Below are 72,089 nucleotides of genomic sequence, written 5' to 3' on the forward strand. Positions count from 1 at the left end.
CGTTTTAAGGTGCCTATTATTCTTAATCATCCAGACGTCCTATCATCCTGTCAAACCACTGCTGCAACCAAATCTCTTTACGGATTCATGATGACTTATAATCTATTACTATAGTCATATTTGTATGACATTTACCTGATGAATTTTTGTCGCTTTTCATGTTTGTTTCCTATAAGGTAGGCCAGTACGTACGCAGTGCAATAATTCAACATCGATCATGATAATGATTCCATATTTTTATAACTATTATTATATCTATATGTAACATATTTTTTGCATGAGAATAATGCTTTTACATATCATGGATTATTTTGAAACTTATCATGGATTATTTTAAGAAGTCTTTATAGTGAAAATATCAAAAGCAAAGGAACATTCATATCTTGTGTGTACAAGCAGGATAGATATAGTCGGGGTAAAACGAGATTGATATGAGTCATGATTGGTTTGAGAAATTACGTGTAGCTCCCGACCATGGGGCTATATATACATAGGATTTATATACCACGTACCCCCCATTTACCAAGCTTAGGATTTATTATATATATTAATAAAAAATTCAAAAAATAAATATATATATTTTTATTTAAGTAGAGAGTCTTTTATATATTTAGATCTCTTGATGAAGTTTGTAAATTGATATATTAAAACTTAGTTCAATAATTTATTTCAAGAAGTCGATGTCTAATGTCAACAACTAAGTTAATTTATATTATATAGATGTATATATATTAGCTATACATAATGATGATAAGATCAAAACGAAACGATCGATATATATCAGCTCTTTGTCTTGTCACGTGGCAAGGCCAGCAGTTACATTGTACAATCAACCGCCCGTTTTCGAGATCAAATAATATTATATTAAAGTAATAGATTATAACTTTCGATATATTAAAACTTGATATATTAAAACTTAATTCAATAATTTAAAATGCATGGGTGTGTGCCAGTTATTGATGCTCTCTGTCATCAAATAAAATAAAATAAGTGAGAAGATGCGATTAGACTCGGCAACCGAACAAAGCATCTTCACATGGCATCAACTCCAGAATAGTTTCATTGTCACATGGTTTGAAATTTAATCATAGACTAAAGGTATACAGTAATAGATTATAACTTTCGATATAGTACGTACAACTTGTAAAATTAAATTGCTAAATATAAGAGAGAGGCTCCAGGAAAAAGGTGACACGAAAAGCAAGCAATCCAATTGTGATCTTGAAGCTGCCTCAAACTTCCATAATTCAAAGTGTCATCCATCTGTACATAACTCTTTTTTTTTTTTTTTTGTTTCAATCAATCATTTCTAGCAAGTATTGTTGCTGTAAACTTTTTAAGCGGACATAATTTAATTTAATTAATTAACTAGTAAGTGATTTTAAATAAACATATATCTTAATAAAATGACAAAAAAAAAATGTTAGGATAAAACTGTCAACCTATATTTTTAGCAAAATATTATAATTTTTTGATATAAAAATATTAATGATTTTTAGAGCTAATTAATATAAAAGTATATATTTTTCTTGCATAACATGAATAATAATTAATAATTAATTGAGTTGATCATGATCAGTTTATTTCAATCTCTAACCAGCATGTTTTCTAATCGAATAGGGTCCACTCAATTATTCGAACCCATCTTATAAAAAGTATCAGTTACTATTCACGTGTCGGGAAAGAATCCAACATTTATCCAATATATATATATACACATGTGAATGCTCTACATTTCTTTTAGAAATTCGTTCAAGTTATCTTTATCACTTTTCAAGATCATGTTTACATTGTAGTCTTCTTTTTTTGTTTTGTTTTGGCTTGCGTCGGCCACAAATCATGCGAAGAATAGTACTGGCAATTACACCGAACTTCTTGCTAGCTTTCTGTCTTATTGCCACACCTCTCTTTTTATTATTAAAAATTTATTATTTTTATATAAATTTTATATATTTAAAAAAAATGATATTTAGACAATCTATATAGACAAATATTATTAATGTCACCTTTAATTTTAAAGGGGAAGGAAAGAAATTCATGTATATTTATTTCTTAGGTTCCATTTAAATAGTGAGTTTAGATAAAATTAATTGAGATAAAAGTTAAAAGTTGAATATAATATTATTAGAATAGTATTTTTTTAATATTATTATTATTTTATAATTTAAAAAAATTAAATTATTTATTATATTTTATGTGAAAATTTACAAAAATTATAATAATAAGATAAGATAAAATGAAATACTTTTACTATATACTTATTCAAACTACAGCTGTCGTGTGGGTACTAATTTGTAAGGTGGAACCCAACCAAAATCCCTTATATGGTAAAATTAATATATTAATGATATTAAAAGGATAAGTGAATGTTAGATAGATATAGCTGTATGCATGATTTGTGGGAGGCATTGTCTTGCCATGAGATCGAATTATTGGAATAAAAGGTCCAATTATTAATAAAGTAGAGGGCCGATTTGGATTGAAGTGAAGAGCTTTTTTATGGCAATATTGTCAATGATGGGCCCACAAGCGGGGTCATCCTCCATGCCAAGATTCCTAAAAACCAAACTCACATCTTCCTCATCCGCTTCGAATGCGTAGGCGTCTGTGGACCATTATAAAGTAAGTAATATTATTTCTTTCAGTGACAGATGGAAAATAAAAAAATGAGTAGTAGAAAGAAGAAAATCATCAATATTCGATGATCATCATCGGTGCCAAAAAAAATAAATTATAAATATTTTTTCCCGAGCCACTCCAAGGGACGTTTGCTTAGTGGAGGCAAAATATAAATGTAAAACTTTCCCATGAAAGTAAATAATAGTAATCAGCAACATGTTCAGCAATCAGCAACACCGCTATGCACCGCTCAACAGCAGATAAGAGGGGTGAAATGCCCTAAAATAAAGAACATAAGAAATAAGTACATCTCATTCAGTATACTGAAGCAACTGAGGTTATTCATGTGAATCAACCTGTTTAGAAGGAGAGCAGCAGCGCTGTCACGATTGTTGATATCTTGATCCCGTGGAATTTTTCCAAATAACAAGCAAAGATTTGTAAAATGAGAAGCTTCAGTTGGGATTTAGAGAACATTCATGGAGGAGATGAATGAAATTATTAAATCTAAAATACCATCTCTTAAATACAATTAGTATTTCAGATTCATATTACGGTTTTGTAAGAAATTGTGCATTATTAAAGGAGAAATAAAATAGAACACATAGAAGATCTAACAGAAGATAGAAACACAAATATGAATATTTGTGAAGTATTATTTTATTATCACAAAGCAAAATTACAGAAATTTGAGGCTCTTTGCCTCAATCTTTAAACGCTCTTGCTCTTCAAAAATCTGCATGTCTTTCCTATCTAAAGGAGTAGCCACTCGAAATGAAGAGTTAAGCAAAGATTTTAAATCTCTGTTCTCTCGTTTTAGTGCTTCTATCTTCATGTTCGAATCCATAAGAAGCCGCTGAAGGATAGAAATATTCTCGTGGAGTTTGTCAACCCCACCAGTCCTAGATTGTAGTCGCTGAGAATATGCGACAAGGGTTGATGAGTATCGGGTACCGAGACTCACAAGCTCGTAGATAATTTCATTATCTGACTTATTAGCCAGATCATTATTGGATTGCATTATAACACCTACGGAAGAAGCAGAAACAACTGGTGAATGAGGTGCAGAATACCTCATATATTGGTAACGAGAAGATTGCTGAGCCATTGCAAAGTGAGAAAGCAGAAAGAGATTGCAGAGTAAGAATGCAGACTAATTTCAGAAAAGTGAAGAAGATGAGATGCGAAAGAAGATGAACTGAATAATTCTTTTATAGAGAAAATTATGATGAATCATCTCTCGTGAAGTATTTCTCTACAAGAGACAAGAGTGATGTAGTATCATAGCTGCGGCGCCTGACAGCTACAGAAGAGCAATGTAGTGTCATAGCTATGCGGCGCCTGACAGCTACAGAAGACCTGTAAAAATCCTACGGATCAGAGTTGTCTGGTCTAAAATAGAGGACCACCGCTCTTGTTAAGAGAGAGAGAGAGAGAGAGAGAGAGAGAGAGAGAGAGAGAGAGAGAGAGAAGTTAACTGCTTAATTTTGATGAATTCTTTACTAAGTATATTATTTAGAAGAACACTTAAAGGATATCATTTATATTTTTCTAAGGCAATCGAGAGTTTACCACTGAAACCGAAGATGTTAGACATGGGTACAGCTGAAAAAATCCCAGGAGGTCGAATCCGCACCTTTTTCCATCAGAAAACCCTCCAAACAGAGTAAAAAAGAGAAAACCAAAGAAGACAACGGCCAAAATCTCTTCGTACAGAGTTTTATCAACAAAAACGGAAACCCACATGCAAATTCTATGAGATAGGGCAAAAAAAAAAGTAGAGAAAATAAGTGAGAGGAAAGAGAAGGTGAGGAGCGAAATAATAGGAGTCGGGGTGGGTCAATGGAAAACAGTTTTATTTCGTGAGAGCAATGTGGGAGGTTTGTGTATGTGACAATACACACAAGGGAAATCCACGTGCAATGTATTTGTGCTGAGAAGTGGATTTCCTCCCACCAAATGAAAACCAGGCGTCCTTAAAACGGTTTTCGGTTTTGCTTTTTGGTGATTCATGTGAATGAACTTGTTTAGAAGGCAATTTGTAAAACTGTTTTTGATCTGATGTAAATATAAGATATATATATATATATATACAAGGTTATACCACGTTACTTAATTTTTTTTTTCTATTACTTGAAAGTGTAATTGTAAAGAAAAATGTTACAATTATAAAAAGATTTCATAAAAAAAAATTTATAAATTAATATACTTTTATATGATATATTAAATCTATTTTATAATAAAAGTACTTTTACAATTTAACATACACTATTAAACTATGTTAATTTATAAGTTTAATTTTATAAATAAGATTGTTGAAACATTTTTCAATTCAACAATGGACATTTTGGGAATGCAAAATATAAATTTTCAAATTATTTGAGAGTGAAAAATATACCTTTTGAAAGTAGAAAGTAAACATAATTTCTCCACAATAAAATAACAATTGAAGTTAAACAATAAAGCTTAAATATTTTTCCTTTCAAATAAATTTCCAAATGAACCCATCGATTGAGTTCCCTCCCTCTTTCATGTCCTTTTTTTCTTTGATTCGTGACAATGATGGGGCACCATGCGTTGATGTAGCAATGCATGGCAAATAATATATATATATATATAGGCAAAGAAATGGATATCTTTGGGTCTATCGGAAGTGAAAGCTTTTTTTATGGCAATATCGTTAATGATGGGCCCACAAGCGGGGTAATCCTCCATGCCCAGATTCCTAAAAACCAAACTCACATCTTTCTCATCCGCCTCAAATGCGTAGACGTACGGGTCCCTGGAAACGAAATAAGTATTAAAAAATACAGCATGTTGATAAGGTTGCAGCTAGCTAGCTGTAATTAATTATGTTATTAGCTATACATGATGATGATAAGATCAAAACGAAATGATCGATCGATAGATCAGGATGTTTTTTTTTTTTTGTGAGGTAATATTATACGTTTGGTAGAACATATAATGCTTACCTACCCCTAGCCAATTCCGTGTTGATCAAGCCCCTAATCAAGTAGTTCACTCTTTTTTTTTTTTCGTAAAACCCATGAATTAAAAAACATTAATGAAAAAGAATTTTATATTTTTAAGATTATTTTAATATTATAAAAATTATTATTTATTTCAAGTTTAAATTATTAAAATAAATTAAATTTTATCATCTGTATTATATATATATATATATATATATATATATATATATTCTTAACCTTTTAGCAAAAGAATATCTTATATATTTCAAAGAAAAAATTACTTACAATTTAGAAATTAATATAACTTTATATGATATATTAAATCTATTTTATAATAAAAGTACTTTTACAATTTAACATACAATATTAAACTGTTAATTTATAAATTTAATTTTATAAATAAGATTGTTGAAACATTTTTCAATTCAACAATGGACTTTTTGGGAATGCAAAATATAAATTTTCATATTATTTGAGAGTGAAAAATATACCTCTTGAAAGTAGAAAGTAAACATAATTTCTCCACAATAAAATGACAATTGAAGTTAAACAATAAAGCTTAAATATTTTTCCTTTCAAATAAATTTCCAAATGAACCCATCGACTGAGTTCCCTTCCTCTTTCATGTCCTCTTTTTTTCTTTGATTAGCTAGCTAAACAGGGCCCGTGACAATGATAGGGCACCATGCGTTGATGTAGCAATGCATGGCAAATAATATATATATATATATATATATATATATATTTATTTTATAGGCAAAGAAAGGGATATCTTTGGATCTATCGGAAGTGAAAGCTTTTTTATGACAGGGTCGATGGATGGATACCTTTTTACAATGTAGAGTGTAAAAACAAATTAAATCAAGAAAATGTTAGAAGAACCACCACTCCTTTAAGAAAAGTTTTTAACTTTTATAATCATAATGATTTTAAAAAAATAATATAATAATATTTAATTGTAATAATATAATATAATTTTAAGACAGCCAAGCAACTCGCATCAGATATATTAATTATAATAATATAATATAATTTTGCATGATTTCTCATTTATCATCATGTCTTTAGTGCTCCAATTGTTGATGTAACATCAGTTGTTAATTGCATAAACCCAAAATTATATTTTCACATTGCCTCTCTCTCTGTCTGTCTCTGTCTGTCTCTCTCTAATAATAATACTTAATCCATCTCCGTTAAAATTGCTTATTTTTTGTTTGTCTGACTTCCCTCTCATTTTCTTGCTTATAGTGTTTTTTTGTTTGTCTGACTTCCCTCTCCTTTTCTTGCTTATAGTGTTCCTTTCGGCCTTCTTCCACATTTTTTTATCTCAGTCTCTCTCAACCTTACAGCTTCAGACTCTCTCTCTCTTATATCGCTCCCAATAGTATTTCGGTAGGGTCCCACATGCATGTGCATTTTTGTTGTCGAAGAAAAGTTTACGTTACTATTTTAGATAAAATATTATATAATATATATTATCATCATCAATATTGACATGATTTACTTCGTGGAATTTTCTTATCAGTTACTATTTTCTTAAGACAGCAAGCACCACTTGCATGATCAACCTGATCCTAACTTCGAGTCCCTCACGTCTATGATTCCTGTGGTAGCTTTCGCTTAACAATAAAATTAAGTGGTACCCATCTCTTAAATTTAATTTCCCCACTGCCTGAAAGAAATCACAGCGAAACTACACATTTGTGCCGTTTGGGACAGGTTAAAGAATGGAAAAAAAAAAAAAAAAAAAGCAGTGGGGGCAATTATTGAATTATTTCAATCTCCCATCACGTTTATATATGAAAAAGCTGATGGAAGTTGGGAGGGTTTTAATAATTAAGGCAAACATATATTATTAAATAAAATCAATAGCTAGCTTTCAAACATTGGGGGCCTCCCTTGTCTCCTGGATTTTTAGCATTGTTACCCAACTTTCTATAGCTCATAAAAATAATCCCTAACTCTACTTGCTTAGCCTAAAAAATCATGTCAGTCTTCTACCTCAAATATCTTAAAATAAAGATCAGCCTTATTTGAGAGAATAAAATATAATTTACATCTTTTAGAAAATGAGAAAAGAAAAGAACCTAACTAACTATATATAAATATACAAGGAGGAGAAATTGCATATAAAGTTCAAATACTGTTCAATACTAACCCCGGTAGTGGGTCTTCAAATCATTATTGTATTTCTATAGATCATCACAATAATATATAAGGATGAAGGTGAAAAACGTTCAAGGCTTTAATGCACATGATACGGGTTAAACACACACACACACACAACTCTCCTTTCCATTTCATCGTCGCCCCTTTGACCGCCCGGTGCGCCGCCGTCCGGAGGCTGTATTATACGCCACCCCCACCATTCTCTTCCCCTCCTACCAGAGATCATCTCACCAATTTTCAGAGCCATCGGACCAGCTGTTAGCCGCCACGAGCCCCTGGAAGTCACGGCACCTGCCTGTTTTTTCTCCCCTATCGCCGGTTGCTTTCGCAGCCCAGAACCGTCGCTATCCGGCGGCGTGGCCTACACCACCCACCCAGTTTTCTTCCCCTCTCACCGGTGAAGATCCCCACCAAGTTTCACCTCCATCCGAGCCACCGTTAGCCACCACGAGCTCCTCCAAGCCATACGGTTTTTCACCGATTCCGGCTCCATCGCACCACCTCCGGCCACCATCTCTTCACAGCTTCTTCCCCTACCTCTTTCCGACCAAAACCACCCATTTCTGGCCTCGATCCGTTGCCGGAGCAGCTCCCACGAGCTCAACTCCGTTCAGCCCCTTTTTGGCCTTTGACTGCCATTTTCAGCACCACCCACGGCCAAAACTCGTTTCCCTTAGCTTCAAAAACATCCTTAGACCATTCCCTATCAATCCCGAGCTTTGATTTGTCCCCGTTCAAAAGTGGGTATTTTACAACCCACGGCCACAGTGAAAAGCAAAACGGTCACCGTAAGAACCACCAAAAAGTTTAATTTTGGGAGAATGAAAAAAGCGGTGAGTGAGAAAACGTGAGAAATGAATACCGGGTATCGTAGATCGATCGTCGTGGCTTTTGCAGGTGAGCAATCTTCTGGTTAGTAAAAAGTTCAGACTTTTCAGTGGGGTGGAGTGGATCTTGAAGCTTTGGCAGAGAGCTGGGTTCGTGAGCTTCACAGAGAGAGAGAGAGAGAGAGAGAGAGAGAGAGAGAGATATATATATATATATATATATATATATATGAGAGAAGAGAGAGACAAAGAGAAGAAGAATCGAGAAAAATAGAAAAGTAGAAAGGAAAATATAAAGCAGCCAACCTTCTGACACAGTTGCTAAAGACCAAAAAATCCTTATATAAACGGACACAAAGGAAGAAAACAAAAGGTTAAAAAAGTAACTATGCAATAAAAACGGAAGAAAAAAAACGGAACGCAACAATTTACTGCTCATTCCTGTAGAATACTGTAGAAGCGCGATAGGCGCTTATTATTATAGATAGATATAAGTTTTTCCACCGCCTGAAATTAAAATATAATTTTCTTTCTAAATTTAAATTATTTAATGAACTATATATTCGATTTATACGAGGCCTTGCTTTTCCAGCGAATCGACTTACACCTATTTCTATCTTCTGCATCCGCACGTTCATAATATTTGCTTGTATCAAAACATAACCGAAAACATATATAGCGGAACTTAAACGGAGTGTACGAGAATGGGAAAAAAACAATGATATCAAATGAGGAAAGAAGGCAAAAACCTTCAAACTACGTACGTACTCTCGAACATTGCTAAAGGTGATAACTGATAAGCTTCCAAGAATGTTGTTGTACGTGTAATCACTTTAGGGAGGAAAATAAGGGAATTAATGTTGTAATAAAACTTGGAGTAAATAAATTAATTAGCAAGCTTTACCCACAACACATGACTGCAGAGGACCAGCATCAGAAGTCAGGGCAGGGACCATTAATCCATGAGCAACGTCAAATGATTGAGTTCGAGTGTAAACTGGAGAGCAACTTCCCCACCCAGATGGAACGAAATAAGCACCATTGACAAACACATCTCTAGATGACCTCCATTTCCAGTTCTTCCAAGCACCACTTGCCTCTCTCTTGGTAACCTGTCAATAAGCACCATTAACGCTTAACAAGCCGTGTGTTTACCCACCAACTTATAAGCAACAAAAATCTAGTACTTCTCAATAATTCATTCGTTAGCACATTTATGTATATGTTTAAATGAACATGATCTTGCTCATTTTGTACCTGTTTGGCAAAGGGAGTGCTAGAAGCCATAAAGTAGTTTCCTTCGCTGAAGATGGTTGGATCAGCACTGCCTCCAACAGCATACATAAGCCACTCTTCATACTTGTTGTTGGCGACATGGGCATAGCCAAACCTTACCCTGCAATTAATTCACCTAGATCATATATATATATATATATATATATATATATATATATATTAATGTCATTGGAATAATATCTCTAAATTAGAACGAAATTGATGGCCTCTAATCTCTGATCACCTGGGCATCCTCTCAATAAGGCCAGCCCCAAAACGGTTAAAGACTACTGTGACTCTCATAACTCTATCTGCACTAAATTTGTCGTTGTGTCCCAGCAGCATGACCTGTAATATTTGAGCTCAACTATTGGTCATTAATATCAGTTACAGTCAAAATGAAGAAAATATAATGATTAAACGTCTCCCGATCGACGTGCTTTGTATATATATGAAGGAAATTAAAGGGCTTTGTCATACTTTATCATGCTGGGAGAAGTAGTTGTTGGAGATGGTGACAGCAGTCGAAGCATGGATTACATCATTGAGGCCGTCCGCGCAACGGGAAAGAAAGCAATGGTCGATCCAGACGTGCGAAGAATCAAAAATAGCAATGGCATCTCCATCCGAGCCCTGACGATCTCCAACAAGCGTTGGACTACTCCTAACAAGGCCAGCTTTCCCTGGCTTACAGTCATGAATGCCAATCCCATGTATAATAACATGGCTAACGTTTTGCACCGTGATGCATGGTCCGTTTGCAATCTCCACTTTAGCCCCTCTCCCGTCTATGGTCTTGTAACTGTTCACAAGAAGCTCGTTGTCGAGTTTAATCGCCATGTCCTTGGCAAAAATGATCCAAAGTGGCTCATCTTGGATGACACCGTATCGAAGTGTGCCGGGTTTAGGGTTTATTGGGTCGTCATGCGGGGTGGTGACGACATATATTTCCCCAAGTTTTCCTCCGATTGCATCTTTGCCAAAGCCGACCGTGCAATCAGCCAAAGCGAGGCGATCGGCTGCCCAATTTGATTTGGTGCGCCAGCATGAGTCTATTACATCCAAAATGTTGTTGGTGGGCTTAGGATTGCCGGGGGAAGATATCCATGGTTGTGGAGTAGTGTCGTCGGCCGCTTCCAAGGTGGAGGAATAAGCAATGTATGTTAGAGAAGATGAAAGCAATATCACTGCAAGGAGAGGGGATAGGGAGGCCATGGCTGGCTAGCTAGCTAGCTTTGTGAGCTTGAGGACATGAGGAACATGAACGTCATGAGAGAAAGATAGAATTAAATATATGTGTGTGTGTGTGTGTGTGTGTGTGTGTGTGTGTGTGTGTGTGTGTGTGAAGAAGGTGGTGCACACGATAATAAACTCAAACGTGGATGCACGAACTTAGGTTGGATGGACTTGGCCCATGCATTGACATGATTAACCATTTACAAGGCCTGAATTAATTTTGTATTTAATTTCTAGATATTATGTATGTGGCCGGATAAGACCTTTGCGGGGGAATGGGATGATTTAAATATAATAATGACGTGTGATTGGAATTGCATGTTAGTTGAGTAATGTTAGCCGTTAGGTATAATCTTTAAAGAGAGTCATGCGTAAGCCCTTTGTAAAAAAGTGAGTTACAGTAAAAAAAAAAAAAAATAGTTACACTTTTTCAATGAATGGTCCACTACTTTTTAACAAAAGTTTATTTGTCTATTTGAAACTTATACAAATTATTTCTCTTATTAGTTTTATCTATCAATCTTTTGGAGTTATATATATATTTTTTTTCCTAATCAAGCAGGCATTTCATTAACATAAGTAAATTAAGATATATGAGGAGGAGGTAGAGTTGCCTAACAAACACCCTATTATAACAAATACAGTGCAAAAGTAAAAAATAAATTGTGTTTTGCTACCAAAAGTTTGATCCCCACACATTCCCTACAAAGATGGCACCATACTCTTAGATGACGGTTTTTTTTTTCTTCTAGTTTATTGTGTAAACTGTGTTGCCACTGCTGGATGTAATGGTTGTTGGTGGTGCACTGAAGTTTGTTGGCTTGAGATGTTCACAGAAGAGACTAGTATCTCCAACTTCAAGATCTTCAGTTAGGAAAAGTAGAAACCTAGTAGGATGATCGGCATTAAATGGCTTGAACTGCCAGCCTCCGAATTTCTTTGCGCCCACTTGTGACGGCACATGACGTCCACATGTCAGTGATAGTGAGATGGAATGTGTGAGATGTGATAGATCTTGAGGTAATGAGATTACTGGTACGTCGTGTGTAGCCATCAGATATGGTCGATGTGACAACGCATGGTGGCATGGGACAAGTTGCATGTGAGGATCACATGCTAAGACTTTCACTGCAATTTTGCATTGTACCAGTAGATTAGTAGTTGAGGAGTTATGTGGTGGGGCGAACATAGACAATCGATTGTTGGAAAGCAATAGATAAGACCTGGACCAAACCATTGGAGAGAAAAAGATCAAAAACCTAGGTGAAAACCCTACAACCAAGGTGGTGCTAGAAAAGGAATAGAGAGAATCCTCCTCTCTTTATGGAACAACTGAACATGGAGGATGAGGAACTTTTTTCTAGAGAGACTTTTTTTCTATACAATCATAATTACTTAGTATATTATATATTGTTCTTATATGACCATTTCCAAACTGTTATTAGTACATAGCCACAAACATGGATTTATCATATCAAAAGTGATAAGGAAACGAGAAAAAAAGTAAGAAAAGTGCTCTAATCATAAAGAGATTTCATAAATGTAAACTCACAAACTCAAATAACCTCATATCATATGTTAGATCTTCTTTACAATAAAAATTGATTTTTAATCTAACTCACCAAGCTAAGCAACATCCATAGTTGGTTTGTTTTGCAAGAATCTCTTTTATATCTAAACATTTCTCAAAAGAGAAATAGACACGTATGATTTTAATTGTTTATTATACTATACAATTAATAGTGCAATTTATGTGTGCGTCCGTGCTTTTTCCTGTTTCATTAGTTTCCCCAACATGACTCACATATATATACATATATATATATATATATATATGAGTTGTTAACGTCGTGTTTGTACGCCTTTGGGCCAGGTTGCTCAGCGGTCCGGACCTTCACTCGATCAGCAGATGGCGCGCTGATGCTGGCGTTGGACCTGGGTCAATTATTTGCGGGCCCAATGGCGCTAGGCTTAGACAAGGTTGGGTAAGCTCCTGGCTGGTTCGAAGCGGCTGTACAGAGTTCATGCATATGGTCATGGTGGTGTACAGTAGATGAATGCAAGGAAAGTAGAGAGAAGTAGATGCACGGATTTACGTGGTTCGGCACTAGGCCTACATCCACGGGGGTTTGGGAAGGGGATAATCCACTATAAAAGCTTGATTTATAGTTTCTCAGGATTTCTCATCCTCATTGTACAGCAGATTTACAGCTCATTTTTCCTGGTTTGGATACTATCACTGGACGCTGCATTTGGGGGTTGAAGAAGCCTTCCCGAGAGTCTCTTCGAAGTCTGGCGAAGAGTCTATCCGAAGAAGTCCCTCCTAGAGATCAAAAGTCCCTTCTAGTTGTCTATCCCTCACTTTTTATCTCTTCCTTTCCCATTTTTTACGTCACATCACCTTACCTCTCATGTTTTTTCCCCCATCTCGTAGGCCTGACATTGATTTCTCCCATTCCTTTTCTTTCCTTCTCCTATACTCCCTCATTTCTCCATATTTTGTACTCTAGTGAAGCCCCCTTAGTGGACCCTAGCTTTGAAGGCCCTTATGGGCCTAGAAAAAAATCACACCTAACAAATGCCTACGATTCTTAAGGGCAATTTTGCTAAAAAACTAACATTGAGAATCTTCAAGAATAAAATATGTATCCGACCTGACCCGTCTTCGTCCATAGAGAAATAAATTTCGATGACTGATCCTCATTCTCTGTTCCTTGCTAAGTAATAAAAATCTCCGAGCTGGGATTAGGCGGGACATGGTGTAACAGCCTGCTAGAAATTCAATTATGGAATTTCTATTGGCTTTAGGACCTCATGAAGACTCCATAAGTTTTTACGAATCTATTAATCGTACAGGTTTTAGTCTAACTACATAGTTAGTGTTATTACTCACTATGGTATTAGAAGTGTGTTTTTGATTATTGGAGATAGTTAGAAGTGTCAAAATGTATTATGGTTTGTGCCATTAGACTCGGTAGATTATTTAAGGTCTTATGGCGCAATAACTTTTTTTCATATTTTCGGACGAAAAGTTTGTTCAAAACTGTGGATATTATTGGATAAAAATATCTTAAACTGATTTTGTGAATATTATTGAATAAAAATATCTTGAACTAATTTTTGTGGATATTATTGGATAAAAATATTTTAAACTAATTTCGTGGATATTATTGGGTAAAAATATTTTGAGCTAATTTCTGTAGATATTATTGGATAAAAATATCTTAAACTGATTTTTGTAGATATTATTGGGTAAAAATATATTGAGTTGATTTTTGTAGATATTATTGGGTAAAAAAGACCTACACTCAACCCTCACTTCAGTCTCACTCTCTTCCATATTTTGTGCATAAATACATCCAGCCACTCCCCATGAAATCATATTTCTTTACACCTTTCATTGAATGAACACCAAACACTCTCTCGGACAGCTTTTAAGTGTTCTTTTGCACGCCCATTTCGAAGTTTTTATAAGTATTTTATCATAAAGTTTTCTTAATACAAGTTGTTCCTTTTTTAGTCTAGTTTATGTGGATATCTTATTTATTCCATTTGAAAATCATTTGATCAGTCAAATATTATTTAAACTCTAAAAAGGTCATTCTGGAAGATAAACTGGAGAATATGTTGTATTTTGGAGTTTTTGACCAAGTTAATGGATAGATCTTAGTCCGAAATTTTTATGGAGTATTGTTAACATATGTATATGATTATTGGTTTAGAATTTGTTGCATGATTAAAGGTTTTGATGAAAGATTTTCTTAGATCTAGAAACTTAGAAATTGGAAGAGGAAAAACAGTTTCTGTTTTGACAAAGTTTAAATCTTTGGTAGTTTAAACCTATCCAATGGCTTTGATAATTTTATTGGAGGATCCTAAACCTCTTATATACATATTAGAATATTATTTTGAAGATATTTAATATTAGTTTCAAAGATATGAAATATTATGCAAAAAGATGTTCGGATAGGCCAAAGTGTAGATGTTCTTGGCTCAATTTATGTTTTGGTTAATGTTTAACCATGTGATCTTGAATTATAAGTTTATATATATATTTTAGGACATCTTTTTAAATCATGTGACGGTTTGGTTTGAAAATCACATCTTTATAAGTCATAGATCAAAAGGTTAATCAAAACAAATTAGAAAAAAAAAATTAATGGAAATAGCATATGGAAATTTCGGCCTTATGGAGTTTTAATAGTTGTGATTAGTTTTAAATTTTTATAAATTGATATTTGAGTTTAGGATAAAATTTACATGAGGCATGTAAATTTTGGTGACTTTTAAAGTGAGCATGCAAAATTCTTAAGTTAGAGGTAAAATGGTCATTTTCTCACATGTAAAAGGTAAAATGGAAATTTTACTCTTAAGTTAGTATTTTTCCATATTTTAAATTATTAATGATTTAGTTCTAACTTTTAGAATTACTAATTACAGTTTTTCGTGATCGCGCTTGATCTTTTATAAGAAATGCGGAGATTGAGATAAGTTAACTTTTTAACTTACTGGCAGTCTACTGTGTATGTGTGTTAAGTAAAGGAACTACAGTGTATGTATGTGTGTTATCATATATGTCATGTAATGTTCATTTTTGCAAGCATGTCATGTTAAGTATGTTTCCATTATATGTGATATCATGTTATGAAATATTGTGTTACGTGTTTAAATCATGTCACGATATAACCCTATCTCAAGTTGGTCATGTCTTTCAAGTTATGTTCAAGTCACGTTATGTTACGTCAGGACTTCTGTCCTTTCGTATTCCAGTCACGGTTCATCTTGAGTTACATTCAGTTTTGTGGGGTCCACAACAACTGTGGCACACGAAATATGGGGTCACAGCAATTGTGATGCATACACTATATGAGACACAGTAATTATGACACGTAGAATACATGGGGTCATAACAACTGTGGAGTATGTATTTAATTGCATTGTGACGTGTAGAATACATGGGGTCACAACAACTGTGGAGTATGTATTTAAACAATTAAAAAATAAGTTTCAGATCACATTCATGTTAAGTCAAGTTTCAGAGTAAGTTCGTATTAAGTCAAGTTTCAGATCAAGTTCATGTCAAGTCAAGTTCAGTTCACGTTTCAATTTAAATTATGTCAGTTATGCTATGTTGAACGTCAAGTTATGCTTTAATTACTTATAAAATTGATTATGCATTCATGCTTTTACTGTCATCCATGCATCATTAGCCTGTGTGGAAGTTTTTTGTTAATTTACTGAGATTTGTAATCAAATCTCACTTTAATAGTCCCCACTACTATTCCTCTCAAATGGTAGATTTTGTTATAGGACCTGAAGGAGAATCAAGAGCTGAGCAACTAGACACAATTGACTGAACGATGGTGCGACATCAATGTTAATATAGTAGTTAACGTAAATTAATACTTGTACGATGGAGTTGCATTTCCAGTACTTTTTGGATCATAACCATTTTGGACTAGTGTTGTGATTTTAGTTATTCAATGGATCTTTATATATGAAGTATGTTTTAAGCATTTGAGATATTTTCAATTTGGTGCATAGTATTACTAAATAAAAAAAATTATCCACTACGAATATTGCATAATATTAGATGCATGTTAAGAATATTGCATCTTATATATCATGAACGGGGGCAGGTAACCTTGTGTTGCATGTCTCGACTTTAAATGTCCGTCCGATCTCAAACAGAATTTGAGGGTGTCACACATGGGGTCGACTACGTGAAGTACGACCACACAGCCCGTCAATGAAAGGTAAGCAGGAGCTAGTTGAGTAGTGCTTTGAGGTTGAACTTGCTCCAAATCTTCAGATGTGGCCGAGCGGCATGTAAGTTGAGCTCTCCCAAATACTCTGACGGAGGACGAGCGGTGCGTAAGCTTGGCTCACCTATGTATACTAACAGAAGTAGGGCATTGCGTAAGCCGAGCTCTCCCAAATGTGTTGACGGAGGACAAGTGGCGCTTAAGCCTAGCTGTCCCAAATGTGTTGACGGAGGATGAGCAGCGCGTAAGCCTAGATCTCCCATATTTGCTGACTGAGAATGAGTGGCGCATAAGCCGTGCGATAAGATCATGTGTGCCTTATTGACCCTCGCGCTTGGCGAGAGGGGGCTGAGCAACGCTTAAGCTGGTCTCGACCAAAGTAACCTGACGAAGGCTGCGCGGTAAGATAATACGCACCTCGTTGACCCTCGCGTTTAGCGAGATGGGGCCAAGCGGCACATAAGCCCGGTATGCCCAAAATACTCTGAGGGAGGTTGCGCGGTAAGATCATACGCGCCTCATTGACCCTCGTATTTGGCGAGAGGGGGCTGAGTGGCATAGAAGCCAGGCTCGACCAAATGCTCTGTGTACATGCTGCAAAATTAGAGCCCACATATATATAAACTTTACTTAACAATTACCAACCTGTCTTGTTGATCTGGCATGGTGGGACTCCAAGGTCTTCATGGTTGGTGCAGTTAGTCCCGCACTCCTCATAGGGAGAGGTTCGTCATTCTCTCAAGGGAGCCTTTGTTTATTCCCTTACCAAACTTTTCCCGTGCGAGGAGCATCGCCTCGGGGGAGGATCGCCATTCCCTCAGGGGTGCTTTCCTGTGTCTGAGAACTTTCTCGAGTGGGGAGGATTGTCCTTGGGAGGATCGTCCTTCCCTCAGGCCTCAAGGGAGCTTTCCCTCTCTCGAGATAATTCCCTACAAGGGAGGATCGTAATCCTCTTATGGGAGCTTTCCCGAGCCCAAAAGCATTCCCGCACGAGGTACGTGACTTTGGGAGAGATTTGTCATTCCCTCAGGGTAGCATTCTCTCAAGGGAACTTTCCTGCACTCGGGAGCATTCCCACGCGAGGTGTATTTCCTCGAGGGAGGTTCGTCATTCTCTCAAGGGAGCTTTCATTAATTTGTCGACTGAGATTCCGAGTAGGGCTGTATATATGGAGTTCTGCATCACAAGTAGCAATTATGTTAGCAAAAATATAATTCACACAAGTTTTGAGGAAGACAACCAGTGTATTTTTAGCCATTGTAGCCGACTTTTTGCTTGACTGAAATTGGCTGCAACTGGACGTTCTTTCTTTTCCTCCTTGCTATGTTTTGCTTCTCTGTTTATCTTCTCTCCCTAACATATGCCAGCGATTCTTTATGGCAATATCACCCGCACTGCCCACGAGCCTTCCCAAGGTTCTAGCTCGAGCTACTTGTTAGCCTTTATGATGATCCTACTCGCGCTGCCCTCGAGCCTTCTCAAGGTTCCCACTCGCACTGCCAATGAGCCTTCATGAGAATCCCACTTGCGCTTGGCGAGCCTTCGTGAGAATCCCACTCGAGCTCGGCGAGCCTTCGTGATGCTACCGCTCTCATTGCTCGTGAGTCTTCATAACGATCATGCTTGCGCTGCCTTTGAGCCTTCCTGAGGTTCCCACTCGTGCTGCCCACAAGCCTTCATGAGAATCCCATTTACACTTGGGGAGCTTTCGTGAGAATCCCACTCTCATTGCCCGCAAGCCTTCATGACGATCCTACTCGCGCTGCCTATAAGCCTTCCCGAGGTTCCCACTTGTGCTGCCTGTGAGCCTTCGTGAGGGTCTCACTCAAGGTTTTAAAAACCGTTCCGTTCCGGCCAGAATGGCCGGAATTTTTCGTGCCGGAACAGTGATCGGAACCGGATAGGTGTCTATTCCGTTCCGGGTCAAATTCCGGCCGTTCCGGTCAATTCCGACCGGAATTCCGGTATTCCGGCCGGAATAGTAATTCCGGTCCCAAAAAAAAAAAAAAAACTCTCTTGTAAATAAGTTGAAAAATAATGAATAAAATTGTACTTTTAGAATTCAAATACCTCTCACTAGAAGTATTGTTACTTTTAATAATCTGTCTATTCTTTAATTTCTTTCCTTTATTTTTGTGTCTTAACTCAAGTTTATGATTTTTTTCAATATATATTCATTTTATAAATCTTTAATTCTTTTATATATATACACATATACATATCACACACTTACATATATATGTATTTATTTTATTAATTGTTAGTTTATATATACATATAAATATTTATATATAATATATAATTAATCCCGAAACGTATCGGTACCGAAATATTCCGTTTCAGTACCTCGACCGGAATGGTCTCGGGAACGGATTTCAAAACTTTGGTCTCACTCGCGTTGCCCACGAGCCTTCGTGATGTTCCTATAATATGGTCCATGAGCTTGCTGTACTAGCCCCAGGCCTCTTCACAATGATCTTTTCTTCTTCCTCTTCTTCTACTTTTTTTTTTTTTTTGTGCAACTGAGAGCTTTCTTGGATGCCTATTGTGTTGCCCACATTTCATCTCCTTCACGGTGCAGTCCACATTATCTCTGTCATGGTCCTTCACGGTTGCTATCCATGGTTCATTTCCTTCACAGTGCAGCCTGTAGTTCACCCCCTTCACAGTCTCTTTTCCCTCACGGTTCTTCGTTCATGATGGTGCTTCGCCTGTCTTCCTTCACGAGTCTTCACGGGTATTCCTTCACGATGCTTCAAGGTGACAATTTGAAACTCATCTTCACAGTGATCTTCATGGTATCCTTCATGTCACATGCTCATGGCGGTTGGTAGCTCCTCCAGGATGGACAGACAACACCAGCGGTAGGATGGGTTGCCGCCAGTGTGACCTCGCCAGAGAGAAGGTGCCGGCAGCCCACACAGTGGCTGCCGGCGAGCTGCTGGGCCTCGCGGCAGGTTTCACGATGCAAGGGTGACGTGCACCCGTGCATGGCACTGTACGTGCCATGCATGGTTACCACGTGGCCCATGTGCTATGCACTTAGTGCACAACGCCCAAGTCATCTGAGTGCTCTATGTGCTTGGCCTTTAATGTGATTGCTCCATATACTTTTATGCATAAAAATGTGCAATGTGCTTAACCGAAAAAGCTCACGCCATCTTTTTCTGCGATGATATATTTTTTTAAAAAAATTAAAAGGGAGAGAATCAGGAACACTTATCTGGAAAGCTTTATTCCTGGAGAGTTTCATCTGTTCTTTGGAGATTATGGAGTGTGCTAGGAAGTCAACCATCTTCCTCTTTTCGGTGTAAAAAGTAACTCTATCCCATACCAACTGAGAACGGGTCCTTACAAGCATATGAAGGCCACATTCGACTTAAAATTAGTCAAATCTTACAGACGGCGTCATCCATTAATGTCGTGTTTTGTACGCCTTTGGGACGGATTGCTCGGAGGTTCGGGCCTTCACTCAATCTTAGATGGCGCGCCGATGCTGGTGTTGGGCCCGAGTTGGTTATATGCGGGCCCAGTGGCGCTGGGCTTAGACGAGGTTGGGTAAGCCTCCGGCTGGTCCGATGTGGTTGTACAGAGTCCATGCGTATGGCCATGATGGTGTACAATAGATGAATGCAGGGAAAGTAGAAAGAAGTAGACACACGGATTTACATGAATCAACACTAGGTCTACGTCTATAGGGGTTTGGGGAAGGGAGAATCTACTATATAAGCTTGATTTACAGTCTCTCAGGGTCTTTCAACCTCACTATATAGCAGATTTACAGCTCATTCTTCCTGGTTTGGACACTATCACTGGACGCCATGTCTAGAGGTTGAAGAAGCCTTCCCAAGAAGCCTCTCCAAAGTTTGGCCAAGAGTCTACCTGAATAATTCCCTCCTGGAGATAAAAAGTTCATTCTAGTAATTTATTCCTCCCGTTTTATCTCTTCCTTTCCTATTCTTTATGTCACATCACCTTATCTGGCATGTCTTTTCCCCCATTCCCTGCTCATAGGCCTTTCCTTTCTTTCTCCCCCCCTTCCTTTCTTTTTCCCGTACTTCCTCATTTCTCTATATTTTGTCCTCTAGTGAAGTCTCCTTGGTGGGCTTGGGCTTTGAGGGCCCTTATGGGCCTAGGACAAAATCACCCCTAACATGAGTCATAGGATATATCATATATATATCCTAACTACTTTTCATATGATAAAGAAAGCAATATATATATCGAGATTCATTTAGGAGCCCAGAGACGTACGCTTTTTCAATGAGTACATGACATACGTAGTTAGGGGGGAGCACCAATTTAGTTGGAGTTGGATTCTCCTAAATCCTACTCTGATGAATCCGACTCCATTTTCGTCTTTAACCTGAACTCCGACTCTGATTTTTGTAGGCTCTAATCTGACTTCGACTTTAACTTGTGGGAGTAGAGTTGGATTTAGGCTTTCAGCTTTGGGGGGGAGGGGGGGTTTTTTTAGCTTCATATTTAGCCTATTTAAAAAAGAATTTTTGGTGAGTTTTCAAATATCAACTTTTTCAAAAAAATAAAAACTAAAACTATTCACTGTTAATTTACTTCTATATAAATATCTAACTTATTTTTATACTAGACATATACTATTGTGTCTAATTACATGTTATCATACTATAGTATTACATATTATTTTTAGTGTCTAATTACATTATTATATTATAGTATTTCATGCAATTATATTATACTAGTATCTAACTTATTTATAACTTATTTCTAATGTCTAATTACATGTTATTATACTTTAGTAAATTTGTATTATTTGTTATTAACTTATTATACTAGATTTATTAGTTATTTTTGTACTAGTGTCTAACTTATTTCTATACAAGACTTATACTACATGTTATTATACTAATGTCTAACTTAGTTCTAAATCAATTATATACTAGACTTTCTAGTGTCTAATTACATATTATTTTACTTTAGTAAATTAGTATTATGTATTATTAACTTATTATGCTAGGCTAATTTAAATACTAGTGTCTAACTTATTTCTATACTTGATTATGCATGGCAGTAATATTATAATATTTATATATACTAAACTATCATTAGTCTATTTATATTATAGTATAACTATATTATTTTATAATAATTAGCTCATACTAGTTTATTATTGAATTCAACTATATAAGTTTTAGTTATATAACTATACTAGTATATGTGATAAATATATAGATAAATATATATATTTTTATAACATATATACAATATCAGAGTTTGATTCAGAGTCAGAGGACAAAGTTAGAGTTGAACTGACAAATTAAAAAGAAATCCGACTTCGTTTTGTTGAATTCAAAGCGAAGCTAAGCGGAGTCGTATTTTCAAATTTTCGCTCAGCCCTATACGTGTCATCCTTCTTGCAATTAAAGATAATAATGAAAATTATTGAACTTATAAGATCAAGTATTGATCATGTGATTGCATTAATTCAAGGGTAAAAAAAAAAGCATAATTAGTTAATTACAACATATATATATATACACTAGGATAGGATCAACGTGTAAAACACGTTTACCTAGTTGGGTAAAATGATTTTTTTAAAATAATATATATTTCATAAAAAAAAAAATTAATTTCAATTAATAATTTATGGCATAGGGGAAAAATGTGAATTCTAGTAAATAGTCTTTATGTTATATAAAATAATAAAATTTATATAAAAGACTAGTGTTACACATATGTTATATTAAAATAAGAGATATATTATACATCAGTTAGTATTTATTCTACACCCCACTAACATGACTTTTTTTTTAAGGTCAAACACATCACGATGATACGAATTCATCTCTCTCATGACGTCTCTCTCCTCAAGCCATTTCTCTCTCATTCTCTCTTATTTTCTTTTTCTTCCCCCAACCCTTCCCTTCCCATAGGTTCCCCCCCCCCCCCCCCCCATGTTTTTCTTTCTCGTCTCTCTCTACCCCTCTCAATCCCTTTCTCTTTCACAAGAAATAAATCTCACCATTTCTCTCTCCCAACCAGCTTATATCTACCGCCATTGTGGGGCAGTGGAGATGGAAGGAGGCGTGCGGTGCCTTTGTGGCTCACGACATAAATGAGGATTGAGGACGAGATGCACCTGTTACCTTGGGCTCGGAAGAAAAGACAATTGCATTATAGCCATGATTAATTTAATTTGCCAACAAATTGAGTTAAAGGGTGTATAGTCTTTTCACGTCTAAATATTATTTATGAATCATTCATTCTAATCACCCTTCTATTTTTTTAATATTATCTTTCTTAATTTAATATTATTTTTATTAAATATATTCTATTTATTTTTAAATATTATTGAATATTTTTAATGAATTAGAAATAGAATGCTATCACAGAATAAAATAAAATAAAAAAGAAATCTAAGAATAAATGGATATTAATTATGAATCGATATTATTAAAATGATATTTATATGAAATATTCAATATATAAAAATAAAATAATAAAACAACTATTTCTTTAGAAAGTCACTTTTTATATATAAAGATATTATAACACCAGATCAAGAGTACATGTTGATGAATATATAGGGTCACTAGCTAGCTAGCTACTTCACTAATCACAAATGAAGCAAATGAAAAGAATAATCAATAACCAGCGAAGCAAATGATCAAATGGTGATGGCTTGCTTGCTTTTATTATTCTTAGTCATACACGTACTTTTAATTTGCGATCATGTATTTATCAAAATTTGAATTTTAAAATAATTGAATTTTTTAATTAAATGCTATAACTACGATTAATGAACAAATGATCACTATCTAGTCTAGCAGATCTATAATCCTGATGGCTAGCTCTCGACTTCTTGATTTTTGTCATGCATAGGCATAGCCGCAAATCCCATACGTACATAAACTCTCTTTGTCGCAGTTGTTGCCGCAGCTTCCGCAATGCTGTTTGGTGGACATGGGGTTCACACACTTACCTTTGCAGCACAGCTCTGAATACTTGCATTTCTTTCCACACTCGCCACAGTTGAGCCTGTCTTTCATCAAATCAGCACATCTCTTCTGGCAGCAATCTGGCCCCGGGCTGCCCTTATTCTCACCACAAACCTTAGGATACTTGTCGCATGTCAAAGTGACCCGGGTTTTCTCAGCCAGAAAGCGGCCAGTCCCTCTGAGAGAAGTTGGCCGTTCCTTGGCTGGTACTGATCCTTGGTCATGATCCGGTTGTGTGGCGGAAAGAGAAGTAATAGTTAAAGCCATCATGAGAATGGCCGGCAGTTCTATGAATGTTATCAGCGATGTCATGTTAGTTTTGTGGGTATGTGTGTTTGTTTGAAAGACAGAGAGAGGTTTAGACTTTAAATTGTAATGGGAAATCGATCGGAATGATTCGAAAGAATGAGATAATGAAGAACAAAAATATGAGAATTTGAAAGCTTTGAAGGCAAATATATAGGAATGGAGGTTAGGTAGAAGATCGAGGGTGTTTATATATGGAGACCGAGGAGTACTTTAATTACGTGTTGGCCGGGTTGAAGAAGAATCAGTTACATATAAAATAATGCCGTTCACTGTGAGTGGAGTGGTCTAATTCAACGGCCACACGCACAATACGATTCAAGAAAACGAAGGTAAATTAGGCCTTGAAAGAAAAATGTAAATACCAAAAATTAGGTGCGAATGGGGAAAGAAGCAGAAATCGGATAGATCGTAGCAGCTACTTATGTACAGGTGAAATTCCTGTCTGTCCTTTTTCAAGCAATTACGGGCTCACGCGTTGACAATCTTTTGTGGGAGACCATACTAAATCGTCAAGATTTTATACATGAGTAACAACAAAGAGGATTGAATAAATACAACGAGCAGCATGGATCGATATGATTGACCTTGTTTGCTGTCTGTCATGCTTACGACAGCAATTACATCCCGAGTTATGCCGTGTACGTAGTACTGCAGTACATATATATATCTTAGAGTTTTGATACGTATAAATGAATTTATATATTAATTTATATATCAATGTTGATAGTTTCATATTCAAAATTTAAAATGGTACTGTTTTTAATAAGATCTATTTTCTGACTAATCACATTGAATGAATATAGTGTACGTTTTAACGCGTAGAATCACTTATAATTAGATTTTTTCTATATCTTATTCTCATTCCACTTATTGCTACGGTATATAGAAAGGAGTGATGTTAGGGATAATTTTCAAATTGACAAATTGCGTACGAGTCATTTGTAAAATAATTGATTCTATTAATAAAGAATAATTTTTTTTTATACTTTTTTAAAGTAGAGTCCAATTTTTTTTATAAATACTTACACAAAACTTATTTATCTAGAACTTGTATAAATAATTTCTTTATAGAAATAAGGTTGTGTTCAAATAAGCGTAAAAAATGGTGAAATGATATTGTTTTATAATGTGCTCCATCGTAAAATAGATATGTATCCATACATAAATGTGTAAACAATACTACTCTTCATTTTGAATGTGTCGTCTTCAATATTAGATCACTAGGGAAGGTTTGGAGAGTGATCAGATGAGATGAGAATTTTGTAAATAGTAGTAAGATAGTTTGTGAATAGTAGTAGAATGATTTGAGTACTTGATCAGTATTTTTTGAGTTGAATAAAAAATATTTTAACTTATAAAGTTAAAATATTTTTTTTTTAGATTTGAAAAAATTGAAATTGTTTTTTTTTATTTGAAAATTTAAAAAAGTTATAATGATTAGTTTCAAAATTTTATATTTGAATTATATTTAAAAATAAGATAAGATGAAATGAAATGAAATTACATGAAAATTTTGTATCTTATTTGTAGCTAGCCCCAAACCTACCCTAACAAAACGACCTATTGTATATGACTATTTCAACTTACAAGAAAAATCGTTTAAATAAGGTTAATAAATATTCCATATATATGACAATTTGACAAGGCAAGATCGATAAAGGCAAAGGCCACAGCCAACACGTTGGTGAATCAAAGAGCTTTTATTAATAAAATGAATAATAGCACTTTAATGATCGCTCGGACGTTACAAAGGCACTCAACTTTTGCAAAAGCACTCGACTTTTGCAAAAGCAACGTGTAATTGATATGCATTCACCCCGGCCCTCTCTTATTTGCGTTCTGACGTTGACCAACACATGAAACATGAACAGTGCCCAAACCGCGGGGCGGGCTTGGCTATTTTTTCTCTGAAGTTGAGAGTCGAGACTCGAGAGTCCCAAGAATTTTCCTGACTAAACTGTAATGATGATCAGTATCACATGAACATGAGATGGACAATGCAGATTGGTCAGGGCTGACTAGTATTAGCATTAGCACGCAACATGAATTTGCAGAACTGAGAAACGAGTTCTGGATTCTCTGTACCTTCCCCAAGCACACGTACATTGAGTTTGACCCATAAAAGATCAGTTCCTTAATGATATCATTGCTTGCAAATTCTTCAGTTGCCAGATATTTGTGAAAGAAGTGTGTATATATATATAAGTAGTTTAACCGAAAGAGAAGGGATTGAAGCTTATGATCATAGATCGAATCCAATAATATGAAAACAATTGATCTCTCGGTTTGACCGTAATTAGGTAATTGGTGCTAAGAGCTTGTGGCTCTGATGACATGAGACCCAACCTCCATAAGAGAGGTCCTGGGTTCGATCCCCCTCTCCATATCCCTCAATATAAAAAAAAAAAATTAGGTAATTGGTACTCCAATTTAATTAATATGGGTCATGACTACAAGATCATTAATTATGGATTGCACTGATATTAATTAATTATGAACTTTAATTTCCTTCTCTTCTTGAGTTATTAACCTGTGAAATTAACTCACCACTATATGTGTATATATATATAAATGAGTAATACTACATATAGTTGTTGAATATACAAGTGTCTTACAGTCATTTTGAAAAAAAATAAGATTCACTATTAAAAAAATAATTTTTTTCATATGAATTTCAAATTTATTCATTTTTTTCAAAGTCATGATTGCACTACGCTTGAATACTCAGAGCATTGTTAATGGATTATGCATATGTAAATGACAATTTTGATGAATATAAGATGAATTTAAATTTTAACTATTTCATTTACATAAGTTTCCACATTGGAATATTTTTTTTATTATATAACAATAAAATAATATAAGATGAATTTGACTTTAGCTTTTCACATCAAATCTCCACATTGGATATTTATTTATTTATTATATAGTAATGAGTAATTAATAATTTAAAAAATATTTAATTTTTTTAATTATTAATTTATTTTATTTTATCACATTTTACTATTTAATTTAAAGAAACTTATAGAAGTTTGTGGATGTAGATGGAGAGAAGGGAGAGAGTGTTATAAAAAAATAATAAAATAAATATTTTGTATATGTATAGTAGGTATCAAATTTTGTATTTTCTTTACTTTTACTGTGGCTAAAAGTTACAAAATTTGCTAATGGCTAATCCATTGTAAGTGAATTTTGTATCCCATAGTTAAAAAATATACTGACTTTTGGATATAGATAATCAAATGAGAATGATCTCACAACTGCAACTATCATTTCTCTCTTTATATATATATATATATACACATACTAATTTAATTAACAAATTTATATTAACTGGCTATAGATCATAGATATTACATTTAATTAGTTGTATATTTTTTAAAGTAACACAAACTAATCATGGAATTATTAATACTCCTAATATAAATATATATATCACTACAACATTTGTTGGCTTTTCCCGCAAGGCTATGTGGTCATAAAAGCTATAGTCTTAGTGGGAAAAGATCTTTTTCCACTAAATTTATCCATGGGAGATTAGTAACTTAAAGTTGGTGACACCAAGTATTTTTTTTTTCCACCAATTCACGAACTCGTGAGAAATTGTGACCTTTTTTCCCCAACTAGATAGTAGAGAAAGCCAACAAATTTTGTAACAAAAAGTTACTCAAATCAGGTTGGTTGGTGAGAAATACTATATTTAATGACATAATATGCTGGTGGGTATTAGTATTGTTTACTAGAGCATTTGGTGGGAAAAAAATGTCTGCTGGCAAAAAATAAAAATAAAAAGTATTTTCCCTGAGACATATTCGCAACAAATGGTAAAAGAATTTAGAAAAAAAAATTGTAAAAGCAGAAAAAAAAAAATATTGTTTCACACCTACTAATCAACATTCAACTAAATTACTAAATATCACAATACAAACATGTATGCAGTTCACAAGAGGGGAAAGAAAGAGAAAGAAATATAAAAGAATAAAAATACAATTCTATTGGCAAAACTCATCCAATTGCTCTTTTGATCTCGAATGTATACTTGAGTTCCAAACGATATCTCTTGTCATCATCTTCAAGAAAAGAAATGGCACCATAGTTCCAAGAAAAAAAAAAATCAGACTTGAGTTTCACTGACAAAATATTCAACCAAAAAGAACATAACCAAAATGAAATGATACATTCTCATGTTCAACTACTTGGTATACATGAAGCATAGTGCAAGCAGCTTCAGCAGCATATTTGAGAGCAAACGATCTGTACAAAGCCAAAAAAAAAAAATCAATTTAATTTAATGACAACCCCCTAAGACCCAGAAAGGACCAAGTATTACTCCTTAACAAAATTACAACACTCAAATTTTGAGATAAGTGTTCAGATCTTGCATTACATCATGCATTAGAAGTAACAAACAAGTAACACAAGCATACACAATCACATTACCCAACCAAGCATACCAATACAACCCTTCCCCCATGCACAATCAAATCCAATCCAACACTAACCTAACACCAAATCAGGTTCCATTTATTTCTAACATCCAAAAGCATAACATAACACTAATCTAATGTGTATGTATGCATAGTTGAATCAAGTTTAATTCTCACATATTTGCGCCGGGTCATGGACTCATTCTCTAGTATGGCCTTTTGCTCCTGAGAATAACATAAAGCCAAATCCAAGTTAATTCCAATAAAAAATAAAGTAATCTAAAAGAGCATGTTATTGATTCCCACTTTGATATTTCAACACAGCTTTAAATTGAAAGTTTGGCTGCCATTTAACAAAGTAGAGATTTCCTCTTAACCCTGTGCAAGAAAAGCCACTTCATCTAGACATTATTTGTGTGATTCTTCAGTTCCATCAAAACATACACAACACCATCGAAAAATGTAGGCGAAAAAAAGCCACTTCCTCCAAAAAAGAATCAAATAGTTCCAATGCTATTAACTTCAATATTAAAAAAAAAAAAAAAAAAAAAAAAAAAAAAAAAAAAAAACCCTTAACTACACACACATAGAATGGGTCTCATATATGAGTAATATTATACAACGCACTCTCATCTTACTTTTTTCTTATTAAGTAAGATGTATAACATTCATCATCATTAAATGATAAATAATAAATGATCATTCAATAATAATAAATGTACCATATCTTATTTAATGAGGTAAAAATAAAATGATAATATAGTATATATCATGCATAATTGCATAGCCCATAAGCACATGACCCACCCTTCTTGCACCCTCCACAGTTCTTTTTGTCGGACAAAGTATTCACGCATGTTCCCATGCAACAAATTTGCCTGTACCTGCACTTGCGTTCACATTTTCCACAGTTGACGCCATTAATCTTCAAATCGACTCATTTCTTATTGCAGCAGTTTCGTCCTGGGCTGTTCTTCAGACGACAAACCCTTGGAGCCTTATCGCACGTCATAAGCCTGGCTTTTACGGCCTTAATCTTCTGTGCAAGAAAGCGGCCAGACCCTCGTAAAGAATTAGCTATTGCATGTTGGCTTTCTCCCATTGTCTTGTCTTCAGTACTTTGCATGTCCATGATCATGTCTTCACTGTAATGATCATGATCCAAATCCAAAGCTGCAACAATTGCCATTGCTGCTGCCAGAAAAAAGAAAAGTTGGAGCAACTTCATGGCTATAAGTGATGAATCAATGAGATCATGAAGGGCGAGGGACTCGAAATTGAAGCATGCATGGGTACTGGTTTATATAGAAAAATGGGCTTCGATCTCATTATCAGCTGACAAAAAGAAAATGAATGAATGTACTTACGCTTACAGCTTTTTCTTTTTCGTTTTTTAATCCGTGTGGTCCAAATTGATGAGAGTGCTTACAAATTACAGTAGTAATATTTGTTCTTTTAAATAATTCGTTCGATTGCATGTTAAGCAAGTTATAAGACTTTTTGTATCGCCAGTGAAATCTGATGTGAAATTAAGACGACCAATTCAACCGGGAATTACTAATTGATCTTGGCTATTTGGGAAGGCTACTAGTTCACTTTTGTCCTGTTTTAAGCAAAAGAAAATGCATAGGGGATTGGCTGAATAGCATCTCAATACGTGCTAGAAGTTGGGCTCGGTTTAAGGATCTTAGTTATTAGTTAAAACTGGGGCAAGGATTTAGAGCTAATCTTAGCTTACAGTATTTATAGAGCATTTATTAAGACCAGATATCTATAAATATTATAAGACTCGTTATATAATTATATGTCTATTTATCCCTTACTTTAGGATCTAGGGTTCAAGTAAAAACGTAAAAACTCTAATAGATCTGAATCCGTTAGCTAGGCATGGAACTAAGCTCATCTTGCATATGAAGTCTAAACCAGTGGCACACTGATCAATGCATAGGAAAATTTTTATTGTTAATTTTGTTTATAACTTATTTTGTGGTTTTGAAATTTGGCATTCTCGATGATGAATACTGATTGTAAAAGAGTTATATGTGTTAGTGTCTTGTTTCACATATTTTTGGGTCAGCTCCTAACAATTTGGATCTTTGGTCTTTCACATGCACATTTAGAAAAAACATAAAGAGTTGGAAGTCTTGGGGAAGGCCGGGGAGTCTTCGATACTTAAGTTAATATCTCCTTAGTAGTTCGTACAAGAATATAGAGGAATCAGAGAGGGTGTTCTTCGTACATGAGGATTGGTTTTTATACTAGATTTTGAGTGCACGTGAGGGGAGGGGGGACCGCCCATACCTTGTGTCGGAGATATAAATGTCTCATCAACTGTTCCTTTAATCAGAATCTTTTAATTCGGCGTGGCTTCTGGGGTAGCGCAATTAATGCGGCGTGGAATCCTAGGATCGGCGTCATTAATGCGACGTGACTTTTTGTCCCTTTTATCTTACAGATGCACGCCGTTAGGCTCCTTCTCACTTACTGTAAGAAGATCAATGACTCTCTGTATTTCCTGCCCACCTGTCTGCACAGGTTCTTGATCTAAGACTAGGTGTTATAAGGGAGTGTTGGGAACCTCGATCAAGTCCCTAAACACTAAGGTTGTCCACGCATTAGTTCTCCTTGGATTGACTGAATGCCTAAGCCCTCTTGTTTGGTTCTTGTGCAATAACGGTATTGTCCAGATGACTAACACAAGAGGGGGTGAATTAAATTGTATTTAAAAAAATAACAATTATAAATCAAATATACAATATAAAATATAAACAAAATATGAAACAGTAATAAATATAAAGAGTAAGGGTAAAAGAGAAGCAAACTCAGTATGTTAACGAGGTTCGGCCCCACTGCCTACGTCCTCGCCTCAAGCTACCCCTTGAGGATCCTCAAATTCACTATTCAACCTCCTTCAGGTGGAGATAGAAATCTATTACACCTTGAACAACACCGTTACAAAGGATTCGTGTAGAACACCCTTTACACTTGCAATCACCTTACACGTGGTGATTAACTATTCCCCGTGTAGAATACTTTCTAAACGCACAAGGGTTATACACACCCTTTTACTGATACAAGAGCTGATAGTGGGTAGGTTATCAGAAAACACTCCTCAATAAGTGAAATAAGAACAATACAGCGCAAACCATATCTCTCAAAATGAACAAGGATTAAGGCTCAATGCTTAGAGAAGAGAGAATTAAAGTTTTGAATGAATGTTGTATGCTCTTGGTATTATAAATGTGAAGCTCTCAAATGATCTATTTATAGGCATATGAGACTTCATATTCAAATTTAAAAAGATTCACATGTCAAAGACAACATCATTCACTTTTTCAAAAAATTCAAATAAAAGGTTCTTCTTTTTCAATTGTCAAAGACAACATCATTCATTTTTCAAAATCTTCAAACATAATCTTTTACTTTTGGCATATGACAAAAGGAGCACACTTTTATTTTCAAACAAATCAAACCTAATTTTTTACTTTTTACATGTGACAAAAGGAGCACACTTTACTTTTCAAAAAATTCAAACCTAATCTTTTACTTTTTGCATATGACAAAAGGAGCACACTTTACTTTTCAAATATTTCAAACAAAAACATCTACTTTTTGCATAAGTCAAAAAAAGTATCAATCACTTTTGAAAAAATTCAAATAAAACATGCACATGTGAAATATGACAATCAATCATCTTTAATATTTTCAAAGTTCAACCCTTTAATCAAGGCATGCACATGTAAAAGATGACAATCAATCATCTTTCAAAATTTTCAAATTTAATTTTCAAAAATATTCATGCACATGTAGAAAATGTATTTTAATGCTTTATGATAAAATATTAATTTTGAGCATTAATCCTAATTTCGAATTTTGAAGAGATTTACAACATTACTCTATAATTTTAATGTGAACTTGTTCCCTTCTTGCTCATGCTTGTTTCCTTAATGTGCTTGACTCCATTGTGTAAACAGCTTGAGATTGAGACTTCTTTATTCTTTGAATTCATTTGTTATCATCAAAATTCATGTGTAGATATATAATTACACAAAACTTGAAACCTTGGGTTCAACAAACGGCAATGATGGCAATTTTTGGTGTGGTGAGGTTAAGTATTTAGGATTGATTTGATGTATGGGAATTATGAAAATGATGAATGAAGTGATGGGACTCCAAAACAAGTGATGGGGTGCACGGCTAGAGGGGAGGCACTAGGGTTGGCACCACCTTGGTGTGTGGTTAGGGACGTTTGGGCGTGTAGAGAGGCTAGGGTTTGGATGGAAGAAGGTTTGCTAAATTGTAGGAGAGAATCTTGGAGATGAGGGGTTTAGTTATGGCAAGATGGAATAGATGGATAAGGTGATTGAGTAATTTTAGGATGACTCCAAGAATTTAGGGATCAAACTTGGTGAGTAAGACCAATCACTAAAAATGAAGGGAAATGGATAAGGAAAGGCAATTAGGGATCCTAAAGTTTAGGAATTCCCTATATGGATAGTGATGGGCGGCTATGGTTATGGAAAATGGAAAAAGGGTTCTTTGGGAAGTGTTGGCTGAAAATGACATGTGAGTGGATAATGTGGTGGCCGAATATGGAAAATATAGAAAATAAGGTGGTAGGCGTATAGTGCTTGGGGAATGGATTAATGCAAGAAAAATGATGAACACGATGGAAGGATATGGAAAACACGCATGAACAATATGAAGAACTCAATGAACAACTAACACCAATTCAAGCAATGCACCAAGATGAAAGAAAACCTCATAAATTGATAAATTGAATCACATATTCAATGAATGCAAGGTGATGATTCTTTTCTTGGGATCCACAAATTTCATCCAAAAAGCCAAAGTGCAAAGGCACCGAACAATGATCTCCAAAACGGATAATCTTCCTCTAGGGTAATTGCCAAAAGATGTAAGTGAAATGACTAAGAGTCCTATTTATAGAGCTTACAAGTTGGAAACCTCCAAAAGGTCCCTAGCAAAATAAATTAAATAAATGAATTAATTAAAAGCAATAACATAATGATGGACGGGCCATGGTGGCCTGTGGCATGCTACAGCCCATCGATGGGCCATGGTAACTCATGGTGTGCACGACATGATGCCATGCATGGCTTGATGGTTGGCAGTGCTTGGGGCCGTGCATGGCTTGTTGCTAGGCGTGGCATGGTGCCACACATGAGTCTGCTAGATGGCATGGCTACATGGCATGGCATGGTGTCATGCGTTGGTTTGGTGGTGGGCACGGTATGGAGTTGTACGTGGCCTGCTGATGGTAGCATGGCATGGTGCCAAACCTATGTCTGATGGTGGGCACAGGATGGTGTTGTGCTGCTGCTATGAGGCTCAATCAAGTAGCTTGGACAGTGGTCCTACATGGCCCGAGCTGGTGGCCTAGGCAATGGGCATGCATGGGCCCAAGTTGATAGTCTGAGCACTGGAGCCGCAAGGCACAGGCTGGAACTGTGCGCTGGATTCTGCAAGGCACGAACTGGAGCCGTGCGCTAGATGGTGTATCTGTGAGGGCACGCCACTAACTTCGCTAAGTGGTGCTCAGGCGGGCATGCATGCACACAGGTACTTCTCAAGGGAATGTGCATACATGCACGCATAGACTGCGCACAGCCAATAGCCTTCATAGACGCCCGTTGCATGTTAGGGCATGAGCTAAGGCATATAAGCAGGCTAACCATGTGACTATCCTGACCCTCCAAGAGCCGTGTCGAGGTGTGGTTCCGGACAATCCTTCTAGGAGTTGTGATAGGGAGTGTCGGGAAGACATGTGTCTCCTTTACTTTTTGGAATTTCTTGCCTGATTGTGACCATGGGTTGACCTCAGCTTTGGGCTAGGCGCCCCTAACGAGTCGAGGGGCCGTCCAGTCGGGCTGGTCTCTCCATACTTTGGCTTGTTTTCTGAGCCTTTGAGTCGTGGGGGAAAATTCCCTTACAATATGTATATAGAAAATAAAATCAAGACAAATGATTGGAAACGATACCAACTATTTACAGTCTTTTAATTTTAAAATTCTAAATTATCTAATATTTATCAATACCAACCTTTCGAATTATTTGGAACTTAAATGACCTATTAATTCAGAATTCTTTAGTACAAGATTAAATGACGTGACTTAAAAAGCTTCAAAATATTATATAGGTTATAGATTCCTTTAGCAAGCTGATTTCCATCTTTACAAAATCCCACATGAAAAATAAGTCAGTATTAATTAATATGTGCCTAAATTAAATGAACTTATATATATATATATATATATATATATATATATATATATATATATATATTATATAAGACCTCATGCACGGTGTACAAACTTATATTTGATACTTTAAAATTAATATGGAAAAAAGAAAAAGATTCTTCTGAGTATAGTACGTATGATCAGAATAATATCAGATTGTTTCATTGCTAGTGAAGCAATTCAGGCAAGATTACCTATTTTATTTCGGAAGATTATTAACCCATGTATATATATAATATATATAATATGGTCAATTTAATTATATATTAGAAATTAGCATTGGGACATTTTAATGAGCAATTAGAACAATTAAAGTTATAATATAAATTTTATATTTATTTTAATTAAATTCAAGTTGGGATGGTTGTCTTCTGTAATCGAGGGGGCCATTAATTCCTAGCTAGGTAGCCAAGTACTTTTCACTCAAAGTGGCTAGCGAGAATCCGAACACAGCAATTACAGAAATATTCATAGGATATATAGTACTTCAAATTGGCATAAATTGAGGCAATATTGGGTTTTATACAACATTCTTACTCAAAGTGCATGGAGCACTGAATCCATATGCATGTATCTGCATGCATTATAATTATCAGGTTCAATCAAAGCTAGCTACGCAGTATATATTATATATGTGTATAAACTAATTAATTAAGATACTTCCACGTTGTGCATATATATATATATATATATTCTTATTGGCATGATCTCAACTAGCTAGCCACTAAATGAATTTTATATAAATAAGCATGCATTAATAATTAATCTCTCTCAAAAGTTTATTCAACAAAAATTCTATGTACAGTCATTTTTGTGTACTCTATTAATGTAATTGGTTACGTCATTCTTTTTAATAACTGTTTTGACTAATTATATCAGTAAAATGTACAAAGAGTATATTAAAGTGACTGTGCTCTGATTGGATCATTGGAAGATCCCCAACTCATCCAAAACCTTTAGGCATTTCTATGGACTAATTGTCCACTTACATCGATCATGAGAATTATTAAGATACTTTCCCAGTATTCCATGCAGCTTCCTAATAAGCATGCATAAAATTAGCTGGGATCTGGCCTTATTGGACTTAAAACACGTAGACTCATGAACTCAATCCTCTAAAAGACGGACTCGTGTAATTGAATCTATCAAGGATTAATTCTTAATCCATGGTCATGCTATCCCAATTACATGAGACAAGTTAGCTAGGCTAAAGATATCACTGATCAGTATACATGTTATTTTTGAGAAATGCTTCTAGCAGGTGTCTCTTACAATGCTTAATTATCAGAAACCAATGGAAACATACCACATAAGGCCTACATGAAAACATTGAGAGGCGCAAATGGGAATCGAGGCACCCCCCCGCCCCCCCCCCCCCCCCCCCCCCTCTTCTGTTTCTCACCGAAAGGCGAAAACTAGAAACTCACGCTACCTCTCTCGCTCGTTTTCACTTGTTCCTAAAACTATGTTTATTAGTCGTTTAGATGGTAGAAAGTTAGAATTAGGTCTTTATATGTTCTATTTGATCACTGAGAAAATGTAAGAAACTGTGATTTTGAATCTTAGATATTAGCTATAGTTTTATTGAATTTTCTTATATTCTATGTGCGAACATATGCAAACATATTCAAAAGAGATACTTTTTTCATTCAAAAAAATAAAAAAACCACAAAAAAGTACAAATCACTCCTTTTGGAATCAAGTACGAGGCCACAATAGTTTTAAAGAGGGAAGAACTTATATCTGAAAGAAAATAAGGTGGTAGAGGAATTAGGATGGAAAAATACGTAATATTTCAATGTCCCAAAACCAACACAAAGTAGATTGCATGCGCTCCATGTTCTCCTTTTCCTTCCTTTTGCCACATTTTCTCGGCAACCAAGCATAATCAAATGCACCAATCAACCACCACTAATGCTATACCCACCCGACCGACCAACATTCCTAAAGCCAGTGTCCAAAAAGAGAACCACAATCTTCAAAAGTAAATTAAAGTAAATTAAAAAGAAAAAATCAAATAGTGAAAATCAAATAGTGATAGACTGCTCCCTGATCGGATGGACAAGAACAAGAGCCATTCGCCTTTCGGTTAGAGAGAGAGAGAGAGAGAGAGAGAGAGAGAGAGAAGGAGGGGGGATGGGGAGGGTGCGTCTTGATTCAACAGGAGACCCCCGGTTGCGCACCTCTCAGTGTATTTCATGTAGCCCTTACGTGACACGTACCCATTGGTCTCCGATAATTAAGCATTTTAGAAAACACCTGCTAGCAGCATTCCTCATTATTTTTAACCATTTGTAATCGCTTCTTGGGATTGTGAGTTATTCAAACCTATCGGTTATTAATGTTTTGTGTAATAGGTTTCATCGCAATCTTTTCTTTTTACAAGTATAATATTTTTTAATTCCTCTTTAAATTGATGTTATGCCAAGAACATAGGCGTCGTATGTTCATTGCATTTGTGCTTTACAGCGAGGAGGAGTATTCAAAGTCAAAACATGAGGTAGGCCTCAATTTCGGCTGCATCTAGGCTAACACAGATATTCAAACTGCTCAATTTGGACTCGGCTGCAGCCACCAATGCAAAAGGGAATAACAAGTAAGGAAGAAGATGTAACGAAAATTCGTTGAACCATCACGCATCGGTGCCGAAGGACATAATCCATTTGATGTAAGGGGTAAGGACTTGTTTTGTAGTGACTCAAGCAGCATCTCAAGAGATCTACACACACAATACATTTGACTCTATTGCTAATAATCTTCTATTCTCATAATATTTCCTTTTCTTGTCATTAATTGATAATTCAATCTGACGAATTTTATGGGGATTTATAGGATAGGAAAACTTGACTCGCAATAGAGATAGAAATATTAAATACAGAATATCTGCTCCCACTACTTGTAAATTTCATACATTCGATATTATATTTGTCCCTTCCTTTTTTTTTTTTTATCTCTCCCAAACTTAGGATTAACTGTCGTTCAGACATATGCTACTTCATGAGAGGTCTTAGAGAATTAAATATCTAAACCAGCCCATACTAAAGAGTAACTAAAGATTACTGCTTTCAGCATCACTATCAGCCACCTAATCTGAAGAACAAACATTTAGAATATGAATAATTTACTAACCTTGTAAAGAATGCAATGAATCAAAGGTGGTAAGATAATGCTTTCAAGTTAAAAATGCTCAATAATCTCCCGGTGGGAAGCGGCGCATGATGGCCTCGAACCCTTGACTTCGATCCTACTACTTGTCTTCTCTGGAACTAACTTGATCAGCAGCAGCTACCATTCTTTTGGTCTCTAGAGTATCAAAATATGTCCTGTGTGTCATGTATAGTATCTGTAAACTCAGTGGGCATTCCACTTGCTGGCCCCATTTTTAGGGTTCAATGATTGCTGCCCAAATTAAATCTCTAAATGTGTCACTTGATTGTTAGAGAACCATGAGAAAGTTATGAATCATGGGAGTGAGTCTAGCAGTTCAGTAGCATCAGAGCGACCAACCACTCCATCACTCAAGAGGCGCATGGCAGCTCCCTGGGAAAATTTCCTTGCAAACAAAAAACAGGGAACGAGCGTAGAATTACTACGGCACCATTCTATCCGAAACTCCGTCTCATAGTACACATGGTTGATGTCCTGTTGGATCAAAACAGACAAGTTAAACAACATATTGTAAGGGTAAAAGGTACAAGTCTAAATTGTAGAACCCGAGATAAAACGTATTGATGGATCATGTGTATTTTCATCAATTTTTCACTTGCAAGCTTTCCATCTCTTTTCAAGAAACCTGTTCTAATTTTCAGCACGCACAATTTTTCCCCATGAAACAGTCAAAAAGACCGATACTTAAAACAAATAGTACTTTATTAAAAATCTGAAGGTATATGGATTTTAGATGAGAAAAATCACATCTCGTGCCCATCTCTATATTCATCTTTTGAAGAGATAAAATCAACAGCAAGGGGAACTGAGGTGCCAAGACCACCTTTATTTCCTTGATTTGTTTAGGGCCAGCATTTGCAAAGTTGAATGTAAATGGATGCCAGCCTTTCTTCTCCATTTTTGTAGCAGACTGATTCCATAGGGTATAGGTCAATGTTCTTCGTTCAAGTTCACCTTCAAGATCACTCATCTAACAAGGAAGCATAACAAACAAAAACAAATCAATAATGGTGATACCAGTTGGAGTTTATGATACTGGTGAGAGCCAACCAAATTAGAACACAGCAATAAATGAAGCTGTCAATATACTAAATTAATTCAAATTGATGATTAGAAGAGTTGAAATTATAATGAAAACACTGGTGAAAAAAGCCACAATATGCTGTAAACATTTAACAAAGAAACAAAGGAAATCTATTGCATACCGCAAGCAATGTCTGCACGTAGTGTTCATCTGGAATACAGTTATGTTGCTTCTGAAGATTCTGTATTTCATATTTAGGCCAAAATCAGAACAAATTAACATTCAGTTGAAAGGAAAACATATATATCTCCAATACAAGACAAATGGAACTATTGTAGGACCATCTAAAAATTATTATTTAAATAGTAAACCTAACTCCTTCCCTATAGACCATGTAAAGCTAAATGAGATTTGCGATTTTTTTATTTTTAAGAATTTTATATGTATATCACTTTATTTCTTATGAGCATATTCACTGCCCTTGGTAGATAAGCAAGGCAAGATACAAGAGGCTCCAAGTACAGAAGTTGCAATAAATAATATGTCAAAACAATGTGAATTTGAGAGTGCATTTCCCACATTGATGAACATGATGGTCTTCGCAATATTTTATTTCTTACCTCAAGTTTATTTAGTTAAACTAGCAACCAGCAAATTGTACTAACAAAAAAAGAAGCAAATTATGGAAACGTACGGATTTTGCAAGCATATTTCTCATAATAAAGAAGAAAATACCCTTCCCAAAATTTGATTGCATACCTCGATGATTTACTTAAACTAGAAACCAGCAAATTGTTCCACAATTACTCTAGGTGAAAAGGGTGAAAAAAACCTTGCAAAATACAATAAATGGATTGCAGGTAAAGTCGGTGATCAAAGATCACTTACAATATTCAGCTTTCCCTTGCTGGCATCTACAGGGGGGCGTCGCTGCAAAATGAGAAGCAGTTAAATAAGTTTAAAAGAAGTGAAATTTCAGCTTTGGACTGCTTTCTATATTCAAGAATGAGACTTTATTTTAAGAAACTGCCAAGGGGCAAGCTCAAAAGCATTCAATACACAGAATGAGCTCCAGCTCAAATGTTATTTCTCCAAAAAAAAATTGCCATAGTGGGTGAGGTCTTACATGCTAGACCAACTGGGTAAGCTTATATCACAGAAATCAGGGGTTAAAAAACTGACACTGCTTGCATTTTATTATAAATAAGCAGGCTAATACATATAAAAACACTGCCATGCTTGCAAAATTGTAGAGACACATTTCACTATTTTATATTTTAATTATCAATAGGTAACTTTCAAAACCTACATAGTTTGGTTAAAAACACCTATTAATTTCGCTAATCAAAGAAAAAACACATCTGAAGTTTTCAGTACCACATCAGAAGAAGGCTCCATATAAATAGTGCATATGCATCTTTGTAACGGCCTCGTTTGTTTTCACAAATCATCTCATCTCATCTAATTTAATCTAATCTAATCAAATCATTACAATTTTCCCAAACTCCCACACAAAATACAATAAACAATTCAACTTTTTCAAATCCCAAAACAAAAATAATATTAAAAAATTATATTCTAACAAGTTTTTTTTTTTATAAGTGTAAACAAACAAGGCTAAATCTCCCTTCCCCTGAAAAGATAAAAGAACTCCTCCCCAAAAAGTGACTCCTCCCCAAAAAGTGATTGAAGTATCATGGTACAGATGTACAATTCAAAGCGATAATGCTTCGATGAAGAAAATTACAAATAACCATTACTAGATTGATGGTGACACTTGATATAAAACTCAATTACCTACCTTGCAAAATTTCTTAAATACTGAAAGAATAGCCTCGTCCTCTACAATGACTTCTGCATGGCTTCGAACTAAAGCAATCCACTGAAATTTCAAAATCAAAATCAACTTAGACCATCGATTGTGGAAATAAAAATGCTGTCCTGATCCTTGGACCTATAATTTATTTGATGACAATGGCAGTGATGATAATGCTAATGAAATGTAATAACTAATGTTTTTGCAGACTGTTTATTTGGATTCCCAAAGAAGAAGATTGGGTCTTAACCTACTGTGGAACCCACTCTCTTTTAACAGATGATAGTTCCAAAAGTTAAGACATGGTTCATGAAGCGACATGGGTAATTACAGCAACTTCTCATGTATACATTTCACACAATTTAATCTCCTGAATCAAAACCAACTTGTATTGATAAAAAAGAGGCGCCAGCCACGTCTACACTATAACTCCAAAAAGACTAGTCAATTTGAAGCTCCTCTCGACTCACTTATAAAGCTAAATTTCAACTAATAAGTAACCAATGTGGGAACTAGCACCCTTGACTACCTTTATAACTTACTTGATGAGGGACTGTGTTACAAATGCCCCCTCTTAAAACCAGACCAAGTGTTCAAACCACACTACAGCACACATGCAAAAACAAATCATGGTAACGTAAAACAATACTCCCTTGTATAATTAACCACCAAAAAGAAGGGAGCAGACGAAAAATATGGGGGTAGGAAATTTGGTGCACACAAATTTAGCGAGAAAAATAACCTGGGACCCTTTTCGCCATTTCTCCTTCGGTATTACAGGTGACATCTTTGGGTTGTAGCGGCCTTCTTTCATATCAAGAAAGCTACAAGAAAAATTAACCATATGTCACAACTTATACATTTCCTCAATTAACAAGCGAGAACCAAGAAATAATGGCAATGGAAACTTTCCATTGATATTGAATCATCTAAAACAATTACTGCTTAGCACCGCAAGAATTAAATCTCTCCACCTACCTGTCCACAAAACTTCTTGGAGAAGCCATCAAATAGTTGTATATGAAGCTAAAGTTGTACAGGGGAACACAACTGCAACAGAGAGAAATTTAGATTACATATTATTGGCAAACCAATTTCCTCTGAGATAATAATCCTGTCGATAGGTATGCAGATATATAATATGCTGCAAGTCGATAGGTATGCAGATATATAATATGCTGCAAAAATCCATATTCTTGTCAATTTGAAACCGAAATAATTTCAAATTAAAACGAGGCTGGAACAATAGTTGTTCTACATCACGTGCAGATTTCTTTGTGAAGCATTGAGAAGCCTCAAAATATGGGAAGTACATGTAAATCATTTGTAAATTTATTTGTTGTATTGGTAAGACACTAACCTGTCAGAGAGTAGGATAAATCTTTGATTCGCTGGATCCTGGAGAGCTGCGTCAAGCAACAACTTCTCCGCTTCAATCATACTCGATTCTCCCCATAACACCTGTAAGACGTGACCACCCAATTCACAATCATATCAACAAAATCGAATGACTAAACGGTAGGAAAAAAAAAAAAAACTAACACTTCATTTGATCTCCGGGAATGTATGAGAAAACAAAGGAAATACAAATTTTAATAACTATTTTCAATAGCAGTAAATCCAAAATATCTTAGCTCAGTATTTATATAGCTTAGTCCCTTTTTTTTCCTATTTCGTTTTCCGGTGGATATGTATGCATAGCTCACTCATCAGAACTTCCAAGCTGTCGGCGTCATTGGAAACATAAAGCAGCCTAATACAATTCAATTTCCCTCTTCTCATATCCGAGGTTTATTAACGAAGAGAAGGTATATTAGATATTAGACAAATTAACAAACTTGAATGCCATTCTTCTAATTTTCTAGCTTCGATGTCAATCACCTGAATGCTATTCTTTAATTCTCGACCACGAAAGAAAGGCGACTTCGCTGTTGAGTCGTCGAACACGAACCCCGGCGCCGAGTGAATGTAGATCGAGAAGTTCGCAACGTCAGCATACTGAGAATCGCACAAATCCAAAACATAGTAAACCCTTAGAATTCCAAACACTTTCCGCGAGAAAGCAGAGGAAAATTCAAATAGAATTTTAGTCGAAAGGAAAAGAGAAAAAAAATATATAAAGACAGGGAGAAATAAACCTCGAAGAAAGTATCCCAGAGAAAATCGAGAGGGAGGTTAGTACGAGCGAGGAAAAGGAAGGCGATCTTGGAGGGGCGGTCGAGGATATAGTGAGAAATTCGAGGACGGACGCGAGATGGAGAGGGTGAAGAGAGGTCGGGCTGAGAGTGGAGTCTGAGGAGAGCAAGGGCGCAAAGAGCGAGGGAGAGGAAGACGACGAGCTTCCAGCTCAACCAGATAACACGCCGCGCCACTATTGGCGGTGGGGCTTTCTTCGTCATCCCTCCTAGCCTCCTCCTGCAGCGATTTCTTGTCAATTCAAAAGGGAAAAAGAAAATAATTACAACAAAATAAACGAAGATCAAAAGACTGAAAATAAAAATTAGAACGCAGAGAGAGAGAGGTGTACATGGAAGGCGTGGAACAGAGAGAAGCATCTCTGGGTACTGTGTAATCTCTGTATGTGTGGGAACACTAGGGTGTCTTCGTGTGAGGTGGGGAACGGAAGAAAGGGAATAATTAACAGGGAGAAATGGAAGTGAAGACGGAGTGGCGGATCAAATCCAACTTCAAACTCAAACGTGTATGCACTCGGCAGGGCGGAAGGGTTGGCAGCCGTTTCAATCTATGGGGATTGCTCGTTACGTGTGGGCCACACCCCCTGGTTGCATCTGTCTGAGTGCCCCGTGTTCGGCATTCTGTAGTGGGTCCCTCGGAAAAGGCCCGGGGATCAGAACCCACCGCTCTTTTTCATTATTTTATTGTCGTTGGACGGTTGGGTACTTTCGCGGAATCAGTACTTCTAAGTTCTAGGTACTGTCGGGCCGCACCACCGCTGGGAGTCGGCAAATATATTAAAAAAAGTTAAAAGGGGTCTATGTTACAAATTTTTATAATTTGAGGTGTACAATAGTAAATGAATAAATAAATAAAATCGATTTTATAAATTATTTTTTATTTATAGAAAATTAAAAAATAATTGTAAAAAACTTGTTAGTTAAACATATTTGGGAGATATAAAGTGGCAGGAAGAGGAGTCGAATAGCAGCAAAGTAGAGGGCTTTCTGTTTCTTTTGAGGGTTCTCTCTCCGTGACGGAATCGCTCTCTTTGGTTGCAGTTGTTTTTGGGTATTATATTGGTACAAATGAGACGATTTGCCACATCATTGTTTGTGCTAATCAAGTTGTCGTTTTCCATACAAATTCTAAATAAATTCTATACAAATTTTTTATAAAAAAATTACTAAAAACGTAAGTCCGAAATAAACAAGTCCTTTGAAGAAATTGGGAAAAAGACACGACAATTTAGGCAATCTAAATCCTTGAAACATGGCCGACTATTTAAGATAAAATAAATTGCAAAAGAGTCGTAAAGGTACCGTTACTCGTTCTTTTTCGCAAATTTACAATCCTTGGTCTTTAAGCATCACCCACAGCAACGATTTCAAAAAAATTATTAAAAAAAAAAAAAAAAAAAAAAAAAGACCCATCCAAAGGTCAAGCAAAAGTGAATCGGAAATATTGTCACTTCCACTATGGTGGTCACCTCATCTTGGTAGTCTTAATCAATCAATTAATCCAAGTGACACAGTTGATAGATAGTCAGTCAATTAATCCAAGTGACACAAGGTGAAGAACTTTGGGTGGAGGGTGTGTAAAGAGAGTCTTCCCACGAGGCAGAATTTGGTAAAAAGGGGTATTATTTCTTCCGGATGTTGTGCATTTTGTGTGAGCTTTGAGGAAGATTGTTATAAGGTTTTGTGTGGCTGTTCATGTGTGGAATCGATTTGCAATTTGGGTCGCTCGATGCCCCCCAGATTTTACATTTTCTTACACAGCATAATCGATTTGTGGATTTTAAGGGAATTTAATGCAGGAAAGTTCACAACTTCTATCTACTTTCTTAACCATTTCTTGGGGAGTTTGGAAGTACAGGAATAAAAAAAAAAATTCAGAATACTGATTACTCTCTGTTCGATATGGTTGATAATTGTTTGGCTTATGTGGATAGTTATAATTATGTGAAACGGCAGCATCTTGTGGTGTGCAAAGAAAATGTGTCATCTTGGAAAGCCCCTCCTCTTGGTTATGTAAAGCTTAATTTTGATGGATCCTTGTTCAAAGAGTCAGGGGAAGCTAGTATAGGGGCTATTTTAAGAGATTCCCAAGGTTCAATTTTGATGGCTGCTAGTAGAAAGGAAATGGGAGCTTTTGATGTTGATGATATTGAAATTTTAGCTGCATTCCAAGGATTACAACTCACGTGACATTTGGGTATGACTCATTTGATCTTAGAGGGAGATTCCATGTTAATTATTGAAGCTATTTGTTCTAAGGACCACAACTTATCTTGCCAAGGAATTTGATTGCAGAGATCAAAAGTATTTTGAGTTGCTTTGAAGTGGTTGAGGTGATTCATGTGGGTAGAGACAAGGAAATGAGGCAGCTTATCTACTTGCAAGATATGCTCATAATGTAGATGATACTGTTCAATGGTGGCACCAATGTCCTGTTTTGTTTATAATCGTGTTATTCTAAATGCCGCTAAGGAAACGCAAGGCTTATGTATTACCTTACTACTTTCTACTTGTTATAGTATGAATGTAATTCGCTGTTGTTATCTAAAAGAAAAAAAGAATCGGAAATAGCATTATAGTTAGTACTTAGTAGTTTCAAGTAACTACTCGAATTATTAAAAAGAAATGGTGGTGGTTCAAGATGAATATAGAGATCTTAAGATCAAAATAGCCCGGAACTACACTCTTTTTTGGATGATTCACACTGATTTAGGCTAGATGGTTTTTGCCACATTTCCCACAAGAATTGTATCTTAGTCCAATCAAACATTAAGCAGCAATGCGTGTATTCACATTAAAATTTTATCAAATGATTCTTTGATACATACCGCTAATTTTTAAAAGCACTCTCTGTCATACACAAATTTTACACTTGCCACCCTCTAATCTAAATCAATACATGCGCAGCTTGCAACTGACTGCCAAAAAACCCAAGATTGCTGAAGGTCCTAAAGATTGCTGTAACTCTCTGTCCGTCTATCTGTTGTTATACACTGTTCACACTATGTCTGTCTTCCTCCCTTGGTTTACTTGTGCGAAGATGAAACATAAGGTAAGAAGAAGCAGAGTTTCCTGCCTAGAAGGAGGGCGTTGGATGTTCTTCAGAAATCAGAAGCCTCACGCAGAGACGAGGAAGAGGATGAACCACTAACTCCGCTGGGTGCTGGTGTATTCCTTTGGGAGTGGCGTTTTGTGGGCACAAGCACGCTCTCAGTCTCCCACTTTTCACCATCATCCACTTCCTTGTCCTTGTCTTCTACACATGCTTTTAAAACTGGATGTAAATATGAATTTTGAAGATAGCCTTTCAAGTTCAGGTTTGGTTCCCTTGCACGTTCTAATGTATCTTTCATCATTGCTTCCTAAATTCCCAGCATGAAACAAGAATAACAATTAAGTTAAATTACAAAATGAGAGAGATAGAGAGAAGTAGAAAAATAGTCCGTCCTTTCAGTATTTCACAACACATGTTGTCACATACAAAGAGCACAGATACATAGATTCAAGCCTATTCCATAGTCATAACTCTTAAAATGTAGACAGCTACAAAGTTCAATTTCTTTCTGACTTCCTTCTGTTAATACAACCAGCCTAAGTTTCCAAAGTAATCAAAAGCTAGAACTAGTATCTGATGATATTGGATTGAACTTTTAATGTCATAAGCCTAGAGATTGACATGGTTCTAGACAATAAACTCTTGACATGAAAAATGAAGCCATTCCTACTAACAGTACTACATATTAAATATCAGACCTTGAAGCTTTCAAAGAGAGTATTTTGCCTTAATGCTTCCACAAGTAGGTTTAAGCAATTTTAAAGCTTGGCTCAAGAAAGAAGACCAATGCCTGCCTTCTTTACACTTAATGTGCAGTCATATACTCATATACTATGCAGATATATGTATTACATTGAAAAACTATCATATAAAAGATTATTTCGGTTAAAGAAAATTAATGTCGATCAACAGAAAGCAAGTTCCAACAAACCTGTAATGGAAATTTAACAAACGCCGGTTCATAACGGCCTTTGCAGAACCTATAGAACCATATGGTCAGAACTGGAAGTGCAACAAGAAATGGAGTTGACTTAGCAGCCTCTTTTGTGCTCAATAATCCCAATAGAAGCACTTGTGAAATCACCAATGCAGTTACAATACGGCCATGGACATCAGGCCAAAATGCTGCTGCACTCTCATACTGTTGGCTATAAACATTTATGATCTGTATTTTCAAAAGACGTGTTTAGGAAAAACTGAAACGAAAAATAGCTTACCATATAATATATAATAATGCTAAAAAAGTGGAATATGCATCTGAAAGCAAACATACTGGGGTACCCTGATCTGACAAACAAAATAAAGTCCTCAAGAAGAAACTAACTAAAAAAATCCACATCAAGCAAAAACTATGCTCAAGGAAAATCTCTGTCTTACCCTGCAATGCATATGTTAGATATTGACTACGACAAACAAGAACACACCATCATTCATGCTATGCATTCTATTGAGAAATTGTAAAAGTATTGCAAATGTTGAAAAGTCACGAAATTTGATCCTCACTTTAGTTTGATGAGGCTGTAATAGTCTAAAATCTTCACATTCTTTCTTCTATTTTATTTTTCTCTCAGAGTTGGAAATCATATCTACTCTTTTTTATAGGTAGAGTTGGACATCTGATCTTAGGGCAGTAAAAACAAAGGGTGACACCTGTGAATTTAGAGACAAACACTATAAAAGATTTTAGAAATTTTTTCTAACATCATAGTAGATATGAGCCAGAAAAAAGGCATGAGCATTATACTCCAAAAGAATAGTCAATGATATAATTGAAGACCCAAACCACATGGCCTATACTCCAAAAGAACTAGTCAACGATACAATTGGAACCCTATTAGAACCTTATAAAGAGCAAGAACTTCTCATTTCCAAGCAATGTGGGATATCATACACCACCTACCCATATCCTTATCATATGGGGTATCACAATCTACCTCCCTTAAATTTCCAACGTCCTCGTTGGGCCTGTCCGTTGTAGATGGCACGACTCAAGTCTCACATTTCTGGTTGGAATAAGCTCTGATACTATTTGTAACGCCCCAATGGAAGACCCAAACTACATGGTCTATACTCCAAAATGACTAGTCAATGATATAATTGGAGCCCCATTAGAACCTTATAAAGAGCAAGAACTTCTTCTTCCCAAGCAATGTGGGATCTTATACACCGCCTACCCATATCCTTATCATATGGGGTATCACAACATTCACTTAGTGTTTTACAAAAGCACATAACTAGTGGCGTAAGGAAGCAAATTCGTGTCATTTGTTTCTTTCATCTTCCGTCTGATCCTCCTCCCGCTTCTATGTTTTCCCCCTTTTCTCTTAAACTTATGCTTAGTCTACCGTTCTCTTCTGTACTTCTTATTTTTTTAGATCTTTATTATGGTACTCAACTAAACTCACCTAAGCCATAATTCCCTACTGATTGGGGTTTCTCTAAGATCACTTCATCCATTACCCAGCTTAACAACAAATAAAAACTACTACCACCATAAAAAAAATTCTTGAAACTGCTAACCTATTTAAGCAGTTACAGAAGCCCACTTCTCATACCCTATTCATGCTTAGACTTGGTTATTGAAGGAGTTCTATTTGAAGAATCTAGAAATTTCTGATGTCTCAAACTTCAGAACAGGAGATAAGTAGCATTAACTAATAAAGATATGACCATAATACTTGCAAAAACTCAAAGAACACAATCACCAATCTGCCACACAGGAAATTCAGTGTGTTAATCTAATATCAAAATAATTTTGATTGGCATGGCATGGGTTTTTGAAGAGAGCTTGCAAAATGCAACTGGTAATCCACATTCTTTTGACTTCATACTAAATACTTATAACTAGACAACCAATCTTAAGAACTTGAAAAGTAAATCCCTAACCACCCATCGAAATATAAGGTCTTTGCTCCCCCCATAAAACCTTTGGACTAGATGTTCACATTACAGTTTGGCAGGCCTGAACTCTCCCCTTAAGTTGACTTTTCATCATTGATCATACAAAGGAACACATTAAGATTTGTTGAATTCTGGTGAATAGAACAAAATAAATGAACTCTTGAGCACTGAATATACACCTCCCTAGCAATTTTTTCAAACTCTCAACAATTTAAAATATCTAAGTAAATTTTTTTTTTTTTTTTTTGCATTAATAAAGCTTATTTTGGCCTAATCATTTCTTTGCTCACAGCTATAAAAGTTGCAATCAAATTATTGGATTGATATTGCCGTGAAAACAAGCATGTGAACATAAACCCTATATATCCTTTTATACATAAAATTGTATGGTGAAAAATACAATTCTGTACCTGATGGCGGAACACAACAAAGGCAAGGGCAAAGAAGACGATTATGAAAGGAAGTATAGCAGGTGTCACTGTAGCATACACAAAGCCCAGAAGAAAATAAAATTGTATGCGAGGTTCTCCCGTGTTGAAACCGAGACTTCCTGGATCCATTGCCTCCTCCCTGTCCTTTTCTGTCTTCACTAGGAAGGAATTCTTCAAGTGGTAAATAATAAGAGGTTTCAACATTAAAATTTCCCCAGCTACGCCAGCCCATCCATCAACCATAATATAAGTAATGAAGAAAGTTGCTTTCATTGGAATTGCCACACCAATTGTTTTAGGTATACTGCAACAAAGAAAACAAATATACTTAATTTTATAAAATCTAGCTCTAAAAGATGAAAGTATGAATCAATTATCTAACCTAAGCTTGATTGACGAATCACATTCTGAATTTTTTAAAAAAAAAAACACATTATGATTTCGAAATGCCTCATACAGTTTTGATAGAACATATAATCACATCAGAAGTGTATAAAGATTTCCAGAATTTTGATTCATAAGAACTTCCAAAGACACTTCAATACATGGGCCATCAAAAGCAAGCCACATCTGCAAAATAACTTTAGAAAGCCTTGTGCTCATACACTCTACAAGAAGAAGCAGCTTAATACCCACCAGAATCCCCATTCATGTGCTTACAGTATGTGTTGCTTCATCCATGCCTAATGGCATCACTCCATACCAGTTAATACAATATTCAGTCCAACCAAGTTCTTGCCAGGGACTCTTATCATATGATGTAGTCAATAACTATCAGATATCATCTTCAGCCTCAATGGTTCTACAGAATTTCTATTTCAAAGTATACAGTTATAAAATTTGCTTATAAATGTTCTTTCTTTTGCTAAATTGCTTATACTTGTTCAAGTAAACACTATAAGTATCTAATGCTAGGATGACCAATTAATTATCTAGACACTCAAGCAAGCATATCCAATCTCTATAACGCCAGCATTCAATTGTACTAACACAACAGTATATTTATGGCCAAAAGTAGATATAGCGTGTAATGATTCTGAAAGCCCAAACCCCATCAAGGTCTATATTCTAAAAAGACTAGTCATGATTGTAATTGGAGCTCCTGAAAAACATTATAAACAGCAATTACTTCTCCCCCCCTAGGCAATATAGGACCCATTCACCACCCTTCATATACCCAATTTAGGGTGTTACACTAAACAAGAAAGAATAACATACTCGGTTGCTGATTGGTGAATAAATGAATCTAGTTGTTCGAATGCACTTCCAGTAATGATGCTCCCGAGGAATACATTTACAAAGTTGAAAAGATAATATCGAGAGGCAGATCTCCTTTCTAGAGATGATACAGATCCAAAGCCTTCAAATTTAGACATGATCATCAATATTGTTGGCAGAAAGATCAGGAAGATCTTCAACACAATCCCAGGTAGAAAACCTTGGACGAATGACTTAATGAACTCCCTGCATTAGAAATCAGAGAATAGTGAGTAATTTGTACAATTCCAGACTAACTAACTATAATTCAAGAGGCCCTAGGATAAGAGCAAGCTCACTTTTCAACAAGAGGCTTCAAGAATGGTGCTGCTTTCCCAATGCCCTCGATACTTGCAAGAGATTGTACAAATGCAATTGGGATCATGAAGAAGAACGTCAAGAAGAAGAATGCAACACCTATAATTAGCTTTCTAACTGTGAGGGAAACATATGGAATTGCCAGGTTTTGCCAATATACATCACGTGGCTCTGGAGCCCACTCTGTTAACCATACAGTTGGGTTTCTGGATTGTTGAGTTTGGGCACAAACAGCAGCAGCCCAGCGAGTTTTGAAGGAAACAAATGCTGCAGGCATTATACACTTTGAATCGTTTGAAACTCTTTCCCTCTCTGCTGCTATCTAAAGGAGAAGCGATCGTTTGTATCGTATTAGACATTGAAATGTACTCAAATTTCATAGAAAAACAAAAGCAGCATAACACAATGCAGCACTTTTAGCCTCAACCTAAAACGCTAACAGAAAACTTGGCAATAGCGTTCTACCTTACATTAAAGATGACGAAATAATAAAGCATATGCTCCTATTAATACCTTCAAAAAGTGAGGTACTTACTTCTTTTGAAAGTTTCTCAATTTCAGACTCATGATAGTCAATTGCATCTACTCTTTTTCCCCAAAGGCCAAGAAAACCAGTCTGGAAGAGAGAATGTATGCACAAGTTAGAAATAATAAAAACACCATAGTTGAATATCGATAAGAGGCCACAAAGACCAAGCAGATTGCATTAAAGTACCTTCATGGAAGGCCTCTGAGAGGAATTCCTAGAAAATTTATTTTTGTAGTAAACAAGCCAGTTCTGCAAATTTTCCTTCTCCTTGACCAATTTGGCGAGCTTGTTTGCATTATATACGAGCTACATATAGCAGACAATACATTTTAAGTCAGTGAAGACATGATTACTATACGTTAACTGAAAGTGTACAGTAATAAACAATGATGACTGCATAGTCTATGTCTTGCTCAGGAACCATATATCCGTAAAATGGTAGACTCATTAGCTTGTTTAAGGCCTCATATAGTAAGGATTTCAGGGCTCAACGCACACCAGAGTTTATGAAAATCATCAGTTTTTGACTGAAAACTTTCGGAAATTTATTCTGTTTAGCAAGAACGAACCTGATGAGTAAGATAGCGATCTGGATGGTTGACTAGAAAAAAGTGCTCTACAAGCTCGCTCACAGATTCATCAGGGTCAGGTGGAACGTTTCTGACAAGGACCTGAAAACAATCGAAATTCATAAGAAAGAATAAAAACTTTACACTACTCCTATACTCAACATTACAAACCATTGAAACGTTTGACAAGGACAAGGATCTCACCGTATATTGATCTGGACGGCGTCTTTCTGATGCAAGGAACTGTAGACGCATTGAGGCAACTTTCTCATACTCCTTTAGCAGCACATAGCACGCCCAAAAGGTAAAGGCATATGCCATTACTACATGACCCCAAAATCTGTGATCCAGAACAAAACATGAACAATACGCCCGACACTAAATTGCCTTAAGTCTGATTTTGGATGATTCAACTTATAGTAACACAAATATCACCTTTTCTGGATCCAAAAAAAAAAAAAAATGAAAGCAAACTAAGTTGATATAGCAAACTATCATAATCATTTATAGTTTAACTTAATGAATAACCACAGAACAATTTAAAAAAAAAATAGATAGAGTTCGGAATAGCTCATATTTAACCAAAATAGAAAAGTTAAGAATGGTTCAATAGAAAGGAAAGACAAGGCAAAGGAAGTCAACAAGGAAAGAGGGTTTCAAACCTTTCTGATCCAAGTGGAACATTTGAGATAGAGAGCTTATCGATATCACTAGAAGTTACATTAGAAAGCCTTTCTAGCTCTAAAGTGCTATTCGTCCAGTTAACTGGGACCAGGATAGTCCATGCAAGGAAGGCTATTGGAACAAAGATCTTAAGTCTGCATGTATGATTACAAATAGTCAGCACAATATAATTAAGTATCAAAATTGCAAATAAGCATTCTTCTAAGTCAATTTGAACGTGGATTGCTACATACCCTGTCAAGTAAATCCGCAAGTAAACAGCAGAATCCAGTCCTGCATGCTCAACGAGTTCAGGTTCCGGCATTCTCAGTGCATCTGGCATCCAATTCAAAAACCTTAAATATGACCTATAGTCCAAATTGACAAACTTGCGTACAAAAGCTCCAGAAGATGTTGGTTCGGTTCTTAGACCCTTCAGATACCACTTCGGAAAGTACACTCTGTCATTGAAAGGTTGAAGCCTTAATATGGCAAATGCCACAAAGAAAATGAATGCACTGAGAATGTTGATAGCTGCCGCAAGTCCAATATCCGCAAGTGTAGCCATTTATATATCTGGTATTTCCCTGTGAAATGAGCAAGAATATATGAATGAGGGTGGCATATATAACAGGCTTATGCAGATTATAACAAACTATATTGTTCTTCAAAAATCTTAGAAATAAAACATCAAATCCTAGCGGGATGTCGAACTAAACCACATACCTTTCAAAGCATACACACTATCACCAGGACTATTTTACAAAATGAAAGCCAGTGGATAACATGTATACTGGTAAAATGATGATGACGACACAACGATGATATTCAAATCTGAATTAGGAACATCACATAAAATCTAGTAAAACAATCCAACAACACAAGTTTCTGGTGACAGCTTCAAATTCTCACATATAGATGACAAATTTTTACTTTTCCAGAACTACATGTATATGAAATTAATCCCAACGGGAAAACCAACACACCCTTCACATCCCGGTTTCAAATTTCAGTTCCACTTATAACACAATTAGCCCAACCAAAAGGTAATTAAGCTTAAGATATCAAAAAGATATTCTAACTCACCTAATATGAGAAAAAATGAATAAATATTCTTCTTATTATGATCGCATGGACTAACTTTCTGTTATTTGGAAAAGAATTTCCCCAGAAACTAAAAAAACGGTGTATAAAAAAACTTTTTCATTCAAAGCTAGTTTTACCCCATTTCAGATTAAAAAAAAAAAAAGAAAACATAGAACACCACAATCAAATGCATACTGGATCACAACCAAACCAAGCGAAGAAAAAGAAATAAAACGTATTAAAAACAAATATAAGAAGTCCATACTTCCGTATTCAAAACTAGAGAACCGTCTTCCAGAGAAAAAAAAAAAGAGAGAGAAAGATGGCGATCTGAAACGGAATTAGGGAGTGCTTAGATTGGTTGCAAACCCCAATAAAAGCAAGACATAATGTTCCTTCACTCCTTCCTTCCGAGGAAAACCATGTCGCCACGATTTTCCTGCGCCTCTCTCTTTTGTATTTTAACGAAACAGAGAAGTTAGTCCAGACAGTGGGATTTGATGCAAATTCAAGGAATCGGATAGCGATGATACCGAGAGATTCCAACGTTTGGAAACGAAAATGAAATCTAAATAGGCGCAGTGTTTTCTGCCTCTGACTCTCCGAGCGCCGGAGAGAGACAGAGACAGATATGCATAGATCTGATTTTAGAGTCCAACGACACCAACTGGCCCCCTCTATTTCAATAATGATATCATTCCCTACTATGTCGGCCAGGCGCCACGTGGGCAACAACGGCTACTTTTCTGCGTGGGTTTCCGTGTTGGAGAGGCGTTATCTCAATTGCGGTTGTTGGAGTTTGGATTACACGAGCCAATGAGATATGCAGAAGGTGGGAGGTGACGGGGGCGAGTGAAGAAAAGAAAAAGTTACTTCCGTAGTGGTTAGGGTTTGGCCGCGTGGAGATTGCGTTTGCTGCGTGGGTGGTTAAAGTGCAGACGGACTGCGTACGCGCAGTTCGACGCGAGCGGCGCACGGGTTCTAAACGCGGCCGTTGGGGCTCCAGGTCATAACAGGCTTAACAACCCTATTAAATCCTAGTCAATTCCCATTTTTTTTTATTAATAATATATGAATGTTTAACTTTCAATTCTTATCAACTATTTCTACCTTAAGACTTTTTATGTTTGACTTTCAATTTCAAAATTTTTTATTTAATTTGCATTTGAGAAGTGAGATGCTATCAGATATTATGTAAATAGTAATAAAAAATATTAATAAAATATTAAATAATAATATAAAATAATAAAAAATATGTAAATAATAATAATAAAATAATTAATAATATCTATTTTTATCTTACTTTAGTTTCTATAGTTGGAATTAAGATTTTAGGAAGTTTTTCATCACTTCATTCCTATTATTTAAATCGGCTTATAAGTATAATATCTAACTTCTCATCAGATGCTTGATTAGTCTCCATATGTATTTGGTTATCCAGGATCCATATGCAATGGGGATAAGTTGAAAAACATCGTTATCCGTCAGCTCATTGCATGCTGTGATACAAAATTTCAGAGGATGAAGCAACTTGTGTTTTCCACTTTAATTTATTATGAAGTGGATGATGTGTTTTAATTGTTTCATTGTTACCAATTGGCCATGGTGATGTAGCCAAGTTGCTATTTTCTTAATGATTTGATTGTTACATTTGTCATATGTTTCCACATACGATAAGACAAATCACATTATATTAAAACATATATAATATCAATAAATATGTACACGACATCTATTTTATTAAAAAAAAAATTATCCGAATTACAAGTAAGTTAAGACTTGGGTATAGTTTCATTCTTTAATGAAAAATACTATACGCTATATTTTCACCTTATTTGTATTCCATTTTAAAATATGTGACATATTTATTAGATGACTCTTTATTATCTAAGGGTGATAATTCTACCACATCTCATATAGTTGGATAAAAAGAAATAGTAGTGTTGTGTATAAAATTTTACTTTTTCTATAAAATCAATCACATTTTATTCTATTTACATTGGATTATAAAATCTACAACTCTTTTATAAGAGTTGTTGTTCTCAAATCAGTGTGTAAAGCATATAATTAGCAGTCGTTAAATGACAATATTTCATTTGTTAAATTCAAATTTTAGAATTTATTTTTCAAATAAAGTTATGTCATATAAGCACTTTACTATATATGCTCTACACACTAGTTTTGAAAAAATAATTTTTTATTTATAATTATTTTACAACTTTATTTCAAATAGAAAGTAACTATATACAATTGATATTATTGTAATTAGATATAAAAATAAAATAAAATAAAGAATAATATTAATTGAAAAATGGCCCATCCCGAGCGAGAGGCCCACCATTGAGAATTGACTTTGTAAAGAGCGATGGCTGCACCAAACGTAACCACCGTACAGTGTTCTAGTTTTAGTCCACTTCGTATCTGTACTATTAACTGCGAGCTATTTCAGACTTCAGTAGCTGTTGTCAGCAACGGACCAGCTACCAAATTTGGATCCGATAACTATAATTTTTTTTTTTATTTTGTATATTTTTAAGTACTCTTAAACATTTTTAAAAATAAAATAAAATTCACAACATTATTTAAAAATACTTTCTTACTTATTAAGTAAAACAAAATGTTAGAAGAAATACTCGAGACCCATTATCGAGATCTCAAACATTTCTCATCACGTAAAAATAAAGTTTAAATTTAAAAAATTAATTTTTTATATAAATAATTTTTTAAAAGAAGTGTACAATGCTTGTAAATTTTATGACTGTAAATATCATTTCTAATTATTGAATCTTTAAATACAACAAAATCAATCAAACTATTTCACGTGTAAGATTTATTAAAAATCTTTAGCTAACAACTATGGTGAGAGAAGCTAAACAATAAGCACCTCTTGTTAGGTATAGCGAAACTTCAACTAACTCGAATTAAATTATCATCCTTTGAATTGTAGCATATGAACGCGCATTTTTAATCTAACAAATAACAATATTAAATTAGTAGAGATAATGAGTTGGAGATGCTCGGATTAAAAATTAGTGGTTGATTTATTACTATTATTAAAAAATTCTTCAAGTGTTTCTCGTGTGTTTGAGAAACGTACGCATGACTCGTGCTATAATATTACACAAGATGCCTTCAAATTTTCTAGCATCTGAAACGGAATTGAAAATATTTTCTCAATGCCATCTTCAATCAAATGCAATATGGATTCAGATGGTAGGAAGAAAATAGCTGAGGTCAAAGAACTTGGAATCCTCATCTCTATGTCTCCACTTATAAAGGATGCAGTTACTATGCCGCCTGAGTCTTACCGCTAAGCATGCGGCCTAGTTACTGTTTTTTTTAATTTTCTTTTCACATTTCTTAATCACTCTCTTAACTAGTGAGTAAAAAAAAATACATCAATACACTTAAAATTACTTTTTTAATCATTAAGTAAAAAAAGAATATTTTTTTCCCAAGTAATACACTTAAGCAGTACTGCCCGAGCTGCACAACATCATTTTCCCTTGAATAAATATGTAGAGAAAAACATATATTCACGAGGGCAAAAGGCTAAGGATGAATGTTACGTAGCACAACAAAAATCTAGAGAAATTGAAACAATTTCATAAACCAATCCCCCACCTTCTCTAAAATTCTCTACCGAACTTGGTTTTTGATATTTGCATTTTACAGATCTATAGACATCAGAAAACAAAGATTTAAGCTTTGTCTCTTTGTCTTAATGAGGTCATTTTTCAAGACATTGCTGGCTTCTTCATGAGCTACCTTCCTGCATCAGATGGACCAGAGCTTGATTTTCATAGAAAGAACCAATACCCAGTCCTAAGTGGAAGATGAAAGTGTCATTAGCGCAACTACGATAGATCTCATGCTTGGTCTTAGTTGTGGATTTTCTTGTGTGCAAACTTTGGCAAGCTGAGCCATCCGCAACAAAATCAGCCACAGATGACTTTAAGAGGACAAAAGATTACCAGTCCCCATGTATATATATTTATTGAATTAGATGGATCACCTTACTGACAGAGTCTAGTGGATAATTATCACCAAGCCTAGGATCCACAAGTTTATGAAGATCTTCTTTTGGATCTGGCCGGCTAAGAACATCTTCGAACTGCATTACCAACTTGGGTAAATTCTCAAATAAAAATTAAGAAAGATTTTCCAAGGTATATCACAACTAGAAAGTAAGGGGAGGGAGTGGAAAGCAACCAAGGCAACAAGTCCTGTTGCTTCAGGAACCTATTCGTTTGTCCTGACAATAGCTTTTTTGGCAGATATTAGTTCATAGAGCACAACTCCAAAAGCATATACGTCTATCTTGGGGGAAACATCACCATATTGAGCATATCTGCAAACAAAATGCTGTAATCAGCTTTGCTGTTTCTGGCATATATATACCAAATATTGTGCTCCCAATTATTTACACATCATGCAGCCAAACTTGCTAATCAAAGGCTACCAGTCTACAAAAAAGCAACAGAAATGTCGGAGCATCTAACGGTAGAAAATGTTGAATAATGATAAATACAGTCTTAAGGTATGCAAGTCCAATGCACTCCATTTGAGAAAATGTGACGTCCACCATTAAAAAAAATCATTTCTTCATGTGTGTTTTAGATTTACCTATTTTTTTCAAAGAGAATGTGTGGAGCTTGCACACTTTAGGACTCCAAATATCATTTCTCAAATTTAGAAAGATAACATATTGATGGATATATAAGATAGAGGACACTGAGTTTGTAATATTAAAATGCGCATGTGCTACTTAGAGAGACTAACCAAATAAATGAAATGAAAAACTTACTCTGGAGGCATGTATCCAAATGTACCCACAAGACGTGTGTGCAAAGAAGCACTTCCATATTCAGCGAGTTTTGTTAGCCCAAAATCTGCAACCTCTACCCAAAAAATAAGAGGTTAGATTACAGAAAGTTATTTCAGATTCTACAACAGGAAGACAGGCATTTTTACAACCTTTGCACGGAAGTTCTTGTCTATTAATATATTTGCTGCTTTAATATCACGGTACTGGATGTAAACTGGAATAGTATGCTCAAGGATATATTGAAGTCCTCTGGCTGAATCCAATGTAATTTGAACTCTAGTTGACCATGGCAATGGTTCCCTCCCTGAAAAATCTAAAGTACAATATAAAAACATGCAGAACAAAAATTTATAGAAAGAGTAATGCTAGATACAGTTTTAAGGTGTTCAAGATACATTATCCTTCTCACCTTAGCCACGCAGATGTTGACTTAAGTTGCCATTCTCAATGTACTCGTAAACTAGAAATAAGGAGCCTTCAACACAATATCCTATCAATCGAACTGCATGAAATTTCTACTTAGAACCTCAAAGTAACTTGAAATTAAATAAACAATCATACATAGAGAATACATGTTTGACCAAAATGCTTGTTTGACAAAATAATATTAATACAAATGTTGTAAAGACTTATCTTCAGCCAAACTTACAAAAATGATACATTTTAAGTGATTTTATATGTTAACCGCTTAAATGGACAGCCATCTAATATATAATATTACGACTGCAGAATATATAATCTATCAAAAAAGACAGCATTTCTCTTTGAAAAAAAAAATCTTCTGATAGTTATCAGTTGTGCCAAAGTCGAAGCCAGTTTTCTCCTAGACAAAAAGTGGATAGCTTGTCGTGCATTAACTTTGAATATAAAACATGATCAGCAACTATATGATTGGAACAATTGGTCAAGGCACTAAATCCAACAACAAATTAAAGATCAAAAGTCAACTTTTTGATGAATTTACTAACGTACAATTAATCTACTCTAATCAAGTCGGCATAAGACCTTGTCCAACTGTCGAACATATTTTAAATGTTTTAACGTTAATTTATACTAAAGGAATTAAAATCATGATTAAAAATTAGAGTGAATAATATAATACCAGGTTCAAGTGATGGACATGTGTTAAAACCTTGAGTTCAGCAAGAAATTCGTTTGATGCTTGCATATCCATCTTCTTAATTGCAGCTTTCTGCATGATGTGGGAATTAGAAAGAGTCATGAGCCATTCAATCTTTCACAGAAGGGTTGAGTTTGGTATGGATATTCCAAAAATCCCAAGAAAATTTACTTTGGCATCAGAAGATGCCTGTTGACCTTTTTCTCTTACTTTCAAGCTAATGGGGTCCATCGTACATACTCAATGGTCTGAGAAAAAAGAGAGAGAGAGAGAGAGAGAGAGAGAGAGCAGGAAAACAAACCTCTCCTCTTAGTTTTGCATAGAAAACCGATCCAAAGCCACCTTGCCCAATCTTATTATCCAGACTGAAGTCATTTGTAGACTTTGCAAGCTCTTCAAATGAGAACTCCACCGATTTGTCCACAGTTATGCCTTTATGTCCCGGTGAAGCACCAACAACAAGAGCTACTGTTTCTAATTTTTGTCGGAGCTACTTCCAGAACCTATTTTTCAAGGAATAGTGACATATCAATTACCACAACTGCAATTTGAATTATGTAATAGAGAAGTGTTACTTATCTTTTTTTTTTTTTTTTTTTTTTGCCTTCATCCTTGCATCGTATTTGATACCACGCAAGAGAATGATCAGAAGAAAGAGATTAAAAGGATTGTGAATAGAATTTTTCTACACGGAAATGTGATATCAGCAGAACCATGAACTTGCAATCCTAGGATATCCTTTCTGCAATTTTTATTTGCCTTTTCACTGGAACCTTATAATTAGTATGAAATGGGTTAGCCATCCGGCCCACGAAAGACCCTTACGGACCTACGGTTACGTTTTGGATAAGAATACTCACATCCTAAACAAGTACTTATTTCATCTCAATTGAAGATTATTACTATTTTTTCAACTTTTTATAAAAAAATTAAACATATATCAACTTACTTTATACGTTTAAATTTACTACTATTTACATTTTTAATAGGACTCACACTCTTATATAAAATTCACTCAAAGATCTTAACTCACTATTATTATTCACAAATATTCTAAAATATTCCTAGCATCTTAAGGGCCTGGTTTGGATAATGAGATCGATAAGATGAGATGATCTGATTTGTGAATAGTAGTGAAATAATTTGTGAATATTAATAAAATAATTTGAGTGAATATGTTTTATGAGATTTTGAGAAATTATAGAAAAAAATTGAATAAAAATATTATAAAATTAAAATATTATTAAAATATTATTTTTTAATATTATTTTTATTTTATTATTTAAAAAAGTTAAATTATTTTTTGTATTATTTTGAAAATTTAAAAAAATTATAATAATAAGTTAATAATCAAATAAAAAAATTAAAGATATAAAATTGAAAAGTGTTTACACCTATAATTTCTAGATATTAAAATAAAATATGATACAATAAAATAAAATAATATAAATTTAAAGAATTTTACCATCTAAATCAGAATTTTAATAAACATGACTCAAAAGAAGCCCAACCTACTTCTAAACCCACGTTCCCGCCAAAAAAGTAGCCTCCCATTACAATATGGAAAACATTATGGCCACCGCTGGTGGCTCCCGCTGGGGGCCACCGCTGGCCTAAAATTTTTTTTTTTTAATTTTTTTTTTTATTAATGATTAAAAAAAAATTTTAATATTATTATAATTTTTTTATATTTTTTTAAAATGTTTAAAATTATTAAAAAATAATTTTAAAAACAAATAAAAAATTTTTTTTGACTAACGATGACTCCCAGGAGCCACCAACAGTGACTGTATCAGCGCCCTTACAATATATGCCGTGCATGAGTATCAAAGCACGGAAGGACAGACAAACAAAAAGCATGTTCCAAAAGTGGTTTTTGCAGCTCATGACAGTTACCTCACATCATTACTACTAATTTATGAGATGTACGACTCTTCCCATGCAATATTCATTTCACTTTTGGATGCCTCAGCCTGTTTGGTTGTAAAATTTAATTTAATTTAATTTAATTTAATTTTAAAATAAATTTAATATTTAAATATTTAATTTTTAAATTATTAAACTCATCTTAATTTAAAATTTTCTTATACATTAGATTTATTAAATTCAGTTTAATTAAATACTATATTTAATCACATTACTATTTATAAAAAAATTCAACTCAACTTAATATTCAAACGTAACTTTAAAATAAATATAATTAGTAAAACCGATGAGGTTGTTCATCAAGACAGAATGGTTAGCATGTCTGAGTTGAACTTGGGGTGCTGCAAGACAGATGGGCCCCTGCAACTCCTGCAACGCATATCCCAGCAATGAGTACTCCTCCCGAAATACCTGCTTAAAATGGCACCATGCATGCATGATCAAGCGTAAGCTGCAAACGACATCAATCACTTTTGACCTCAATCATACACCAAAAGGGAGAAAAATTAAGACCCAACCATGCACCTGTTCTGCAAGAAAGACACAGGACAGTGGGGTGCAATTGTTAGTCAATTTGAAGTCGTATTTCAAGCATAATTAATGGACGATGTAAAATGCAACATCTCAATTCGAGAGAGCATGTCAAGATTGTATGACTTACTTAAGTGACGGATATTTTCCATTTCGATCTGCAAAATAAGAAAGGATAAACTTCAAAATCGATGAATATTCCAAGCAATGTCGATCGTTTCTTCTTAAATCACCAAAATAATTTGGTCCTAAAAGCTTAAGTAGATTTTTTTTATGTGATTTTAATAATTATAACACTCTCCTGACATGTAGATCGGACTCTCCAAAACAAGACACGGAGTGTACAAGCAGAAAGACCTAAATATAAGCTAAAAAAAAGTGGAATTTTAACAAGTAAAAATACTTAATTAAAATGTGAGTGAATGCTCAAAATTAGAACTCTTATTTTGATACCAAGTCAAATCATCAAACATCTCAAAAAAATATCCAAAAAACTATAAGTCGGTGAGAAAAAGGTGAATATAATCAATTATTCATATTCTAACGTCTACATGAGTATGTCCGAGAAGCTAAATTCAATTATTAATTATGTATACTTAAAGTTTCAAATTCAAGCTGTAAATTGCAGACTCCCTTGGTCAAAACCATTTCTTCTTGGCCAAATTCATTACATGATAAGATGCAATTGTTAATGTTGCTTTTAAGAATAATGTTTAATTTATTTAATTCATTAGTTTTACAATATAAGTTTTTTTTTTTTTAATACTGCAGACAAGATAATGTCATTGGCTCCGAGTTTTAATTGGATCCCAATCAGTTATGTTAAGCAGTGTCTAATCTCAGTCAGATTAATTGATTGTCAAGTGCTATTTATTGAGCATTTCTCCTTATTCCAATTTGAGCCGGATAATTAGAAAAATGATAGTTGCAGTCGTGATTATATAAATGTCGTACAATTATTTTAAAATAATGAATAAATATAATACTTACATGAAAAAATAATAATTTTTTTAATAATAGACATACTTTTTTCAAAATGACTGATTAGTCGGATAGTTAATAGGCCTACTAACCGGTATATAGTTGACCTACTTAGACCTGGCGTACTCCCACCCCCAAACTTCGTCTGCTCGTCCCCATTGAACAAATGGGTGAGCTACTTAGGTGCACATTCATCCATTTAAGCTTCGGATTAAAATTTCTTCAAAACCAAAATAAAAAGTTCAACCACGGTAATCAATAGCAAAAGAATTATTTTATTTATTATTCTTACATCATATATTTATTAATAAAAAAATAAAAACAAATATATGGTGTAGAGATGGTCATAATTAAGTAAAATGTTCCATAACAACAACTAAATTAAACTCGGATATGAGACAAAGATTTCTTCTAGAGCCACCAATGTTAGGTCCCAACGATAGGTCCCAACTGACGAGGCATGCATGCCACGTAATATATTATTAAAAAAATTAAAATAAACAACTGATTAGTATTCTCTCTCCGCATCCCTGTTATAGTGAGAACAAAAGGAGCCATTGTCAGATTAGGGTTTTTATTTAAAAATACCCTCACTTACAAATACCACCCAAAAGACAATTTTATCTGATTCCATTCTACATTGCGTGAAAATCACCTTGGTATGGAAGCTTCACTTCTTGGCTTTCTATTCATCACTAAGTACCCATGTCTGTCTATTTGTTTATCTCGTATATACATTATTATTTTCTTGTATTTTTTTGTTGTTGGTAATTTTTGGTTCAATTTGTTGGTAATTTAGACCTCTCAAATTCACTCTCCCCAAGATCTACCATTTGCAGAAATAACGAGAAAAATAGAAAAATAATAACAATATAAAATATTTACATGGAAACTCCTAAATAGAAGAAAAATTATGACAATCACACATTTTTTCTCCTCACCCAAATGATTGAGCTAAAATATTATCTATTTTAACTATTTAAAACCAATGTATTTTAAATTTTTCGTGATACTATTATTGGTTTTAGATGAAAAAATAGTTAATAAGCATAAATACAAGTTGTGATTTTTAATTGATTGATATCATGTTTATGCTTAATTTTATAACTATAATTTAATTGGACAATATTTCCTCACATATAAAACATATTTTTGATAATCTATTTTTCTTTTAATTTATTTTAGAGTGTTATTTTATCTACTTATTTTCAGCTTAAATAAAATTCACATGGGATCCGACCAAAAGCGCATACTAATTGAAAGGAATGAAGAGAAGGAAGGAAGCGGTGTACTTGGGTAGCTGAAAAAAAAAACATAAAATAAAGATGACTTTTCGGTGCTAACTTTCTTACTTTGGTTGTTCATAGACGCACGCAGTGAAGAAAATGGTTTGCAGTAGACAAACGCATGTAACGTCAAAGTCTAAGAAGGGGGTCGAAACCAAGTGGAGGCACGTTGAAAAGAAAAACAAGTGAAGGACATGGAGGTAGGTGGTCTGGACGTATATGGAAAGGAAAAGAAAAAAAGGCTGGCTAGTGGTGAAGTTTGGACATTTATGAGAAAAATACAATAGATATTATATTTTTTGAAGCAAAGTAGGTGAAGACTGAAAGTGCTTTTGGACTCGTAAGTGTCTTTTAATCTTCCTCCGGTGCTGCAAATGTATAGTCAAGCAGAATCAAATATTTGATGTCGGTTGGTGCAGCTAAAGAGGACTTGATTGGAAGTCTTCACATCTGGCGTCTTCATTGAGGCGGCTATAAATTTTGATATTCCTTGCTCTATTTAGGAGAGAGGGACGTGGAAGTATTTGAGAGAAGAGGGGGGAGGGAAAGAAAGGAGAGCCGGTGGTGATTTATGAGGGGTGATTTGATGGGAGTGTTGGTCAGTAAAGACAGACTAGAGAGGCGGCTTTTGGATTCTTTTTTGGGTGAAGAAAAGTGTGTGTCGGTCGGTTGGAGAAAGTGGAAAGACGTAGGGGAGTTTGGAGGTGTGGACGAAAGTCTATAGAGAGGGGGACGTTTGATTAGAAAAGGTGTGTCGATCGGTTGAGAGAGAGTCGGTCAGTGGGAGTTGAGGGAGAGTCGGTTGGAGTTTTATTTTGTTGAGAGTGTAGGGACGTGGGAGGGAAAGAAATGAGAAGTCAGTGCTTGAGATTAATTTTTCTGGGAGGAAGTCGTACAGTGAAGGGGAGTTTTCGTCCAGACTTTTCGTTCGGTAGCTTACTTCATTTTACTTTTGTTCTTTTTTAAGTTTTACGTTTAGGGGAGTTGGTTTTCAACTTTCCAAATTTATTGCCTATAGTTATTTTCTAGTATTAAAGTTTGTGTTTTATCGTAGTTATTTAATGGATGATATTTATGTGATTTCTATAGCACTTGTGATGAATATGGTTGGCTAAATTTTCATACTAAGGTTAAAGTTGAAGTTTAATGATTTAAACATTGTTTTCGGATCAACATAAAATTTATTTTGTGAGCTTGATCGATTGAAGGATTTTATTATTTAATATTTTGATTATCTATATATTTATCTTGATTCATTGTGATTTTCGAATACAGTGAATGCTTGAAAAATTCCTGTGATATTCAAATAAATTTGTGAATATTTTAATTATCAATCGTTCATTTTCAATCATTAGCGACTATTTTTCTTGATCTTAAATGCTAAAATTTTCAATTAAACGGAATCATTATTCTAGTTTAATTGAAATAAATCGATCGGAAACAATATTATAAATTATCAAACGGATCCTCGAAATCTTAGTCTTTCTCCATATCAATTCATTTTATTATTTTAGTTTTATTCAGTTATTTCAAAAATCACCATCTCAATAATTTTATTTTATATTCGATTGCACGTTTCTTTTAATAATTTTTTTTCTTTATTTGAATTTATTTTCTTTATCACAAAAGTCAATTCCTGTGGATTCGATCCTTTGAAGTACTACAATACCTGTATACTTGCAGATAAAACTGCACTAAATTTTTAGTTCATTAATTTGAATCAAAGTTTAGGCGCAACAAGATTTTGGCGCCGTTACTAGGGATTGTAACGTGTGATAATATTTTTTTTTAGAAAAGAAAAAATAATATTTTAGTAATCTTTTGCTAATTTTCTCCTATTCTTTTTGCAGGTACGATTTTTTGTTATTTTGACTGGAAATGGGTCAAGTAAGATTGATTCCATATTTATATCATTTGGTAATCTCGTTCCAAAATTTTTTTCTTTTACTTTCTTGCTTGTTTCGCATTTACCTTTTAGTTGTTAAATGTGCTTGATCCTCTATGATGAATGATCTCGTGGCAACGTGATCAAACTAATAGATTGAGAAGAGAGAAAATGGTTTTAAAAGAATTGGTTGATAAGTTGTCTGGTGATTCTAAAAATTCTCATTCTAATACCATGGCTGACAATCATAGTGTTCATGATAAACTCGAAAATGAGGAGATACAAAATAATCTACCAATGAGAACTTTGCGCGAGTATTTGCAGCCAATAATGACAAGTACTCCATTTTGCATGATTTTTCCTACGAATATGGGGAATTTTAATTTAAAACAGAGAGTAATTCAATTACTTTCCAAATTTCATGGTTTAGACTCAGAAAGTCCTTATTTGCATTTGAAAGAATTTGAAGAAGTTTGTACAATTTTACAAACCCAAACCGTCAATGACAATGTTATTAAATTAAAGTTGTTTCCATTCTCTTTAAAAGAAAAAGCTAAAAATTGGTTGAATTTATTGGGGCCAAGATCTATTGGCACATGGCAAGAAATACAAAGAGAATTTTTGAAAAAAAAAATTTCCTACTCACACGACCAACACTCTTCGCAGAAACATTATGAATTTTTCTCAAAAAGAAAATGAAACATTTTTTCAGTGTTGGCAGCGTTTTAAAGAATTATTGCTAACTTGCCCATATCATGGCTATGAGACTTGATCCACCATTAGTTTTTTTTTTTTTATAAAAGTTTAACATTTCAAATGCGTCAATTTGTAGAAATGATGTGTAATGGTCAATTTTTAAATAAAGATCCTGATGATGCTTGGGATTATTTTGACTAATTGACTGAAAATGCCCAACCTTGGGATAACACAGATCGTTCTGATCGGTCAAATAAGTCCAAACTCAAATGCCATGTCTCAAGAGGGTATGTATGTCTTTAAAGGAAATAATGATGTGAATGTTAGGATAACAAGTTTGACAAGAAAAGTTGAGGCCATGGAACTTAGGAAAGTAAATTCGGCTAAGGCCATTGAAAAAGAAGAAGAGAATTGTGGCATATGTGAAATTAGTGGACGCCTAACTCAGGATTGTCCAACAATCCTCATTTTTAAAGAGGTGTTGCACGAACAAGCAAATGTCATGAATTCTTATAGGAGACTATTTTCTTCCCCTTATTGGGAAACATATAATCCTGGATGGAGAAATCACCCCAACTTTAGTTGGAGGAACGAGTCCAATTCAAATCAAAATCCTTAAGGGTCGTCCTCTTCTACTCCTTATGTGCCTCCACATAAGAAAACCCTTGAGCAGACATTACAAACTTTTATGCAGGGGCAAGCCAATATTAACACTCAGACAATGTAGGCCATTACTGAAATGAGAAGTTCCATTAGCGACTTGACCTCCACATTGCACACTTAAGAAAAGGGTAAGTTTCCTGCTCAATCTCAGCCGAATCCCAAAGGTAAATTTGAGGTAAGAAATTCAAATCCTTCTGATTCAAAATTTGAACATGCCAAGTCCATCACAACTTTACGCAATGGAAAAACAATTGATAAGAGTATTTCAGCGAAAGTTGATGAGACCAAAAATTCTTTAAATCCCAAGAGTGATGGTGAGCTTGACAAAGTCGAGCTAGATATGCCTGTGAAAGCACCAATACTTGCCCCATTTCCCCAAAAGTTGCAACATTCTCACAAGTTGGTTCAAAATCCTGATATTCTTGAAATTTTCAAACAAGTAAAAACCAACATTCCTCTGCTGGATGCAATTAAATAGATTTCATCGTATGCTAAATTTTTGAAAGATCTGTGCATAGTAAAGCATACGATTGAAGTGCAGAAGAAGGTTTTCCTCACTGAGCAGGTAAGCGCCATCCTTCATAATAATTCTCCACCAAAGTACAAAGACCCAGGTTGTCCTATAATTTCCTGCGTAATTGGAAATTTTAAATTTGAAAAAGCTTTACTTGACCTTGGAGCTAGTGTTAACCTCCTACCCTACTCGGAATATGAGCAGTTGGGTCTTGGTGAACTTAAACCCACCAAGGTAACACTCCAACTTGCTGACCGTTCAATTAAAATACTGAAAGGGATAGTTGAGGATGTGTTAGTGCAAGTAGGCAAATTTTATTTCCCAGTGAATTTCATTGTTTTGGATACAAAATGCTGATAATGAATTGATCCCAACTAGAGTTACTACTAGTTGGCATATATGCATTGACTACCGAAAACTAAATTCTGTCATCAGAAATGATCATTTTCCCCTACCATTCATGGATCAAATCATTGAACGTGTAGCGGGCCATAAATTCTATTGCTTCCTAGATGATTATTCTGGATATAACCAAATTGAGATTGCTCCTGAAGATCAAGAAAATATCACTTTTACATGTTGGATCTCAAATTGTCATTTTTACTGATCATGCTGTGTTGAAGTACCTTTTAACGAAAAAAGATGCAAAGCCCAGGTTGCTTAGATGGATCCTTTTACTGCAAGAATTTGATTTGATAATTAAAGATAAAAAAAGGAGTTGAGAATATTGTTGCTGATCATCTGTCTAGACTTGTTCTTTTAGATTCCATAGAGACGGTTCTTATTAGAGACACATTTCCAGATGAGCAACTCTTTGGTATATCTCAATTGCCTTGGTATGCTAATATTGCTAATTTTCTTGCTACAGGTGAAATTCCTCACATTTGGACTCAACAAGATAAGAGAAAATTTTTTGTAGAGGTAAAAAAATTATTTTGGGATAATCCATATCTGTTTAAATATTGTCCAGATCAGATAATTAGACGATATGTTCCTAATAATGAATTTCAAAGTGTGATATCTTTTTGCCACTCTGGGGCATGTGGTGGTCATTTTTCTGGAAAGAAAACTTCTTTTAAAATTTTACAATGTGGTTTCTATTGGCCTACCATTTTCAAGGACACCCATGAATTTTGTAAAACTTGTGAGCGTTGTCAAAAATTGGGAGGGATTACCTGCCGAAATATGATGCTATTAAATCCAATTTTGGTTGTTGAAATATTTGATTGTTGGGGCATCGATTTCATGAGACCCTTCCCAATTTCTTTTGGCAATCTCTGCATTTTGGTAGCTGTGGATTATGTGTCCAAATGGATTGAGGTTCTTCCATGCAAGAACAATGATCACAAAGTTGTACTGAAATTTCTGAAAGAAAATATTTTATCAAGGTTTTGAACACCTCGAGCCATTATCAGTGATGGGAGTAAATATTTTTGCAATAAGCCTTTCGAGAGCTTAATGCGAAAATATGGTATTACTCATAAGGTTGCTACCCCTTATCATCCACAAACAAGTGGCCAAGTTAAGGTATCTAATCGGGAAATCAAAAAAAAATTAGGAAAGACGGTTAACCCAAGTCATAAAGATTGGTGTTTACGACTAACCGAGGCATTTTGGGCATACCATATTGCTTTTAAAACCCCGATTGGTATGTCTCTATATCGACTCATTTTTAGAAATGCGTGTCACTTGCCTGTGAAATTGGAACACAAAGCTTATTGGGCAATCAAGCAATTTAATTTTGATGTAGATAAAGCTTACTCTCTTAATAAGTTTCAGCTTAATGAGTTAGAGGAAATTAGGAATGAATCTTATGAAAACTCTCGTATTTCCAAGGAGCGAATGAAAATTTTTCATGACAAAAATATTTTTCGAAAATCTTTTGAGCCTTCCCAAAAAGTTTTGTTGTATAATTCAATACTCCATTTGTTTCCTGGCAAGTTTCAATCCCAATGGATCAGCCCCTTTGTTGTAAAAACTGTTTATCCTTTTGGGGCCATTGAGATAGAAAATCCAGATAATGGTAATGTTTTTAAAGTTAATGGACAAAAGTTAAAACTATTTTTTGATGATTTTACTCCGGAGGTTGAGTCCACTACTATGGAGGATCCTGCTTATCAGAATTAATTTCTGATTCCTCTTTGTATATATCATATTTCTTTGTTTTGTTTTTCTTTCTTTCTTTTTTTGCTTTTTGTGTCTTCTAACTTTGACATAAATCTACTCCTTATGTCCACTCGAGTATTTCAGGTGACTTATTTCCTTTCTGTTTAATCATTTTCATTTCAATATATGTTCTGCAGTGTTTATCTTGCTTCAATTTATGCCTGTATAGCATACATCATCGAACATTCATTTGCTACAGATTGAGGACAATGTCACATATAGTTAGGGGAGGATTTTCTGTTGAAAATGTGTTAGTACCAAAATAAATAAATAAATAAATAAAAATTTATTGTGAGGTGCATGGAAACATAAATGATTAACAAGCTCCTGGCATTTTTGTGAAATTTGAGTACCTTGGTGGAGTAGTTGAGTAGAATTATTTTGTGAAGATTTATTTTCAACCCTAAGCATAGAGTATGACTTATGATGCATCATATTTTATTGAAGAGTGACTTGAAACACCGGAATACGATATTTACAGAAATGAGAATTAATATGATTTATATAGAATGAATGGTAAGTTTTGGAAGAATATTTTGCACATGCTTACACTTGTAGTGTTTCTCATTAATGTTCATTGATTTAAAATAGGAGAAGTAAACTGCAGGACTGCCGAGCCTTATTAAAAAAAAAACCAAAAAAAAAAACAAAAAAAAAATCGTGTAAGTTTTCCTAAATAAAGGACTAGAAAAAGTTATCCAAAACTTTTGGGGTTGAGTGTTCAACTTTTAAACAGAGTTGGCGTAAAAACTGCTAGTCCCTTAGGCTTTGAGATAGAATCAATAATGATTAATTTTAAAGTTGAAAAATCATATAATAACTCATGCTTATTAATGAGGAACACACAGAAGTTTAGCCACATACACATATCCGAGTTTTAAGACATTTGCCCCAATTCTATGTGAACAATTGTTAAGACTTTCCTTATGGATACAACTCCTGATGTTGAGTAGTCACGAATAAGCAATATCATGTTTATTTTTAATTAATTGATATCATGTTTATGCTTAATTTTATAACTATAATTTAATTGAGCAATATTTTCTCACATATAGAACATATTTTTGATAACCTATTTTTCTTTTAATTTATTTTTTAGTGTTATTTTATCTACTTATTTTCAACTTAAATAAAATTCACATGGGATCCGACCAAAAGCGCATACTAATTGAGAGGAATGAAGAGAAGGAAGGAAGCGGTGTACTTGGGCAACTGAAAAAAAAAGACACAAAATGAAGATGACTTTTCGGTGGTGACTTTCTTACTTTGGTTGTTCATAGATGCACGGGGTGAAAAAAATAGTTTGCGGTAGACAAACGCATACAACGTCAAAGTCTAAGAAGAGGGTTGAAACCAAGTGGAGGTACGTTGAAAAGAAAAACAAATGAAGGACATGGAGGTGGGTGGTCTGGACGTATACGGAAAAGAAAAGAAAAAGACGCTGGCTAGTGGTTAATTTTGGACATTTATGAGAAAAATGCAAAAGATATTATATTTTTTGAAGCAGGGTAGGTGAAGACTGAAAGTGCTTTTGGACTCATAAGTGTCTTTTAATCTTCCTCCGGTGCTGCAAACGTATAGTCAAGCAGAATCAAATATTTGATGTCGGTTGATGCAGCTAAAACGGACTTGATTGGAAGTC

General features: G+C 34.9%; 4 protein-coding genes and 1 long non-coding RNA gene across 16 annotated transcripts; all 5 read right to left on the reverse strand.

The window, feature by feature from the left end:
• Positions 1-9,477: 9,477 nt before the first annotated feature.
• LOC122280115 (putative pectate lyase 2) lies at positions 9,478-11,077 on the reverse strand. Its single transcript, XM_043091090.1, has 4 exons — positions 10,343-11,077; positions 10,107-10,210; positions 9,845-9,983; positions 9,478-9,699 (listed from the first exon to the last, which is right to left on the reverse strand). Exons 1-4 carry the CDS (start codon positions 11,075-11,077, stop codon positions 9,478-9,480), a joined length of 1,200 nt encoding a protein of 399 aa, XP_042947024.1.
• A 12,637-nt stretch (positions 11,078-23,714) lies between these two features.
• Positions 23,715-24,152, reverse strand: LOC122278388 (stigma-specific STIG1-like protein 2). Its single transcript, XM_043088582.1, has one exon. It carries the CDS (start codon positions 24,150-24,152, stop codon positions 23,715-23,717), a length of 438 nt encoding a protein of 145 aa, XP_042944516.1.
• Positions 24,153-33,328: 9,176 nt separating this feature from the next.
• Positions 33,329-43,665, reverse strand: LOC122279569 (glycosyltransferase BC10-like). 3 transcript variants are annotated; one of them, XR_006229627.1, is made up of 12 exons: positions 43,375-43,663; positions 42,986-43,262; positions 42,729-42,845; positions 42,208-42,308; positions 41,826-41,897; positions 41,590-41,671; positions 40,833-40,913; positions 39,920-39,961; positions 39,213-39,272; positions 38,831-38,977; positions 37,969-38,481; positions 33,329-34,525 (listed from the first exon to the last, which is right to left on the reverse strand). XR_006229627.1 is itself a non-coding variant. In XM_043090268.1 (11 exons), exons 2-11 carry the CDS (start codon positions 43,244-43,246, stop codon positions 38,302-38,304), a joined length of 1,143 nt encoding a protein of 380 aa, XP_042946202.1. In that variant the 5' UTR covers positions 43,247-43,274; positions 43,375-43,665; the 3' UTR covers positions 37,706-38,301. The 3 variants fall into 3 exon arrangements, 2 of the variants coding, with proteins under 2 accessions (XP_042946202.1, XP_042946201.1); XM_043090268.1 differs by lacking the exon at positions 33,329-34,525 and having other exon boundaries at positions 37,706-38,481; positions 42,986-43,274; positions 43,375-43,665; XM_043090267.1 differs by lacking the exon at positions 33,329-34,525 and having other exon boundaries at positions 37,706-38,481.
• A 2,146-nt stretch (positions 43,666-45,811) lies between these two features.
• On the reverse strand, positions 45,812-54,514 carry LOC122279303 (calcium permeable stress-gated cation channel 1-like). 3 transcript variants are annotated; one of them, XM_043089850.1, is made up of 12 exons: positions 54,221-54,514; positions 53,020-53,352; positions 52,765-52,920; positions 52,307-52,442; positions 52,103-52,204; positions 51,720-51,839; positions 51,540-51,620; positions 50,986-51,326; positions 50,648-50,893; positions 49,409-49,733; positions 47,029-47,262; positions 45,812-46,404 (listed from the first exon to the last, which is right to left on the reverse strand). In XM_043089850.1, the coding sequence occupies exons 2-12, from the start codon at positions 53,331-53,333 to the stop codon at positions 46,144-46,146; spliced, it is 2,316 nt and encodes a 771-aa protein (XP_042945784.1). In that variant the 5' UTR covers positions 53,334-53,352; positions 54,221-54,514; the 3' UTR covers positions 45,812-46,143. The 3 variants fall into 3 exon arrangements, with proteins under 3 accessions (XP_042945784.1, XP_042945782.1, XP_042945785.1); XM_043089848.1 differs by having other exon boundaries at positions 54,117-54,514; XM_043089851.1 differs by having other exon boundaries at positions 54,385-54,511.
• Positions 54,515-57,253: 2,739 nt separating this feature from the next.
• Positions 57,254-60,560, reverse strand: LOC122278850. 8 transcript variants are annotated; one of them, XR_006229362.1, is made up of 8 exons: positions 60,101-60,559; positions 59,782-59,871; positions 59,089-59,181; positions 58,829-58,992; positions 58,659-58,743; positions 58,064-58,202; positions 57,867-57,965; positions 57,254-57,769 (listed from the first exon to the last, which is right to left on the reverse strand). It is a non-coding gene; the product is annotated as an uncharacterized LOC122278850 (long non-coding RNA). The 8 variants fall into 8 exon arrangements; XR_006229359.1 differs by having other exon boundaries at positions 57,867-58,202; positions 60,101-60,560; XR_006229356.1 differs by having other exon boundaries at positions 57,254-57,965.
• Between the last annotated feature and the right edge of the window lie 11,529 nt (positions 60,561-72,089).

Source organism: Carya illinoinensis, chromosome 10, assembly GCF_018687715.1.
Source record: "Carya illinoinensis cultivar Pawnee chromosome 10, C.illinoinensisPawnee_v1, whole genome shotgun sequence".
In the NCBI taxonomy this organism is placed as follows: Eukaryota; Viridiplantae; Streptophyta; class Magnoliopsida; order Fagales; family Juglandaceae; genus Carya; species Carya illinoinensis.

Excerpts from the sequence above, each read along its gene's own strand:
- LOC122278388 (XM_043088582.1), bottom strand. The coding sequence starts at position 24,152 with ATGACATCGCTGATAACATTCATAGAACTGCCGGCCATTCTCATGATG.
- LOC122280115 (XM_043091090.1), bottom strand. The coding sequence starts at position 11,077 with ATGGCCTCCCTATCCCCTCTCCTTGCAGTGATATTGCTTTCATCTTCT. Across the intron at positions 10,211-10,342 it reads ACTTCTCCCAGCATGATAAA|GTCATGCTGCTGGGACACAA; the intron begins GTATGACAAAGC and ends CAAATATTACAG. Across the intron at positions 9,700-9,844 it reads GCACTCCCTTTGCCAAACAG|GTTACCAAGAGAGAGGCAAG; the intron begins GTACAAAATGAG and ends GCTTATTGACAG.
- LOC122279303 (XM_043089850.1), bottom strand. The coding sequence starts at position 53,333 with ATGGCTACACTTGCGGATATTGGACTTGCGGCAGCTATCAACATTCTC. Across the intron at positions 51,327-51,539 it reads TTGAGAAACTTTCAAAAGAA|ATAGCAGCAGAGAGGGAAAG; the intron begins GTAAGTACCTCA and ends CTTCTCCTTTAG. Across the intron at positions 49,734-50,647 it reads ATTCACCAATCAGCAACCGA|TATACCTAAAACAATTGGTG; the intron begins GTATGTTATTCT and ends TCTTTGTTGCAG.
- LOC122279569 (XM_043090267.1), bottom strand. Across the intron at positions 42,846-42,985 it reads TCTGGGATACTTTCTTCGAG|TATGCTGACGTTGCGAACTT; the intron begins GTTTATTTCTCC and ends TGCGATTCTCAG. Across the intron at positions 40,914-41,589 it reads AATGGCGAAAAGGGTCCCAG|TGGATTGCTTTAGTTCGAAG; the intron begins GTTATTTTTCTC and ends TTGAAATTTCAG.